This window comes from Nicotiana tabacum, chromosome 3 (genome assembly GCF_000715075.1).
Source record: "Nicotiana tabacum cultivar K326 chromosome 3, ASM71507v2, whole genome shotgun sequence".
Classification (NCBI taxonomy): Eukaryota; Viridiplantae; Streptophyta; class Magnoliopsida; order Solanales; family Solanaceae; genus Nicotiana; species Nicotiana tabacum.
Window position 1 is genome coordinate 2,233,749 of NC_134082.1, and position 72,089 is coordinate 2,305,837.

Here is a 72,089-nt window from a genome sequence, read left to right on the forward strand (position 1 = left end):
TAGATCTTGAACCACAAAAAATTAAGAATCATACTTCACCATGTGAAAAATGCTATGTAGATGATTTCTTCATATCTATTCAAACCTAAATAAACAATGTATTTCTTCATATCTATTCAAACCTGGAATGTTACCCAGGTAACATTAACCTAGTATTTGCTACCTACCGCGACCACAATAGTATACCCAGTAGGGTATACTATTGTGGTCGCGGTAGGTAGCAAATACTAGGTTAATCAGTCGAGACACGCGTAAGCTAGACTGAACGCCACAATTATCAACAAAAAAAAAATGGAAATGGCAAAGAGAGTGCTATCCTGAGCAGATGTGAAGAAAAAGTATCGAAAAATCACGCTTAGAACTTACTCATCAGATCATATACAGCACAATCAAATAACGAGGAGTATTAAACAAAATGCAAAGAGCATAAATCATTATTAATACAAAAAAAAAAAAAAAAAAAAGATGTGATTTATGGGCTCTAGCTTAAATAGATGACCTAGAAGATATAACGAGGTAGACTCATTTGCTGGTATATTCAAATGTCAAGACTTGGATTCTTTTGACACTGACATAAAAATATTTGCATCAAATGAAAACTACATCAGCAATTGTCAAGTCTTGTATTTTCCACAATGAACTAATCAATCTTTCTTTCATCAACCTGTCTAGAGAATAAACAAGATTGAACCTAAAATCCCCCAAAAACATGAATCCTCAGCTTATTACTTTTGAAACAACGCCAGCGCCAACCGTTCTGCCACCCTCCCTCAAAGCAAATCTTTGTCCTGCAAATTGTACACAGATAGCATTGAAACAACCAGAACTGTTCTACAATATTAGATAAAATACTTAAACTGAGTAGCATTTCTAAAATATAAATCCACTTATCCAGGAGAACCGGGACACACGGGCTAAATTGAGAAGCAAGTATTCATAAAACTTTCCAAGAGCATGTTAGGATACAAGTCAAACATTTGGTAAGCTACCCAAAAGTATCACATCTGTTTTGCAACATCAGACACTGAACACCTCATTTTATTCTTTTCATATGCAAAGAGCCAAATACCAAAGGAACAATATTTGGTTCTACTATCCAAAAGAACATTTCTTGCCCAAAGACCAAAGGAACAATATTTGGTTCTACTATCCAAAAGAACATTTCTTGCCTGATCTAGTCACAAGCTTCAGCAAAGAAATATCATGATTGGTCCAATCCCTAAGTCTTCAGATAATATAATTCGCCAGCCCCATTGCGTTATTTTTTCACAGTATTATGTCCATGATGGGGTACCATGATAATCTAGATTACGAGCAACAATACGGGAGCACCAAGTCCGTGACGACCATGAATCCAAGTATTTTGAGAGAAAAAATTGATTATCACATCAGTAATGAGAAAAAACAACAGCGAAGGCAAATCCCTTGTACAAGCAACACCATCAGCCACAACAAGTGAGGTGATTAGGGAAAATAAAGGTGATTTTGTAAAGTTAATCTTCTGCACATTTCGAATATATTATTGTCAATCTTCGAGGGGGTAAAACAAGTATAATCAGAAAATTCTAGAAGAATACTTGCTTAGAAAACCAAAAGCCTGAAGAATTTATTACCTGCATCAAGGGGAACTGGAGACATCAGCTCAAAAGTCGCAGTAACATTATCCCCAGGCATAACCATCTTGACATTTTCAGGCAACTCCACTTTGCCGGTGATGTCAGCTGTCCTCATGTAAAACTGAGGCATATAATTTGAGAAGAAGGCAGTGTGTCGACCACCTTCATCCTTTGTAAGTACATATATCTCTGCCTCAAATTTCTTGTATGTTTTCACACTTCCGGGCTTTGCAATCACCTATAAAACAAGAGGCCTATAAAAGTTTGCAACATATGTATGTAAAAGAAAGTCAATTTATTTTCTTAAGAATTCAGATTCCAACTTCATCACAAATTACAGTATCATGCTTGAAACAATCACCACAAGATTAAATTGAATTTGACTAATCCTAATTTTCTGTCGTTAAGGTGGAAAACTGAACAAAGAATTCTCTTTTTAGGCTGATGATAGAGCGTGCACCTAAATAGCAATATTGCAAAAAGGAACCTGTCTGATTCCAAAATGCTTTTAATAAATTTCAAGTGATACGGATCCAACATGAATTCTATAAAAGTAGGGCAAGCAATAAATGAAAAATATAGATGAAGACAGGTAAGAAGTTCTATAAAGAAACTCACAGAATTTCAAACGTACCATTCCTCGCATAATGTCATCTCGTTTCAAGCCACGAAGAAGAAGCCCAACATTATCACCAGCCTAATGAGAATTTTTTTTTTTAAAAAAAAAAGAGAGGAAAGAATGATCAGTTAATGCTGTAAGAAACTCTTAGAAAAGTTATAAAGATCAGGTTAGATTTTTACTTGCCCATAATCCAAGCTCTTCTTGAACATTTCAACACCAGTAACTGTAGATTTTAAATTTCCCTATAAAAGAAAAATGATATTAGGAGCATGTGTTACAAAAAGCACAATTACATACTCTATCATGTACCAGGTATTTAACAAAGGAATCAGAGCTCTTAAAACTTCAAAGCCAACTAAGATTGGCTCAAGCATCTTAATCGTCAGAATAGTAGATAACCTCAGTCAAAGATTATGAATAGAGCATGTCCTCAAACCAGATAATTATATAGTACAACTCATCTAATGCATTGCTTGTATTTTCAACAGATAAGGTTGCATAGAATTCTATCCAGTAGCCCATAATGCCGATAAGATAAAGAAAAAGTTATATTAATCAGGTGATGACATTGACAGTCATGATTTTTGTCGTCAACAGTTTCAACCCAAACAGGGAGAACAAGCAGACCCAATCTAGATTACTGCCCCTGGAAATTACAAATTATGAAGTAATAATTGCCTCCCCAAATAAAGAATAATAAACAAAAGGATTACATGTTACCTGCATCAGCCCTAAAATCTCCACATCCTCTCCAACTTTTATGGTTCCTTGTTCAACACGGCCAGTAGCAACAGTTCCACGTCCCTATGAACCATAAACAAAGAATCATAAAATAATAATCAATACCACAGAGTCAAGCACTGAACAAGCATTAATTTATTTTTGGATTCCAGCAGACTCATTTTCCTTAGTTTTGCAGTAAAGGATTTGTTTAATATTAAAAACATAGAAATAAGATCCATACGAATTAGAAACTTGAAAGCAAAGTTGAATTTCAAAAGATGTTTCTGCAAAAACTCTTGAACAATGACAAAGCTAAAGAACATTTATAGTTACCTGAATTGAAAATACATCTTCTATTGGCATTAAGAATGGTTTATCAAGCTGACGCACTGGATCGGGGATATATTCATCTACAGCCTCCATCAACTTTAGAATAGCCTTTTTTCCAATTTCTTCATTTGTACTCTGTAAGGCAGACAGAGCTGAACCACGAATGATAGGGATTTCATCCCCAGGAAATTTGTAAAAAGTAAGCAGCTCTGCGAAACAGGAAAGCTCTTGTAAGGAAATTTGGCAAACATGTTATGGCAGTTACCAAGATATCAAAATGCAATAAATTTCACATGTCCTGGAAAACCTGGTTACCTCGGAGTTCCATTTCAACAAGTTCTAGCAGTTCCGGATCATCAACAGCATCGACCTTGTTTAGAAAGCACACAAGTGATGGTACACCTACCTGTGAAATGTGGGCACAGTGTAAAATTAGAATTACCACATGGAGCTTTCAGTTATTTACTAATCTGTCCATGAGATGACACATATTCACCTGGCGTGCAAGCAGAATATGCTCCTTTGTTTGTGGCATGGGTCCATCAGGAGCAGATACGACTAGAATACCACCATCCATTTGGGCAGCTCCAGTAATCATATTCTATGCAAAAAGAAACTATGAGAAAGCAGACAAAATGGGAGCTTGCATTAGGGGGAAAAAATTATTATCTTGTACTGGAAATCAAGTTTTGACATCGACAAACATAACTTACAATACCTGAAACAGTATTATCTAAAGAGGGAATTCAAACAGATGCATTTCTAGCTGACATGCTTTAGCTATCACACACACTGTCCCAGAAATTGTTACTTTTAGCTTCTCACGATCCAAATTAATTAAATTTACGACTAACGACTACTTTTTGAGGGATATGGTAAATCCCACCCTCCAAAAACCCCCCACCCCTGGACCCAACAATGGATTTTACCTTTTTTCCTTTTGGCGACTCGAGCTCATAATCTTATGGATAACAGTGGAGGATGTCTTCTACTAGACCACCCTTCTCTTGACTAAGGACTAGGTAAGCACCCTTTATGTTCGAACTGCAAAAGTTTTCAACTAGTAGTACTTTTGATATACTTTCAAAACCTATAAGTTTTATCTTCAAAAGAATCAAACATCATAGAATGTCATTTAAAAATTGGTCAACATATGTAACATTGTAGGGGAGAGGGCAACAACATGTGCTTCTAAAAATAGTCTTTTAGACAATCAAGATCTAAAGATTGTACTTTCTAGACTAGTTTTCCACTAACAGACAGAGAAAATGACCACTTTCAATATGGTAACAAATGGGATTTATGACTGTTATCTTTTTGCTCAGACCTTACAACTAAAAATCTTGGAGAACCAATTACAATTTTCCTTTAAATGATTGCTGTTATACGACATCACAATCCGTGAAAAAAAACCACCCATGATACAGAATTATTTGCATACAAATAGTTTCTGTTTCAAGCAAAGATAAGCTTGATACTAAGTATTTCCTGGGTTGCTGGTAATAAGCATTCCCTACGCCATAAGCATGTTTTTTACAAGTAACATAAAGCACTACATAACAAGCACTTAAAATCATTAAGTACGATAACTGAGAGTTGTTCAATATGGTAACAGATGGGATTTATGACTGTTATCTTTTTGCTCAGACCTTACAACTAAAATCTTGGAGAACTAATTACAATTTTCCTTTCAATGATTGCTGTTATACGACACTACAATCCGTGAAAAAAAACCACCCATGATACAGAATTATTTGCATATAAATAGTTTCTGTTTCAAGCAAAGATAAGCTTGATACTAAGTATTTCCTGGGTTGCTGGTAATAAGCATTCCCTACGCAATAAGCATTTTTTTACAAGTAACATAAAGCACTACGTAACAAGCACTTAAAATCATAAAGTACGATAACTGAGAGTTGTGCGTCTCACTTTAACATAATCAGCATGTCCTGGGCAATCAACATGAGCATAATGTCTTTTAGCCGTCTCATACTCCACATGGGCCTACAATACATCAGTCCCAGTGTCAAAAGAAAAAGAATTAAAAGTGAGAGTGTCAACAAAAATGGCACAACATCCATACCGTGGCGATAGTAATTCCTCTCTTTTTCTCTTCAGGGGCTTTATCAATTTCATCAAAAGCAACAGCCTTAGCCTTCCCTTCTTCTGCTAAGACCTAGAAAAGGACAGGTTCTTCTCGTGTCACGGATTGATTAGATAACTGAATGAGAAAAGGATAAATGTAGCAGACGGAAGGAAGGAAAATAACAAGTACCAAGACTAACCAACCTTACCTTTGTAATTGCGGCAGTCAGAGTAGTCTTTCCATGATCAACATGGCCGATAGTTCCCACATTAACATGAGGTTTTCTGCAGGAACCCAGAAGATGTTATTAGATGAGAACAGAAATCGGCTGGTGTAACTTTCAATTTCTGTTTGGCATAGTCGACTGAGAGCATATGAGAACAACAATATGGGCCTAAGTAAAGCAGAATACGTGGGCGTTTGGACATAAGAATTGTAAGTGAAAAAAAAATCAAGTGAAAATGGTATTTGAAAATTAGAGTTGTGTTTGGACATGAATATAATTTTGGGTTGTTTTTGAAGTTTTGTGAGTGATCTGAATGAAAATTTTGAAAAACAAATTTTGAGAGTTTTTCAAATTTTCGAAAAATTCCAAAATTCATCTTCAAGTGAAAATTGAAAATTTTATGGTCAAACATTAATTTCGAAAAAAATGAAAATTTTTCGAAAAAATGTGAAAAAATTCTTATGTCCGAACGGGCTCTAGATATCAAGGATTCATATAGCAGACCGCAACTACTTTAGGGTTAATTCGTAATTTTGTTGATCACTTGGCATTTCTCCTTGATATTTATATTTCCATCCACCAGAAAAGAGAAACTCAAAAATCTCCAAATTTCTGGAACAATATATATCAAATCAGTACAAGTCTAGACACGAAAGGAATTAGCATAATTTAAGATGGAATTGCAGAAGAAGACTCGCATACATGCATACAAGAAGAAAGAAGCATACTCGCTCCTATTCAATCAAAACAAATAAAAAAATAAATGGGGGTGTGGTCAGTGTTGTGAAAATCGCTCACTTCAGCGCTTAAAGCACGAAGCGAGGCGGGCACATGGTCGCTTTTGCGTTGTGAAGCGTAGCAGGTGATCTGAAGCGTGCACTTCTGCCAAAAAAGCGAGAAACGCGACTGAAGCGAGAAGCGACAGTAGCGAGCGCTTCACTATATTAAGTGGCTGCCAACGTTAATTAAATAAAAAAAACTGTCTTTTTTCAAAACATCATCTAGCAACAGAGAAAAACAGCGACTAGGGTTCCCATTTTCAGCACTTTTCAAGTTCAAGCCCAGGTATGTGATTTCTTCTTCCTCCTTTTACATTTTCTTTCACTGTTTCAGTCTCAAACTAGCAGCGAAATGCTGCCAATTTTTTTTTCTTTCAGTTCTTCTTTTCTCATTCTCTTCTTCTTCTTCTTCTTCTCTTCTTTCACGTTTCAGTCCTAAATTGCAGCATTTGCCCAATTTTTTCTTACTTCATTCTTTTTCGTTTCAGTTCTTCTTAGTTCTTACTGCCTTTTTTTGTTTCAATATTTAGTTTTAATATTTTTTTTAAAAATTCTGCTTCAGTTCAAAAAAGCGAGCACTTCGCTTCTCGCTTCACGCAAAAAGGGGCTTGTCGCTTTTCCTCGTTTCACGCTCTTTACAACACTGGGTATGGTTAATCTAGAGGAAGTTTAATCTTAAGTTTGAGTGAAGGTGGCTCTTAAGATTAGAACATAACTAAAGAAGAACTCATAAGCTTATTGGACGAAAAAGCAAAACAGCTATAATGGCATTCTGTTAATCTAGTGAAAATTTATTTTTACATTCGAGCAAAGGTGGCTCCTAAGATTAGAAGACCAAATAATCACAAGTCCAGGCATTAAAGGAAAATTGCAGAATAGGAAATGGAATTACAGAAGAGCTCTGTCCAACATACATGCGTATCGAAAGAGAAGCTAAAAGAGCACAATGGGTGTTCAGGCACTCCACTAGGAATTTAATGATGTAATCTAACATTCTGGTGGAGGTTGGCTCCTCATAACAAAATATAAAATCTAAAAAATGTCCAAACTTAAAGGAATTTTGCATCGTTTGAATGGAATTAAAGAAGAATTGGGTCCACCATAGATGCGTAAAGGAAGAAAGAAGGGAAAGTCAGTACACAATAAACACTCACCCTCCCCTATATCACACTAGCCTGAGGGCACTTCATACAAGCCCTTCCTTAATTTAGCCTTTTTCCCTTGCTCTTCATACCTCCATGCAACCAGAAAAACTCAAATTGCCACAGTTTCAGGAAAAAGAGATCACACTATTACAAGTCCAGGCATGAATTGGAATTTGCATAACTAAAGTGGAACTACAGAAGAGCCCAATCCAACATATACTTATATAAAGAAACAAGCAAGCCTGCTATACCTATATGTGTGCTCAGGTACTCTATTTGATAAATCAACAGAGCCTCAATCCAAAGTTAGTCAGCGTTGGTCATATGTATCCTCCATATACATCGCATGCTAATGGAACTCGTTTCATTCTAATACTAGATAATTTTCCTTCGGAGACAAATTAGGTATTCTCACCATACACCAATGTACAAGTCTCTAAACAATTAAAAAAATTCTCTACAAAAGAAAATTTTAATCTTACAAGTGAAGGTGATCATGATCTCCACCATGGGTTCAACAAATGCAGGAGCTTCATTTGCATTTAACGTTTCATCGAGTAAAACTGAGAACAAACAAGACTGATATATGTGTGGTCGATACTCCAATCAATCAATCAACAACGACTTAATTCTGAACTAAGCAGGTCAAGTATAAATGTGTTCTATATACATTTCACTCTATTCGAACTCATTTGCACCTCAATTCCTGACTAGTCGAGGTCAATCCTTTCAAGACAACTTAGCGGTTCTCCTGCTTATCCCTACACTAATATACAAGTTCCTAAAGAATAACAATTTCATCTTCTTCTTTTTTCCTTAACAAAAGAAAATTTTAATCTTACAACTGAAGGTGGTCATTGATGTCCACTATGGGTTCAAAATAATACTGCATTTGCATTTAATATTTCATTTAGTAAGAACTGAGAACAACCAAAACGGATATATTTGTGATCATAATAATCAGTCAATCAACTACGTCTCAATCCCAAACCAGAGGAGGTCAAAAATTCATTCCAATACTAAATGTTTGCCTTAAATTAGGGATTCTCGCACTTATAAGCTAATATGCACGGTCCTAAACAATAAAATTTAATATTTTTTCCTCAACAAAACTGCTTTATGTGTGATCATACTCCAATGACCAATCAATCAATCAACTATGCTTCAACCCCAAAATAATCAGGCCGAGCAAATTTATTTTCTATATACATTCCTGCTCTATTGGAACTTCGTTTCATTACAGCGCTACACAATTTTGCCATTAAAAAAGCAAGTTTTATAAACACGTATTGTTAAACTAATACACAAAATTTCTAAATAAATAAAATGTTTTAAATCTTACGTTCGAGTAAAAGTGGCCATGGATCTCCACCAGTGGTGGTTCAAAAATGCGGGACTCTCATTTGCATTAAACTGAGTGGGCGCTGATCCTCTACAGCAGGAATTGTAGTAGATTTGAGGTGAAAGTTTAAACAGACGCTTTGAATTTGAGCTTCTGAAAGCTACTGACGCCATTGGAGAAGAAGAACTAAAGCTGAGAAAATGGAGAAAGTGGAAATGTTTGGAGTTTTACAGGGTTTAGGGTTTTAGCTTGAAAGAGCAGATAAACGACGACGTTTGAGTTAGCTGTAATGGGCTTCAGCTTGCAAGCCGGGTTTGGTTAAGGTTGAGCTTAATGAGAGATAGTGGTTTCAAGCTCGGGTCGGGGGTTGAAATTTTAAATATGCTATTTAAAATATATTCACTATTTATAATATATTTAAAGATTAATCAATTCGCTCAAACTTCATGCCTGAAGTTTTAAACATCAAGGTTTCGTGTCCTAAAATTCGAAAATTGTATCCAAAAATTCGAATTTTATACCCTGAATTTTAAATTAGCAACCTAAAAATGCATGACATTTAGTCTTGAATTTCGAATGCTTAAAAATTTAGGACACTAAATCCTGAATTTCAAATTCAAGATGCTTTTAGAGCGTGTTTGAACTGACTTTTAAGCTGGACAAAGCAGCTTTTAAGCCTTTTAGCTTTTTTCAGTATTTGGCAAAGTCAAAAAGTGCTTAAAACAAGCCAAAAGCAATAAGTTGGGCGATCCCAACTTATTGTTTTTTGGCTTAAAAGCTATTTCTGCTGAAAAGCTACTTGTTTAAGCCAATCCAAACGGGCTCTTAGTCTTGAAGTTTGGGTGAGTTGACTAATCTTTAACTACATTATAAGTTGTGAATATATTTTAAATGGCAGGCTAAAAAGTGATTACTGGTACACTTCGCCCAAGAAAATCATGTGTTTTTTTCTTTCATGGGCTTTACACGGATGAAATGTAGATTTTTTGGGGCCTTAATATTGGTACGGCTTTTTTATGATGGCGAAGTGCAGCAATAGTCACTTTTAAGCACGTTATTTAAAATATATTCATAATTTATAATATATTTAAAAATTAGTCTATTCACCCAAATTTCATGACTAAATATCCTGAATTTGAAAATTTAGGACTTAGTGTTCTGAATTTTTGAATTGCTAATTTGAATTTCAAGACTATCCTGAATTTCTTAACTACTAATTTAAAATTCAAGATATAATATCCGAACATCTAGACATAATTTTCGAACTTTAGGACACAATATCCTGAAGTTTGAATTATGAGATTTAAAACTCTTTGTGTCCTGAATTTTGAGCGAAATAGTTAATCTTAAATACATTGTAAAGTATGGATATATTTTAAACAATATACTTAAAAATGACTATCTAGTGTCATTTCCATTTTTTATGACGGTGGTGTTTGGGCCAGCTTGCATGAATCTTGACTATCTTATTGGATACCTATTAAAAATAGCACGGGCTAGCTAATTTTCGGACTGGTCATTCAAAAATAGTCAGCGTTTGCAAAGTCATTGAAAAATAGTCAATATTTTGCTGCAACACGGAAAGTTCCAGCATAATATACTGGAGATTGAAGCACTTGTGTATGAACTTCCAGCATATTATGTTGGACCGGTATATTATACTGGAAGTTCCGTATATTATACTGGAGTATACTGTACTGGAGTTCCAGTATATTATACTGGAGTATTTTCCGGATTTTGGACAGTGTTTTCGTTCAAATTTATCTTTACACAAAAAATGACTAAATTTCAATTACTTTTAAAACGATGACTATTTTTAAATAACCACTCATGAATCTGACTATCTTTGAATTTCTCCCTATTATCTCTCACCGGAGTAAGTATAGAGTTATTTACTAAGTGGCCCACATTACAATTACTACGTAATATATAAGTATTCATATCGAGTAAGATCTTAACCTTTTTTGAGGTGGAAACATCTGAAGCAATAACAGGTGGTGAAATGCACCGTGCCACGGCAACAATGTGTGGCTATTTGGTGCAGCTTGTATAGATAAGATTTTCAATAGTTCAAGCTCTTAAATAAAGTGTCTAAATTTTGATTTCTTTTCATAAGTTTAAGATATTGTTTGTATATTCAGCCTAAAAAAAACCAAGGAACGTGCAATCGGCAATCATATTCTAGAAAAAACGTACGCACAAAACAAAGAAAATATAATTTTTTTGGGGGGAGGGGGGAGAAATGATTAGGCGCGGAGCGTATGTGTGAGGTCAGGTGATCATTAACAACTTAGGCAGGAAAAAAGCCGTTAAAGATGTAAGAGTTTTTTCCTCCTTGTACAATATTCTCTCTCTCTCTTTTTTTTTGTTCGGCTCGATTTCATCTTATTTTCGTCTTGAATAGTAATAATAGGGGTATTGATCACGCCCAACTATATATATTATAAAACGGACTAAGCGATCGCTGTAAATATATTTTGGTTAATAAGTGCAGAGTCGAATCTCACATGAAATTAACCTATTAAGCACAACTACTAGACTCGCACAAATTCACGCAATCAATCTTTAGAAATATTTAAATAACAAATTGGATGTTTACTACTAAAGATCTAATTATGAAAATGCAGTAATGAATACTAACTACGAACAAGTTGTAGACAAGATTTGCAATGATCTAAGGTTATGATTTTCCCTATTGTCGGAATTTTTTCCACTACGTTTTCTATAAATTTGCCTAAGTTTTCTCTACCGATCATGAGCTCTTTGAGTGTCGTAATTCTGTTCCGAGTAACTACCACAATTTACTAGACATATTCTTTCGAATTATGCTATCTGACACTAAGTACGGCTCACTCAGATCGCACCAAGGTTTCAGTATTCTTAATCTCACCTTTAAACCCTCTGTATTGATCCCTCATTGTCACGACCCAAACCGATGGGCCGCAAAGGGTGTCCGAGTCCTATCTGTCAAACACCCCTAAGCATGTGTCTAAGATATGAATCTGTATAACATCTGTTGTATTACGAAAATAACATACGTGAAGGAAACCTGTCATCAAAGCATATGTACGTATATGTGCAGAATACAGTGGGCGAGCCGGCAAGACTGCTATAGACAATTATACATCCAAAACTGAAAGCCAACAAGGTCACATACAACCCAACTAGACATATTGTCTACACACACACACACACACACACACACACACACACACACACACACACACACACACACACACACACACACACACACACACACACACACACACACACACACATATATATATATATATATATATATATATATATATATATATATATATATATATATATATATATATATATATATATATATATATATATATAGTACCAAAACAAAAAGTAACTCTGGATCAAGTGGAGCACGCCAACTCTCGCTGATCAAGAATCCTAAAAAGGGGGACCGTCAGCTTGCCTACCTGCGGGCATGAAACGCAAGTCTCGTGAAACAGGGCATCAATATGAAAAATGTACTAAGTATGTAAGACATGAAAATAAGTACGTAAAAGACATAGATGAAACATGGAATACAGAAATACCTTTAAATCTGAATAACTCTATAAATTTTGAAACGTTTATAATATCATGCACATGCGTATAAATGTCGTGCCATGCATAGGTATGGGTATACATAATATCATCAAGCCACTGAGGGCATCCCATCATATCGTCTCGGTCACTGTGGGCAACATCATCAACATATACTGGTTGATCAGGTGGTGGTGCGTATATAACGCCATAACCTCTTTCCATATCCCATATACAATAGTATATATACATACATATATACGCGTATATAACGCCGTTTGAATCATATTTCAGCCACTGTGGGCAACATCATCATCATATACCAGCTGATTAGGTGGTGGTACGTATATAACGCCGTAACCTTTTTCTCGTATCCCATATAAATATAATATACATATATATGCGTATATAACGTCATCTGGTCATGGGTCAATGCACATGTATAAATGAGTGAAATGCATGAAAAATATGAAAAATACATAATAATCTTAATATTCCTTTCGGATAAACTGTTTCAACTGCGTATTATTCTGAGACCCATGAACAGGAAATAATAATATTTTTCATGGGGAATCAAGAATATAGACACCCCTAATAATTCTATCAATAGAGTAATTTATGAAAACTGTATATTTGCTTGTTTCTTCAATATAATTTGGACCATGCCAAAAGAAAGAGACCTTAACATACCTATTTCTTGAATTGTTTGAACGAATCTGCTTCCGCAAAATATGGACAAAATTCTGCTTGAATCTCTTAAAATTTTGAAACGAAATTTGGTGGCTTCTTCTGAAATTTCAATCAAAAATTTTGAATTGTTGTAAGGAAATGATTCTGCCTATCACGTTTTGTTGGTTTTTGAATTTTTGGAAGGAATTTGGATTCTGTCCTTTCATGTTTTTCTTAAAGGTAAAAGGTCTTTGAAACCTAACTAAGAGTCAGACCAAGTGATTTCCTATTCATTTGTCCAAAATGAATCCAATACTTCAAGTCTTTCCTTTAAAAATGACTTATCTTTATGAGTCACTAAATGACTTTATACATTATAAGCATATATGACTATGAGTCATATGCTTGAGTGGTGGCACACTACCACGTGGGGAGTATGGGTGAAGATTATTAATCTTTACCCATTTATTAGTTAATTGGGTAATGTCATGTTACCCGATAATTAATCAATTACCCGTATAATTTAAAAATTATCACAATTTACTTAAAATTCTGTTTATTTTTTTTAAAATACTTCATATATACTTTGTATATTATACTACCGTGGTCATATGGTACCTTACATGGTACTAGTTCATAATTATCGGGTATTATTGCTCGATCCATATTAAATTCCAAATTATCCACTTTCCAAGAAACTCGTTTTCTTTAATTCGTGTACTTTTTATCCTTCCTGACACTTATTTATCGCTTGTTATAAATAGTGTAAATATGTTAACCTCAAGATAATCTCATCCCCGAGTCTACGTCGGTTAACTAAAAACGAAATTTTAACGTACGAAAACACGAGATGTAACACTCATATACATTAGGAGTGATGTTATTCAACAACTACCGAAATATGCACTCTCTTCCGAGTAATACATACTAACAGACACAATCGATTGAGAGATCTTCAACCAACCACAATATAAACGTAGTGAACAAAGAAAGAAAAATAACTTTTTTTTTGAGTATTAACACATTATTGTGATGTTTCTTTCTATACCATGTAGCATTTTTTTTTTTTGGTAATTAAATGCTTTTATTACCAAGTAAATATTTACAATATATACCCAGAGGCTAAACTTCTGTACTCTCCTTTGTTGGACATGAAGCCCCAACGTAAGGATACTACATTACCCCCTAACCAACTTTATTCCTTGCTAGATTATACTGGGTACCAGTTCATGTTACTTATGTAGGCATCCAGCTTTTTACAATTTTGAGCTCGTATATGAATCTCCTGCACTATCACTTTCACTATACTCACAACATTGACTTTTTCCTTTTGAAATATACTCTTATTCCTAACCTGCCAAACATGATAAACAACTGCAGCCAAAGTAATTCTGCATAGCTCTGCTCCAGCACTCTTTCCTGCTGCTTTCTCTACTGCCCATTGTACTTCTTTATGCTATTGTTTTTTCCTTCTCACGATCCCTTGCCACTATAACAGTTTCTGCCATATTTCCCATGCTACATCACATTCAAAGAAGAGATGTTGAATTGTTTCATTGCTCCGCTGACATAGTGAACATACTATTTCATCTATTAAGCCCCATCTATCAAGTCTTTCCTTGGTAGCTAGTCTGTCTAGGATTGCCAATCTTAGGATGAAAATCCATTTAGGCATCCCCTTGTTATTGCATACTAGCCCTCTCCATGGCACCTTTTGGAAGCCCCCTTGTAGTCTTTTGTACATCTGTTTGGTGGAAAAACTATCTAGTTGCGTCACATCTTCTTCTGAATATCCTGCCTCTGAGAATTGCGCCTTTGCTTTAAAAATCTTCTGTATTACCCAGGATGCATTCCTAGGCTTTGTGTCCTAAGTATTGTTCCCTTTTATATAATACGTATGAACCCATTGCGCCCACATTTTCTCCTTCTTTTTACATATATTCCATAGCAACTTACAAATAGCTGCTTTGTTCCATATCTCTATGTTGATGAAGTTTAGTCCCCCTGCTGATTTAGGTACACATAGTTTGTCCCAAGCAATCAGTGCCTTTCTTGTTGGTTCAACATTCCCAGTCCATAGAAATCTTCTGCATATTGTCTCAATGAATTGTATAATCTTCTCTGGTAGTATGAATACTTGTGCCCAGAAATTATGAAGTGTTCCCAATATGTTTTTGATCAATGTTGCTCTCCCTGCATAAGATAGTAACTTGGCTGTCCAACATTGCATTCTACTCAACATCTTGTCAATTAAGGGCTCACACTGGACTATTGACAGCCTCTTTGTACTCAATAGGACACCAAGATATATAAAGGGTAGATCACCTTTAGTATATCCTAGTATTTCTAGAATTCTTTGTTGCACCCTGTTGTCAACTCCACCAAAGTATACACTGCTCTTGCTTATGTTTGCTTTTAGTCCAGAAGCTTTGGAGAATCTTTGAAACTGATTATGAATTTCCACCACAGATTTCTCCTCTCCCTTGCAGAATAGCAGTAGGCCATCAACAAATCCTAACTGTATAAGGTTCAGTTTAGCACACCTTGGATGGAACTTGAAGTTTTGTTGTTTCGTAGCTGCTTGAGTAATCTACACAAGTACTCCATTGCTATGACAAAAAGCGGTGGTGAGAGTGGATCTCCTTGCCTTAGCCCTCTCTTTGCTTCAAATGGCTTGATTGGCTTCCCATTTACTATGGTTGAGTAAGATACTGTGCTTATACTTGCCATCACCCAATTTACATATTTTTCAGGAAGTCCCAGCAGTCTCATTACTTGTTCCATATAAATCCATTCTGCTGAATCATAGGCCTTCTGCATGTCTATCTTTGACATGCATCTGGGTGATGTATTCTTCCTTCCATATCCTTTGACCAATTCATGGCTCATTATAATATTATTCGTGATCACTCTTCCTGGTATAAAGGCTATTTGACAATTATCTATCACCTCTGGCAAGACTTCCTGCAATCTGTTTGTTAAGATTTTGGATATGATCTTGTATAGAACAGTGCAACATGATATAGGTCGAAACTCTTTAATATTGTTGAGATTCTTCACTTTTGGGATCAGAGTTATATTAGTACAGTTGATTTGCTTACACATTTCTGGATTGTCAAAGAATTTCAATACTGCTTGAGTCACCTCCTTGCCTATTATATGCCATGCTTTCTTGTAGAAAAAAGCATTGTATCCATCACAGCCGGGAGCTTTGTTGTCATCAATACTCTGAAGTGCTTGTTTAACCTCCTCTCCAGTTACTTTTCTTATCAAATTCAATTGTTGCTGTCTATTTAATTTGTTCCCCTACTTCATTACTTCTGAGTTTACTGCTGGCAATTGTACTGCTGCTGTTCCCAATAGATTTTTGTAGAAGTTTAGAATCTCATCTTCCACATCTGTAGCTGTATTTAGTAATTGACATGCATTATTAAACAAACAACCTATATGGTTAGTGGCTTATCTAATCTTAGTACAAGCTTGGAAATATGTTGTGTTTGCATCTCCCAAGTTGAGCCATTTGATCCTTGACTTTTGCCTCATAATGCTTTCTTCAATTTCAATCCATTTAGCTAGCTCATTCATTGCTTCTTTTTCTTGTGTTATACCTTCTGTACTGCAACCAGGTCCATCCCTTGCTTCTGAATCCCCTCCAACTTTAGTCTTGCTTCTTGAATTCTTTGCACAGTATTGTTAAATTCTTGTCTATTCATTTGCTTCAGTTTGCTCTGTATCATCTTTAGTTTCCTCCATACTCTAGTCATTGTTTTTCCTTCTTCTCTTTTTCTCCAGCATTCATACACAACATCCTTAAATCCTTTATGTTGTGCCATACAATTAAAGAACTTGAAAGGTCTCCCACCATTCTTTTGCTCATAGTCCATTGTTAGACTTAATGGACAATGATCTGAGAACCCAGGTTGCAATGCCCTTCCTTCCATTTAGGCCATTTTTGGATCCAGGCAGCAATAACAAGAATTCTATCAATTTTGTTGTGGACATGGTTGTTAGTCCACGTATACTTCCTTCCTACTGTCTTTAATTCAGTTAGTCCATTTCTCCAGATGAAATCTTTGAAGTTTTTCACTTCAAATTCCTGTACTGGTGTCCCTTTAGCCCTATCTTCATTAGTCAAGATGGTGTTGTAGTCTCCCATTAACACACAAGGATCAGTAGCACTAGCTATTGCTTTTTTCATATCTTCCCATAGTATTTTCCTATCTTGTATTGTATGCTTATCGTAGACAACACCAAATCTGAATTTATTGCCATTTTGCCTCTCTGTGACTTCCCCTATTATGTATTGTTGGTGCATTTCATACCCTTTAAAGTCTACCCTTGTTTGATCCCAAGCAATCCATATTCTACCACCTGGAGCCTGTGAATAATTTGCTGTCCATCTCCAATTATTGAAGATCTTCTTTATGATACCTTCTGCCTTTGTTTCTTTAACTCTATTCTCCAAGTCTGCTATAAGCACTACCTTATTCTCCCTAATAAATTTTTTTAGTTCCTTTTGCTTATACACCTTATTCATACCTCTAACATTCCACACTATGATGTTCATCATTATAAATTTCTTTGATTGATGTTACCCCTTCTGCCTCTATCCCTAGGCAGTTCCCTCTCTTTGTTTTGTTCCCTTGTCATTTGGACTAGCCTTTGTGCAGTATCTACCAAAGATGTGAAAGCATTGCCAGTGTTAACTTCCATCTTATTTCTTTCATCTCCATTCTTCTTTGTAGCAGATTTGCCTTTTGCCAATTGCCATTGTTCTTCCTTTAAATTGTTACTTTGTATCCCATCACTGACTTCTTCCAATTGCTCCAGGAATCTGCCTCTTGTATCAATTTTATCAGTCTTGGGATCTAGATTTCTTATAACTTTCCATATCTTTCCTTGGTTCTGCATACCATATGTTTGATGCCCCACCTCTTGCTTCTGAACTTTCTTGTTGTGGCATGAGTTTAGCTACTCATACTCATAGTAACAATATCCCAAGTATTTTGCATAAATAAATTACAAAGTAAAGATGAAGAAATATAGACATCGATGATTCTATCTCCCAACGGGTGTTCCACGAGTTATTCTTGCCTTCGGTCGCCAAAAACTCCCTCAAAAGTGGTGTTTATTATCTATTTATATGTGTTGGAAAAGCCCTAAACGACATAACCCCAATCCAAGTCCAACAAGGAGACGAAATAAGCCTTCAAAATCCGGATCAGGCTCGCCTCAAACCGTGCCTCACGAGGTAAACATGAGATGTATCTCGCCCCAGACTATGTGACGCCTGCCTCCACGCGAGCTCAACCTCGCCTTATCCCTCGCTTTGCCTGCTCCCACGCGAGCTCAAAGGCTCGCTTCACCAGCTTCCACGCGAGCTCAAAGGCTCGCCTCGCTTGCTGCTTCATTTCTTCTGCTGCTCAATTCGTTCTTTCGTCTTTCCAACTGTTTTCGAGCACTCTTTACACTTTACATATTCCTGCTTTAATTTCATCTCCAATGTACCTACACATAAAATAGACTCCATTACGCGTAAATAAAGTATAGTTTAGCATTAACGCACCTAAAATACATTGTAAATAATGTGCTAAAATATAAAATTATAGCCACACATCAGATACCAGTAGCGAATAAAATGAATAACTTCGATTTAAAGAGAAAGATCTTGATGCATTGGAATAGGGAAGCTATTTTGGAAGGTCATAGGCTGTGTTAGACACATGTTGCTTCAAGGGTGTATTTTCCCCCATTTCTCCGCAAAAATAATGCAAATTCCCCCATTTTTCCGCAAAAATAATGCAAATTAGGGGATAATAGGATTTCCGCAAAGAAAAAGTGTGTAGTTAAAATTTCGGGTATTGATCAGGAGGTGCTTATGCATTTTTTCCAAAATAAATATTAGTTTAGAATAGAAGTTTAAAAATCCCACCACCTCCCCCCGCTCTTCCCCCCGAACCTGATTCCTCTGCTTTTATGCTGATAATGTTTAGTTATGAGAATAATAATTATATGCAGTTTCCACTTTCCCAGGCCAATCAATTCTCCCTATATCCATAATAGATGCATATAATGTCTTTTCCTTAAAAGGGATAACATGAGAAAGTCAAGAATATGATCCCTTCATAGGCCACTATAGCCAGAATCATGTTCTTAGTCTTGGATAACAAACAATACTTTTCACATTTTGAAGTAATTTAACACTAACTTTTTCATGTTGTACATAATTTTACTGACTAAGGCGGAGCTAGGATTTAAACCTTACAAATTATGAATTATAGGACAGGCCTCAAGTTATATTCAGATTTTGTTTAACCTAGATATATGGTTTCGATCAAAGCTATAGAGTTCTGCAAGACCTGATCTGCTCGTGTTTACATACATGTTATCGCATACTTGTGAGCACACACTTCCAAAGTCTTTTTTTTTCTTAAACTCCGTACCGTAAAGACCTTGCCATATAATGGAAAGGAGAGAGTGATTATTTCTTAATGGCATATCCAATGAGGAATATCCGGGGACTAATCTTTTCACCCGAACATGAGCACAACAACAATAACAGCGTCCCAATTAAATTTCATTAGTGGGGTCTGAGAACGGTAGTGTGTACGCAGATTTTAGTGTATACGAAGACCTTAACCCTACTCCCAAGAGGGTAAAGAGGTTGTTTCCGAAAGACTCTCCGTTCAAGAAGACAAAAAGAGATAATATTCACCCGTACATGAGAATCACATGATTAATTAACGTACAAGGAACTGTATTAATCTCCTCTTATTAATATGTTCTCTTCACAACAATCTCTGACCTCACAAATTACTCTTTCCCATTTCTAAAAGCTAACTTCAAGATTTAAATGGCAAAGAACCATATTACCACCAAAGACTGTCAGTCTAAAAAGATTGTCAAGATGGAGAATGCCACAAAACTGATCCCAAAGTCTGAAATAGAAAGGCAATCAAATATGATACTTATAGGCAACAAACGTACACCAGGTATTGTTAGGAAGTTAAACTTATTATTTTGTTCATGTTAAAGGGTGGTTTGATACAACAACAACAACCCAATATAATTTCACTAGTGGGGTCTAGGGAGGATAGTGTGTACGCAGAACTTACCCCTACCCTGGGATAAAGAAGTTGTTTCCGATAGACCGTTGGTATCCCTCCCTCCAACAACCCAATATAACTATAGCTTTCTTGTTAATAAGTTTATTTATTTGCAGATATGTGTAAGTCCAATCCTGTGCCTGTTTTCAACTATGTTTTCATATAGTTGACGAGTATTTTCAGTCAGGATTGTGGTGTTAATAATTCATGGTGTACCCTTTCTTTTTTAGCTGCTGAAACTTTTCTTTATATAACAGAAGAGAAGATTGACAAGATTCCAAAGAAAAGCATCTGTGCGTGTGCCATATTGTGAGATTGTAAGTGATTCGGTTTAATTTTGTGATATTGCGCGCGTGTATACAAAATCTGAGGTTTAATAAATATTCAATTAAATATTACCATTTGATTTTTTTATCTATGTCAAGCGGGTCAATATTAAAATACCTGAACCCGACCGTATTTTGGGTAAAATTAAGTCCGCTTCTTATTTACACAAGAAAATGACAACGCTGAAAATGAAATCCGATAATGGTTCACTTACTTTGTCAAATTTACACCCATAAAAGTGCCGACCTGGATTTTTTGATGTCCATGATACTTTCAGTTCAACTTGAAATTCACAAGAACAAATATCCATTCCATTATAAAAAAATAATTTTCTTTGAGACATGGATTCACTTCAAACTTCAAGTTTAGATGAAATAAACCCACAAAAAAAATCAGAATAAATGAAGGAACAATAAAATTGCAAAAACTCTTTTGAGCTTCATAAAATCTTTTTATTATTTTTAAGAGGGTAAAATGAGGTGTTAAAAAAGGGGTGTGACAGCTTTGGCGACTCTACTGGGGAGTTGCAGGTTCGAGCTGATACTACGATCTTATTGGCTTTTTAGAATATTCGTCTGAGGTTTTTATGCTTTTTATTAGTTTTATCTGATTTTTATTATGTTTTTATACTTTGTTATTATTTGCTAGTTGTTTATGTTTGTCACGACCCAAAATCCAACTAGTCGTGATGGCACCTAACTTATTCCGCTAGGTAAGCCAACTCCTCCAATCCAATACAAATATAACTTATTGAGGAAAAATAAATAATCCTTTATACATTTCCCAAGGACTGGTAGTACAAATCATGAGCTTTTATGAGTAGAATTTACAAAACTAATATGAAACAAATACATCTTCATTTTGAAAAGTACATAAACAGAGTTGAATGAATCTAAAGCTACCATGAATAAGAGGCAGCTACGACATGGATGCCAATACATCTTCCAAGTTAGCTCTCATCGAACACGGCGACATCAACATCCGAAATCTGCACGCAATGTACAGGAAGTGTAGTATGAGTACAACCGACCACATGTACTCAATGAGTAACAAACCTAAACTTAGGTTGAAAGTAGTGACGAGCTTGTACCAAGGCCAGGGTCCACACCCATATCCAGTAATACTTCACAACAATATTCATAAGCAGCACAAAGAATAACTTAATAATAAAATGCTCAGCTCGTTCACAGTTTAAGAAAAGTAAACAATTTCTTTTCAAGTATAACAGTAAAACTCAATTCTTTTTACTGAAATCACCAAAATATGAGTAAGTCTGAAGACTGTGATTTTCCCCATAAAACTTTCTTTCAAAATAGGAGATTTCATTTTTCAAATGGCATGAGGAAAGTACATCTCTATGCCTATATTTCAATGTGCATGCCGATGCAATGCAAAATAGCGACAAAACCATATGCATACTCTCAGAGTATCAATTCACTTAATCCTCCATGTCACTCAATCCTCTCAGTCACTCAGTCCTCCCAGTCACTCAATCCTCCCAAGTCACTTGGCACTCGCACTCAGTAGGTACCTGCGCTCACTGGGGGTGTGTACAGACTCTGCAGGGGCTCCTACAGACCAAGCGCTATAATCTGCATGGACAACTCACATGCTATAGTATCAATATCAGTGTCGGCACAGACAACTCACGTGCTGCACGGACAATTCACGTTCTATAGTATCAATATCTCACAATCTGGCCCTCGTCCTCACTCAATCATCAATCTCTTCAGTCTCTCGCGCTCAAAATGTCATGAAAGTCCGCCCAAAAATAATGATATAATGTATCAATAATAGCAACTGAGACTGAGATATTATATGAATAAATGAATATGACTGAGTATGAAATATTAGTAAGATAACAGCAAGAAACGACCACTATGGGTCCCAACAATATCGGCATAAACACCTAAACATGATATCTAGCATGATGTACAACTTAATTTACTTATCACATGGTGAAAATACAAATATCAACAAAGTAGGACCACTACACAGTGTCTTGGAAACAACAGAGTCACCATTTACAGGGTGCACGCCCACACGCCCGTCACCTAGCATGTGCGTCACCTCAACATCAATCACATAACACATAATTTGAGGTTTCATACCCTCAGCACTAAGTTTAAAAGAGTTACTTATCTTGAACAAGCCGACTCCAATGCCGAACAAGCTAACAATACTCCGAAAATTCCATTATACATTTATCAACCTCTGAACTCCTTCCAATCTCCTCAATTCCAAGCCAAATAATTCAAGACTGGTCAAACAACGTACAAATTAATCAAAACACACTCCAAATTCTTACAATTTAATAATTTATGAAAATTTCCAACTCCGCTCAAAAATTTGATAGTGGGGCTCACGTCTCGAAATCCAACAAAACTTATAAAATCCAACAACCCATTCGATTACGAGTCCAACCATACTAATTTTACTCAAATCCAACTCCGGATCGATGTTCAAATCTTGAAAATTCGTTTTATGAAATTTTAGAAAATTCCTCCATTTCTCTTGAAATATCAATAATCTAACCCCAAAAATGAAGATTAATTCATGGAATATAATCACAAGGGAGCTAAGAATACTTACCCCAAGTTTTGTGGTGAAGTTTGCCTCTGAAAATCGCCCAAACCGAGCTCCATAGCTCCAAATGTGTAAAAATAGCCGAAAACCCCCGTTTTATAGAGTTTTATCATTCGGGCACCACAGGTGGCGCCGAGCACTGCGTGTGGTGCTGGTTCCAGTAGCTAAAAAAATCCTGACGCCAGGGATAGCGCCCAGCGCTACCTGGGCGCTCACGATGGGTAATTATTTTTCCTCGACACGAAAATGGGCATAATTCTCTCATACGATGTCCGAATTCAACGATTCTTTTTGTTATGACTCCGAAATTTCGATACGGATCTAATTCTTCAGTAAAAACGGAATTTGAAGCTCATTTGCTTAATGTGATACCACTTATTCTTGAAGAAACGTGTTGAAACATTCTTGAGATGCCCAAATCCAACTCCGTTACCCATCCGAAATTCACCCGAGACCCTCGGGACCTCAACCAATTATACCAACAAGTCCTAAAACCTTGTACAAACTTAGTTGATGTTTCTAATCAGATCAAACCCCAATAAAATACAAATCACACCCCAATTCAAGCTTCACGAGAACTAACGAATTCCAAATTCTACATCGATGTCGGAGCCTATCAAATCAATCCGGAATGACTTTAAATTTTTCACACAAGTTATAAATAACATAACGAAGCTATTTCAATTTCTGAAATTGAATTTCGACCCCGATATCAAAAAGTCAACTCTCGGTCAAACTTTCGTATTCCATTTTCCAACTTTTGTCAAAATGCTTCAATTTATTCTACGGACTTCGAAATAAGTATTCGGACACATTCCTAAGTCCAAAATCATCATACAGAGCTATTGGAATGGTCATAACTCTATTCCGAAGTTGTTTACACATATTTCACCTTCCGGTCAATTTATTCCATTTAAGCTTTAAATTTTTTATTTCATTCTTCCTGTTGATTTCAAAATACCTAAACACCAAATCCGAAGATTCACACATATCATAATACATCATAGGAGGATATTTAAGACTTAAAATAGTTTAAAGGAGTGTAAATGTCCGAAACGACCGGTTGGGTCCTTACAATATGTTTACAGTTTTCTTTTTATGTATTTACTGCTTTATAATTGTCATCATATGCATTACCTGGTCAATTCTTTCTGCAGCAAGTCTCGGAGTATGTGTCGCATACACGAACTCTTTGTTGAGTCATCCTTATTTTAGGAGGGGGCCGTCGAACGTATGAAGTGGGTGAAAAGTTTGAGCATCCACCATCGACCATACGCTCCCCCGAATTACCTTGTTAGTGAACCCCAAACTTAGGTCAGCCTTTAGGTCATTCTTATTTGCATCATGTCATTTAGACTTAGCAGGGCTCGGTCCCAAGTACCGTGTCCCATTGTAGAAGACCTATCCAAATGATGTCAGAACGAGCCCATGGCCCAAAAAGACATTTAATCATCTCTATGTGCTACATGTTGCATTCTTCAAGGGTAAAGGGGTCATTTGACGGACCAATAATGATTTAAGGTAAATGAGAAAGAAAGAGGTTGAAAAATGAAGTAAGAGAGATTATTGAGGGTTTATCACTTTTATTTTCTTGCCCAATTTTCTAAAAAGATTTAAAAAAAAAAGAGATAGAAAAAGAATTTTTTTTACACTTTCTTATCATTTTTCAAAAAAGGACAGAAATAATTTTTCCAAATTAGTTGCATTTTTTTTAAAAGCTTTCTCCCATATCCAATCCTTCCGAACAACGCATACCTGATTCTTGTCTTTCGGGGCGGGATACGTAGGCAACCCACATAGGGTTCGGTCTTCCTAGTGAGTCTTAAACCTTGGCTTCGAGGGTCGTAGCCACATCTTGCATGTCTAGCCATTTTTGGCCACATCGGTCGTTTTTTGCAAAATAGTGCTATTTTTTCAAAGTAGTTTGTTATCTCATGTCTTAGAACCCCAAGTCCACAACAAGGTGTCCTCTCAGTTTTAAGGTCCATTCCTGTTGAATTTGCATGTCTGACCACTTTTGGCCACATCGGCCATTCCTGCACAATGGGGTCATTTTTGCAAAAGTGGTTCAATGGCTCATGTCTTATGATCTTGAGTCCACAACTAGGTTTCATATTACTTTAAGATCCGTCTTTTTTGAGTTTGCATCTTTAGCCACTTCTGGCCATATCGATTGTTTTTGCAAAATGGGTCACTTCTGTAAATTAATTTTGGGCCATGATTATTGGGAGTTTGAATCCATATAAATCTTAGTGAGGTATTTCCATATTTTTGAGGTCACCTTCATTGATTTTGTACTAATAGCTACACTTGGCCACGTAGGCCATTTAGCAAAATAACCCAATCATTTCTTGCATGTGTCCAATAGGAGGTGTTGTGGTCTCACATAGTGTCTCGAGTCACTAACTCTATTTGGTGTTACTTTTCTTATTCAGGTATGGATATATTTGTCAGAGCTTGAGCATGACAAACGCCCCAGGGCTATCCAGTCAGGACCAGTGCATTCAAGAGTTACTTGAGGAGCCTTTTTATATTTTTGATTTTGTTTCCATGTTTTCTTTTACTTCTAGTCTTGTCCAGTAATATTGAGTCTTTTAGGCGGTGTCAGAGTTTGTCATAGTCTGGTTGAGTCTGTTAAATCTTTTGTCATCGTACTTCCCATTTTGTATTTGAAAACAAAAAAATAGTTATAAATGAAAAATCTAAAAAGATTTTTGTTTTTAGTTTATTTTGTCCATTACTTTTCCAGAATTACGCTTGGTCTGATTCATGTGGAACATGATACGTAGGCAACCTACATAGGGTTCAATCAAATTATTTTTAAATTTTGTTTAAAAAAGAAGAAAAAGAGAGAGATGAAGTTGTAGGATGTGATAAATGAAAAGAAACTGCGAGATGCAATAAAAGAGCGATAATCAAAAAGAAAATAGAGGAAAGAAATGAGCAAATAAAGGAGCGTAAAAGAGGAAATGAAGAAGAAAAGGGCAAAGAACAAAATTGGGATGATGCCAAGTGGCCTTGTGATCCTCAAAGTCATCCTAGAACCGTTAATTATTGCTAGGTGCATTGCACGCAATGTGATATTTCTATATGATAAATGCTCTAACGCTAACATGTTATCTTTCTTTTGCTCCTCTTTGGTATTTTAATTGTTATCATAACAGAATGTGGTTAGTTTGTGGCATTCTAACGAGTCATCCATACAACACAAGGCCAAAGAGCAAGATAGCCATGACTAGCAAAGACTTGGACACAGGAGTTGTAGACCACCAAGGGAGATTGTAGAATCAGAATCAGAATTGAAAGAGGAGGTCCGAAGGATAAAACATCAAATGGAGGAAATGTATCAGGCCTGGATTAAGGGATATCCTCCACCTTCATTCCCTGCCAACTATACAGAAAACCCTGCCTCCATTCCACCACTATCCTAAGCCCAAATGCCCATTACCGTTAATCATTCCCCTCAACATGCACCCTACTTCACCCCTGACAACTCCTACCCCAGCACTTCGTCCCAAATTTTTCATGTTCCATCCCCCAAAACTACCTCATATCTCGCTCCTTTTACCACTCATGTTTTTGTAGCTCATCCACCACCTATTCTTCCTCGATCCTCTAGCGATACTGTATTTAAAGTCCCCGATGCCCAATACTATGTTCCAGTACCCACTTTCAAGGTCTCAGATCCATACTCTTACGCTCCTTATTTTGAACCTCCCGGTGAAATTGAAATGCATGCTAAGACAGTGGAGCAAAATGAAATATCCAAAAAGGTAAAAATCTTAGAGCAGTCTTTAAGAAACATGCGAGGGATAGGGATCCAGATGAGCGTGTCTTACAAAGACTTATGCTTGTTTCCTGACGTCCAACTGCCTGTTGGGTTTAAGATGCCGAAGTTTGATTTGTATGACGGATATGGAGATACTGTAGCCTACTTGAGAGGTAATTAAAGTAAGATGAGAGGTGCCGGTAGGAAGGACGAGTTATTGATGGCGTATTTTAGTTAGTTTGAGTAGGGAAGCTCTGGAGTGGTACACTCGCCAAGATGCTAGCAGGTGGTACACATGGGACTATATGGCTCAAGCCTTTGCCCGACACTTTCAGTACAATATAGACATTGTCCTAGATCGCCTATCTCTGACCAAGGTGGAAAAGAAGCCTAATGAAAGCTTTAGGGAATAAGTGCTCAGATGGAGAGAGAAAGCTGCCCGAGTCAATCCCCCGATGGAAAAAGACGAGATGGTCGAGTGATTTCTTTAAGATCAAGAGCCTACTTACTTTGGGAATCTGATGTCGGCTGTGTGTAAGCCTTTTAATGATGTGATAAATATTGGAGAAATGATATAAAATGGGCTAAGTCAAGTAAGATCATGAGTTATTCTACCTTAAAAGCCACAACACAAGCAATTCAGAATGACATAGCAAGTTTGCCGGGTCAAAAGAAAAAAAATGATGTTGCCATGGTTTTCTCAGGATCACAACATGGACCAACGGGTCCGCCTCACGAATATACTCAGCCTCGACCCCGACTTAAACCCCAAACCTATCCCCGAGCCCCACATAATCCACCTCAATATTATCCTTCGAACAACATCCGATCCTCTGTCCAACCACTAGGTCACTTCTTATGGCGAGCACCAACACCACATAATACACTCTTACCTTTACAATATTTTCGAGCATCCAACAATCCTAGAAACAGGGGAATGGAGGAGAAAAAAAGGCAAAGAAGCAGTTTTACACCAATCGGAGAATCCTACACAAGCTTGTTTGAAAAGTTAAAATAGTCTAGCCTGATTGAGCCGCTCCTCGGCTATACTCCTGACCCATATGCAAATGGTTTTGATCCTACTGTACGGTGAATGTACCACTCTAATGTCCAAGGGCATATCATTGAAGATTGTCGTGCTTTGAAAAGGGAAATATAAAGAATGATTCAAGAAGGGATAATTGTGATCCAGGACAGTGACACCCAGAATATCGCGCCGAATCTTTTACCTGCACATGATGATGCATACTTTGTAGGGAGGATGCGTGGTGACAGGGAGTATGAGAATCCTCTTGGGAACTTGCTGACTAAGGTTAATGATATTGAAATTGGTGAAGGTCCCAGTAATTTTGATGTGCAACCCAATGGCTAAGATGTCGAGATTGGTAATTGGAAAGACACTCCTTTCTTGGTTAGTTAGGGAGGAGTTTTGGTGGTTTATTTTGTTGTCATTTTTGTTGTCCGGATTATTTTAGGGTTGTAATACGGATATTGTCTTGTGGCTCAAACCCTTCTTCTTCTTCTTTTGCCTAGTTCGTTTACTAGTAGTAACTCGTCTAATGTTATCTAGGATTGTTCCAGAGTTGTAATCCATGTCTATTTTGCTTGTTTTGTTCAATTTTTTTTCACCATATGTCTAATGCAATCTCTTATTTTCTATTAGTTCTAGTCAGTTTTTATTTAGGCTACTTTTCCTTTTATAGTTCTTGTCATGTTGGCCCTAGTGACATAACATGCACACATAATTCTCAGTCTGGTCTTGAAATTTAGTCTAATCATGAAGCAATGGCAAAGTTTTGAATATGATAAGGATGCATTTGAGGGAACAAGTAAAGATTCACACATTCTGAGATAACATGAAGCTTGAATTGAGTGAAAGTGAGGCAGTTAGTCTGAGAAATCAAGAGGTTGATAAGAGCATACAACAAGGAAATGTCTCTCAAACAGTTTAAGGTAGATCAGTCAGTGTTGAAATGCATTCTTCCACATCAAGGTAAACTTGAGTCAAGTTTGCTTCGAACTGGCAAAGATCATTCACTGGGACAAAGGTATTGCCCATCGACACTTTTTGTTTGTGTTGATGCCATCAATAGATACTATGTATGATTTCTTTGCTTATCTTCAATTACATGTTTGTACTTGACATTTTTAAAGTTCGATATGACGAAAGCATTTTATTCTACTACCCAAACACCTTTATCTTTTGCTACCCCTTTTGAGCCTTAATTTGTTTTGTTTCATACTCCTCTTTTGGAATCAGAAGTAGAGTTAGGAATTAGAAAAAAAAGAAAAAGAGAAAAAGAACAAAAAAAAAGGTAAAGAGAAAAAAGGAAAAAAAGAGGAAAAAAAGGAGAAAAGAAAAAAAGAGAAAAAAGGAAAAGAAAAAAAAACAAAATAAACCAACCTTGTGCTTGAACTATGTTCGACCCGATTCCTTTTAAGGATACGCAGGCAGCCTTACTCTGAGGTTCGGTCCCATAAAAAAAATCTCCAGACTCCACGAAACTGGGGCAGAAGTTTTAATTTTGCCAAAAGATCGGATTCCAAAAGTTGTAATTTTGAACCCTTTCATTTTAAATTATTTTGAGCCTTCATGCCAGCCTTTTCTTCCAACCCTGTCCAAATGCCTACATTACGGTCTAAAGAAAGACCTTCCGATCAATCTTTGAGGATGCCCAATCAAGTATGTGGTGAAAGTATGATCTTCTTGCATCATGGGTAATACTTTGTTCTCATCACGAAGAGAGAAAATGATAAAATGAGAGTCTTATCGATGAAAACCCTCATAGGCACCGTAAGGCGACAGTGAGTTGAGAAAAAGAGCAAAATGAGAGAAGCTTGATGGTGAAAACCCTTCAGGGCCCTACAAATCGACTGAGGATTATGGATCAAATAAGACAATTGGAGCGCTGAAGCATAGTTTCACAACTTACAGGCAAAACAAGAGTTGAAGATTAGACTCGCATGACAGATCAGGCCGCTTAATCCAAAATGCATGTCATGGTCAGTAGAGATGGCCTTCAAATCAGATTAGTTTCTACTTTGTTCTTTTTCCTATGTAATTTTTTTTTCTTGTTAGATACCATATCTTCTCGTTTTTTCCTTATTTTGTTCCTCTTATTTTGTTTGAGTCCCTTTTGAGTCTATTTTGTCAAAACAAGTGAGAAATGACTTCAAAATCTTCTACTAGCTTTTTAATCACACAAAGCTGAGTCTGGCAAACATATCAAAATGGCATAAGACACAGGAGAATAGTGTGTGCACTGAGTTGGTGATGATAGATGTTTTTGGGGATTGATGTAAAATGCAAAGATTTGGTGAATGTTAGAAAACGAGTGCAATGCATTCGGGCATAAGGTATTGGACTTGAACGAATCGAGAATATTTCTTGTGATAAAGGTTGTCCGAAAAATTGGTTGGTCGATAACAAGCATTATCTCCCAAGTGAAGTCCAAGTTGATCATGACAAGTGCAAGAGAAATTGCCCTCATAATCAAGGCCACAAACTAACCACCATATTTTGAACTTACAAGTTTTCTTTGTCTGAAACAGGGATGGAGGTTATGTTCGTATCAAAGCTTGGAAGCTTGAATTTTTTAGGTTTAATGCCCCAATTCTGCTTACGTAAATGCTATTGAGAAGATCACACATCACTTCTAGAAGATGCACTTTCTAGTCTGGGTCTTTCATGTTATATTTTGCTTTAGGATACGCACTTCCTAAATTGAGATTTTGCCCCTAAGAGATTCACTTCCTAGTTTTGGTTCATTCAAGTTTTACCCCTAGGAGACGCTTCCTAGTTTGAGCCATTTAAGTTCACTCCTAGGAGACACACTTCCTAGTTTGAGTCATTGAAGTTTCCCTCCTAGGAGATGCACTTCCTAGTCTGGGTCTTTCAAGTTATATTTTCGTTTTAGGAGATAACTTCCAAAATTGAGATTTTATCCCTAGGAGACGCACTTCCTAGTTTGAGTCATTGAAATTTCACTCCTAGGAGATACACTTCCTAGTCTGGGTCTTTCAAGTTATATTTTTGTTTAGGAGATGCACTTCCTAAATTGAGATTTTACCCCTAGGAGACGCACTTCCTAGTTTTGGGTCATTTAAGTTCATCCCTAGGAGATGCACTTCCTAGTTTGAGTCATTGAATTTTCACCCCTAGGAGACGTACTTCCTAGTCTGGGTCTTTCAGGTTACACTGTTTAAGAGACTAGGAGACACACTTCCTAGTTTGGGCCATTTAAGTTCATTCCTAGGAGACACACTTGCTAGTTTGAGTCATTGATGTTTCACCCCTAAGAGATGCACTTCCTAGTATGGGCCTTTCAGGATATACTATTTAGGAGACACACTTTCTAGTTTGAGTCATTGAAGTTTTACCCCTAGAAGACGCACTTCATAGTCTTGGTCTTTCAAGTTATATTTTCATTTTAGGAGATAAACTTCCTAAATTGAGATTTTATCCCTAGGAGACGCACTTCCTAGTTTTGGGTCATTTAAGGCCATTCCTAGAAGACACACATCCTAGTTTGAGTCATTGAAGTTTCACCCTTAGGAGACACACTTCCTAATCTGGGTCTTTCAGGTTATATTTTGTTTTAGGAGACGCACTTCCTAAATTGAGATTTTACCCCCTAGGAGACGCACTTCCTAGTTTGGGTCATTTAAATTCATTCCTAGGAGACACACTTCCTAGTTTGAGTCATTGAAGTATCACCCCTAGGAGACGCACTTCCTAATCTGGGTCTTTCAGGTTATATTTTTATTTTAGGAGACACACTTTCGAAATTGAGATTTTACCCCTAGGAGACGCACTTCCTAGTTTTGGGTCATTTAAGTTCATTCCTCGAAGACATACTTCCTAGTTTGAGTCATTAAGATTTCACCCCTAGGAGACGCATTTCCTAGTATGGGCCTTTCAAGATATACTGTTTAGGAGATGCACTTTCTAGTTTGAGTCATTCATGTTTTACCCCTAGGAGACGCACTTCCTAGTTTGGTTCATTCAAGTTTCACCCTTAGGAGACGCACTTCCTAGTTTGAGTCATTCGAGTTTTACCCCTAGGAGACGCACTTCCTAGTTTGGTTCATTCAAGTTTCATCCCCAGGAGACACACTTCCTAGTTTGAGTTATTCGAGATTTACCCCTAGGAGACGCACTTCCTAGTTTGGTTCATTCAAGTTTCATCCCTAGGAGACACACTTCCTAGTTTGAGTCATTCGAGTTTTATACTTAGGAGACGCACTTCTTAGTTTGGTTCATTCAAGTTTCATCCCTAGGAGACGCACTTCCTAGTTTGAGTCATTTGAGTTCATCCCTATGAGAGCACATCCTAGTCGAGTCTTTAATTTTACTCTCATCATTGCATCATTCATCAATAGCATAGGTGATTTATAGTTTCTGCTAACAGCTCACAAATCTTCCCAGTGCAAACTGGGGCAAAATTTTTTGTTTGTTTTTGTTGTTTTGATTGAAGACACCCACCTGGAAAACGAGAAAGTTCTTTTCAGAGTTACTTCAAATTTCAAGTGAGTAGCAGGCGCCCATCTGAAGAACGAGGGCATTCATTTTAGAATTCAATTCAAGTTAGAAGTAGTAGAAGCTCGTCTCAAGAATGAGAATTGACAGTCCAAAATGACTAAAAGAAGAAGTTTTAATCCAGAATGAAAGAAAAGAAAAAAATCCAAATATAGAAGCAGATGAAATATGTGAACTACTCAAGACATGGTTGAAGTTACAAGCACTTCATGTCCGGTCTTTATCCAAAGAAGTCGTGAAAGAATGAATCAACACCTGTAGCTAGCAAGCATCAAGGTTCAAATCAAAAAGTCTGTATGAAGAACCATTCAAAACTCAAGATCATGCTTCAGTAGACTTATAGATAGGAATCTTGTAACTCATAGCTGATAGACTTGCTTGGTTCTTTTAGATTTTGATTTGATGTAATAACAAGACCGCGGACCGGAACCTCGATGGCACCTCAATCGACTCTTTACCTCGGTATACTCCATCGCTCTTCTCACTTCTAAACTTGTCACGACCCTAAAACAGACCCGGTCGTGATGGCGCCTATCGTAAAACTAGGCCAGCCGACACAACTCCCAAATAAACCATTTAATCAATAACAATTGTTTTTAAGCCTTTAATTAATCAGATATCTCATAATGTAAGTCTAAATGAACAGTGCGGAATAAATACACAAGCCCGACATCGGGGTGTCACAAGTCACGAACATCTACTAAGGTCTGAAAATATACTAAAACAATTTAAAGAATACAAGAAGGAGAAGAGTAAGGCTGCGAACGCCGGGAAGCTTCCTTGCTAACTCCAATGACTCTGCCACTGAGCAATCAACACCTGCTACCGAGTTCAGAAATACCTGAATTTGCACACAAGGTGTAAGGAGTAATGTAAGTATGCCAACTCAGTAAGTAATAAAAGTAAATTAAAGCTGAGCAGTAAGAAAATACTTAAGCCACGTGATAATGCTACAACAAATGCAATACCTTTCCAAAATAGTACATAAATCATTTACTTCGTAAATCACGCTCAGTTTCAGTAAAACCCTTTAAAACAACCTTCAATAGTTTCAAACGAGTGATAAAACAATGAATAAAAAATGATAGGAATGTAAATAGCCCCTCGGGCAAAACATGTACCATAAACCACCCCTCGGGCATAATATCAACAGAACCAGCCCCTCGGGCTACCTCACAATCACTCGTAATCAGCCCCTCGGGCATAACATGAATCAAGAACCGCCCCTCCAACAAAACATGGATCAAGAAAAGCCCCTCGGGCTATAATATGAAACAACAACAGCCCCTCGGGCTATATCATATCACTCACACTGGGTACCCGCGCTCACTGGGGGTGTACAGACTCCGAGAGGGGCCCCTTACGGCCCAAGTGCAACAACAAGCCATCTCGTGGCATAATCAAACAGGCTCTTGGCCTCATATCAAGTCACCTTGTGGCGTAACAAATCAGGCTCTCGGCCTCATAATCATAAATCAATACCACACTGTTGTGACGAAAAGCCCGATCCCATAATATCCTTATAGGCCCTCGGCCTCACTCAGTCCAAAATCTCTCAAGCCACTCGGGCAACAATTGTCACACCTCTTTTTTCCTAGACCCCCGAGAAGGGGTGTATAAGGGAGTTTTTCCAATTTAAGTGACAATCGAAACGGAATTATTTTTTAAGATTCAGAGTCGCCACTTGGGATAATTTATGGTGTCCCAAGTCACCGGTTCAAATCCCGAATCAAGGAAAGATTGATTCTGTTTTACAGTCTGCGAACACAGAAATCCGGGTAAGGAATTCTATTAACTCGGGAGAAGGTGTTAGGCATTCCTGAGTTCCGTGGTTCTAGCACGGTCGCTCAACTGTTACAATTGGCCTATTATTTAATTTTAATACATGTTTTAGCCTATGGTGCAATTTTAACTTTATAACCGCTTTTATTTAATAATTTTTAGGAAGATTTCAATGTTATTTAAAACATGTCATGAACCACGTTACATAAATGCACCCGTGGTCCCCGACATATTGTATTTAACGTTGTTGGGATTTGGATTTGGGTCACATAAATGCACACTCGAGTTTAAGAAAGTAATTTTTAAAATAGCGCGCCTAAAGCAACTACGAACTTTCAACTTTATGAGGGCCATGAAAAATTCAACTAAATGGCACGCCTCGATTTCTAATAGTCATGCCCATATTTATTTGTTATTATTATTAGGCCGAGCCCGATATCTAAAGCCTGGAACAAATTAATTGCTAGTGGGCCTCGATCTTTATCCGATCCCCACAACCCAATATCCTCTAAGATAGTCCAATCAACCTAAATAAAAATGAACATTCAACCAATGAGCATTCAAATTGGATAACAAAGTTGCCAACTGAATTGAAGAACAATAAAGTAAAAATGAACCGAAGCCATTGGAAGAGCCGTTTAAAAATATCCCTCATCACCCCATTCTAACTTGCAGACTTGGATTCAATCCTTGGAGAATACTAATATTATGATTACGCTACTTACTTATTCCAACCCAAATCACATGGACCTCTCTTTCATTTTTATGCTTACTAAATGATTCTAATAAAGTGATAAGACAGTATATTTACCAATAATTTGGCACATAATATCCCTTAAAACACCAAATAATTCTAAAATGCCTTTGAATTCAATTAACTGAAGTTCTACTTTAATACTAAATTAGGGGAAATTCACTTGGTTAAACTCAAATTGTGAATGAACTTGCAAACAAGGTAAGAAAATCACAACTAGAATATGCCCATTTCGTTAATATACTGTCCATAGCCTGTCTACTTAACATTATTACAACTAAAATAAGATAAGAAAATTATTGTTTCAAAATTTCATAAAGGCAGACAAAATGATGAGTTTAGAAGGCAAAAGTTTACTACAAACGATATCCCAAGAAAAGAAAGAAAGCTAAACTAAACTAAAAGATTGAGTTGAAAATTCACACCAATATTATTGGTCTCAAATACTGAAGAATGGAACAGGAACGAACAAATTCCTCCATATAACAAAGCTGCCTTAATTTTGAAGATTGGGATTAATAATAGAAGACTAATTATAGGTTGGTTTCAGATCACCGATAAAGCAGGAAAATAACTAATACTACAATCCAAATATTCAAACTAAAACGTATCGAATAATTAAACCAAAGAAGTAGAAAATCAGAATACATCTTGAATCTTCATCATCTTAAAGCAACATGAACTAATGTTTTAAAACCCAAACAACCAGATACTAAATTAATCTCTCTTTAAACGGCCTTTTCGAGGATTCTACTCACTATAAGAAGATTAAGATAGAATAGTAGGAAAACAAACCTGTTGAGCAAAATCTTTCAATAATAACAGAAGCAATCAACAAATACAATCTTGGCTCCAAATCCAAACGAGAAAGCAAAACATAATCAGATAGAGCCCGCGAACTCGAATCGGAACCACGAACGTCGACGAACTAACGACAACGAACTTGAGCCGGATTCAAACTCAAGCAAACTCCATGACTTCATAATAGAACTTCAGAGGAAGAAATTAGAAGTATTTTTGTATTTTTTGAAGTAAAATTAGGGCAGAAGAATATGATTTTCTCTATTTTTTATGTATCAAAAGTTAGAACCAAAATCAGAGGAGGAGAAAAAGTTAAAATCCAAACCAAAACCCTAGTTCTTCCTTTTTTTTTCGAAGATCTCCTCTCAAATTCTCTCTCTCTCTCTCTCTCTCTTTTGTTTCAGGCGAGGTCAGCGGCGACGACTGGCTAAACGAAGTTCCCGGCGATGGCTGCTATATCTCTTTGTTAGCCATTAGGCATTACCCATATTATATAGATCTAGGTCTAAATGTGTATTTTTGTGTTAATTGCTCCTAGGTTTTTAGGGTCTTTTTATTTATTTTTTGTTCCAAAGAAGAGTCTAAAAGGGTCCTTAGGATTAGCTTAATGGGTATTGGGTATTGGACTTAAGGAATGAGCCAGAAACTTGGGCCTTTATGGCTAGCTATGCTTAAAATTAGTTTAATTAACTAAAAAATTATCCACATAGAAATATTATCAAAAATATTAATTAACCCTACATAAGTAAAAATAATTATTAAAATAAGACTAACGGTTAAAACAAAACTATTTTTTGGTATTTTTTCAAGATTAAAAATGACTACAAAATATTAATGAAACTATTTTTTGTAATTTTTGTTTTCTTGTAATAAAATAAAGTAAAAGAGTAAAAATGAGTTGAAATAGCTATATTAGGCCTAAATTAAATATTTACGTGTTAAAATATGAAAAATCTTGGGGAGAGTCAAAAATCACATGTCTACAACAGTAAAACATGATGTTCAACCCAAAATATCATTTAAAATATCAAAAACGAGTAAATATAGCTGAGTTATGAAAAACAATAGAATACAACATGACTAAGTACAAATATGAAGCCAAAACAGTAAGGAATAGTAAAAATCCCCTAAGGGTCCAAAACATTTGGCACTGGGCCCAAATATGGCATTCTGCCCAAAACATGGTAATAATTTCCAAAATACAATAATATCAAATAGTTTTCAATCAAATACGTGACTTAACAGTCATACGGGACGGACCAAGTCACAATCCCCAACGGTGCACGACCCCACGCTCGTCACCTAGCGTGTGCATTACCTTAAAGTAGCACAACAATGTGAAATTCGGGGTTTCATACCCTCAGGACAACATTTACAATCATTTCTTATCTCAAATCTGTCCAAACTCTAGCCCGCGATGCCTTTGCCTCTCGAATCGACCTCTAAATGCTCCAAATCTAACCAAAATCAGTATATTATCATCAATATACGCTAAAGAATCAAAGCCCAAGCGAAAATAATCAAATTAACTCAAACATTCCGAAATTGGCTCAAACTCGGCCCCGGACCCACATCTCGGAATCTGATAAAAATCACAAAACTAGAAAACTCATTTGCTCACGAGTCTACCCATATCAAATTCACTAAAATTCGACATCAAATGACCATCCAAATCCCCAAAATCAACTCTCCAAACCTTTCTCCATTTTTCCCAATTTTCACCCCAATTTCCCAAATTAAATGATAAGAATCAAGACATAATCATGAGATTTAACCAAATTTAAGTGAAGAACACTTATCCCAATCAATCCTCTGAAAATCCCTTAAAAAATCGCCTCAATCCGAGCTCCATAGTTCCAAAAATGCAAAAATGGCCGATATCCTCGAAATAAAGTACTTTATAATCTGCCCAGGCAGTTACCCTATGCTATCGCGGACAAACTAATGCGATAGCGAAGCACAAAATTTTCCAGCCCTTTATTTACCCTATGTGATCGCGGCCCCCCCCCCCCCCCCCAATCGCGTAGAACAAATTTTTCCAACAGCCTTCTTCAACTTTTCTGGATAGCCTCTGGTTTAATGGTCCTAACTTTTTTTACAAAACTCCAAATTACAATTGGCTTAACTTTCTGAAAATTAGACATCAAGGGCTACAACTTTCGTTTTCAGATCATCTGCAAATTCCTTATAGATTGTGAGATATAAGCTTCCAAAGTTGGATCAGTGCAACAGAGATTTTACTCTATGCGATTGTGGGAAGACTTATGCGATCGCATAGCACAACTCCATTTTTCCAAATTTTCTCTATGCTAACACGGTCAGATCTATGCTAACGCACTGTACACCCCTGAAGCCAAAAACCAACAACTAGAAATGGCCTAGAAATGGTGCGAACCACCCCGAAACTCACCCAAGGCCCTCGTGACCTCAACCAAACATGACAACACATCCCATAACATCATTAAAACTTGTTCCAACCTTCGGAACGCTCAAAACAACATCGAAACATCGAATCACCCTCAGATTCAAGCCTAAGAATTCCAAAACTTCTGAATTTCGAATTCGATCAAAAAGTCTATCAAAGCTCGTCCGAATGACCTGAAATTTTGTACACACATCACAAATAACACAACGGACCTACTCCAATTTCCGAAATTCCATTCTGACCCCGATAACAAAATTTTCACTGCCGACCGAAAAATTTCAAATTTCCAATTTCGCCAATTCAAGCCTAAATCTACCACAGAACTCCAAAATACATTCCGGATGCACTCCCAAGTCCAAAATCACCTAACGGAGCTAACCAAATCATAAAAATCTAAATCCGAGATCGAATGCTAAAAAGTCAAAACTTGGTCAAACCTTACAAATTTAAAGCTTCAAACTGAGAATTGTTCTTTCAAATCTATTCCGATTATCCTGAAAACGAAAACTGATAATTTACATAAGTCATAATACAACACACAGGGCTAGTCATGCTCGAGAACTAGAGAGCGAAATGCAAAATCTCAAAACGACCGGTCGGGTTGTTACATTCTCCCCCACTTAAACATACGTTCGTCCTCGAACGTGCTAGAGTTGTTCCGAAACCCATCAAATCACCGTGTAACCTTACCATGCACATACTCGGGGGTGATCCCACGTCACCCTATCTCATATAGGTTCGATAACACAATGTAACTGAAATTTCGCAATTCAACCTAGCCCATAAACCTTAGAACCATGTTTCCACTTCTGAAATCATCTACAAGATCAGAATCTCACATCTATACTCTGAATAAGCCCGAACAAGCTATAACAAACCATTCCTGCAACCTCAGATCTAATTACGTGATATATCACATACTCAAACACTCGTAGTGATAACTTTTAATCACAATAGTTGCTCAAAATAACTGAATACCAATAATAATCTCTTATCAAACAAAGCCTCATTCCAACACCTCTGTATACTGCCAATGATAAATAAAACACGCAGTAAATCATAACCATTACTCAGATCAACCATTCATGAAGCCACTCCTCCTTTGGCAAGGACCCTAGCAAATTTCTAAGCCGAACATCGATATTATCCTTCCAACATGCTAAACCGAATTCGTTTGTATTCATTTTAGATCCCGACGATCTCATCTAATCCAACACAGCTACTCTGGTGACATGACACATCCATACTATCTGAAGCCACAACTCGTGCAATCCGCACACCAATAAGCAATAATCCGAACGTACTCAATTCATGAAAAATAACTCAAATGAAATAGCTATATTGCAAGCTCACCACTACCACCACAACACAATGTTGAGAATCTATCACAAGTCGTAGAAACAGAACACACGAATCCAACCCGAAGGGTCATACCTCCACATAACTTCACTGCAACGTGCGACCCTATCCAAACACTGGTCCACATGAAACACCTCAAGTCACTATGCTCAAAATCGACAACCACGCGCAATTTGATGGCTAGAACCAAAGTAAATCATCATACCACGGTGACGCAATTGACATAACATTACACAAACCTGAAAGGACACAACTGATACGCCATCCGCCGAGCAATACCCAATACTCTTCCTGCTCGAATCCCACTGAGAGACCCTAATAAAACTGCACCACATGTGCCTATAACCAACAAATCCTAATGCCTCGCAACGCGGAAAGGTAACTCATAGATCTCCCTAAATCACTAATAAGCTCAATAACAATCGAATCAACACATCCCTCAACAACACAACTTAGAGTCAACCAAGCCGACACGATGTAGCACACACATCCCTATTGGCCTACCAATGAATGCCTTATCAAGGAGTTCCTGAAGCTGCTACTTCAACTCATTTAACTCCGCCGGTGCCATACGATACGGTTCCCGACACCAAATCAATACCGAAATCAACAACCCTGTCCGATGACATGCCTGGCAGCATGAAACACATCTAGAAAATTCCTCACCACTGGAATTGAATCAATGGTAGGTATCTCTGCACTGACATCCATCACAAAGGCCAAATAAGAAAGACAACCCTTCCCAGCCATCCGCTGGGTCTTAAAAAATGAAACCACCCTACTAGGAACATATTCCGTCGAACCTCGCCACTCAATCCGTGGCATTCCCGACATAGCCAACGTCGCCGACCTAGCGCAACATCCCAGAATAACATGACACAGAGACAACCAGGGTTTACCCCATATCACACTAAAATCTAGCATACTAAGCAACAAGGATCCACTCGGGTCTCCAAACCTCCAATAGTTACCACACATGATCTATATACATGCTCTACAACCACGACCTAACCTGTTTATGAGGACGCCTAGTCTCCAAATCCATACAACACATGAATCACCATATCCGATCCCAACTCCACCGTCCGAATATACAACACACCTCTAATACCCAATTATTCCACGAGAGGTACTCCTATAATTCTTTTGTGCCACCAAGCAAACTCGAATATCAACAGTTGATCCAACTAGAGAGTGCTGCAATACTAATGAAGTATCCTCAACTCAAACACATTGCCCTTTCTAAAATGGATACCCTCATCAAGCCACACCAATCAGTGATCTCATTTATCTAGTCATCTAAAACTGTCCATGCTACCTAAGAATTTGTGACCTTCTTTTCAAAACTGAATCGTGACCTTACACATGCAAATCTCAATCCTACATAACATACCGCATATACCATACCATCTTAGGATAAACATGAGAACTTCATATCCATTCCGAGCCACAAGCAACTACGTACTCAACTAGCCAAGAGCTTTCCAGTGATCCCATCTAGAATAAAATTACTATACATCCCATGCTCCTCATGCTCGTAGAAAATATACATCTCTAACCATGGTAGAAACCATCAAGAACTCTCTGAATTCCATTTGCACAAAACTAAACCATAAGGACTGAATCCTTCTAACTCAACCAAGCTATGCAGGCCACTAAAACCCAAGAGCATTGCCGCGAAACACATGTAGAAACTCATTACCTTGTAAGCACCCAAAGAACTAATCATAACCCTTACCGTGCTGATCCGACCCACTACCAAGCTGTCTTATTTATCCAAATTCCTTCTAAATTACCTTCAAATTGATACTTTTCCTTTCCATAATACCGCAATTCCTCAACCAGACTCACCACACAAGACTCAAGCATAAAACCACACTGTCTAAGGCTCATAAGCCACTGAATACTCTCTTAAATATTCTCAAAAGCATCACATTCAAAATACCTACCCTGAATAGACTTCCTGCGAATCCTAAGCCATTACCATCACCTTCTTGATACTGATATATAGAATCCCAAAATTGATATAGAAATACCACAAGTCTTGACACCCTCAAATGCAAACCTCAGTTTCTAGCCAAATATATAACCTGAAAATCTCCAATTATTACATGAAAAATCTTGAACCCATTAGAACCATTCTCAAGAGTCACCCACTCTACTTAAACCGCAATTAGACCAATCAAACGGACAGGATGACCTGTGCCCCTTTAGCACTTCGACACCGCAAAATATAACCTCACCTTAATGCAACCAAGCAACTTCCTGTTCTATGCACCGTACATTCTTTACCAATAACAACTCAAGTCATTTCGTGCTTCTCATACACCTATAAACATAACATAACCTTTATTGAAATTTTCTTTACTCGAGCCATCCTCGGTCTCAACCTTCGTGAGCCATAACTGATTCACTAGTACGCATCAAACTGGAACCAACATAGCACATAACTGTGCAATTAACTAATCAATAGCAGACTCCCCTACTTGGCTCAAAGCCATAGATCAAAACACATAATAACTCATAATGCATATACCCTATTACTTCCATAATACCATAGTGAGATTAAACTCAATCCTTCATAAGCTCCTGCAACACAGACCATCTAGTACTTCAAATATTCTGCAAATCTCGCACTCACCCTCATAACAGTCAAGCCCACTCTCTTAAGTGACCCAAATTCAAATTGCAACATATATATTTCACTAGTAAAAGAGATCTTCCAACAAATAACATAAGGATCACACAAACTTCAGAACACTCCACAGGAGATAACCCACCTGCTTCGCCTCAAACTAACATCTCTTTATACCCTTCCACTGTTATAAATATTACGCAGTCACTTAATCTTCCTGAGTCTGAACTCATATCACAACATGAAATCTACTTCACTTCCCAACTAGGCAATCACGAAAAGATCCTTCAACACACCCACAATAGACCTTCCTTGTCTCATTCAATTCATATGAACACATATCGCAATCACATCATACCCATCACGTAACTATCCAGTCATCACTTCTATTAATAGGGGCACTATCGAACATATAAATCCAGAAACATGTGCTTGCGCAATCAACAACTCAGGGCTCAAGCTACAGGTAAGGCCCGGCCTCAAGTCCTCCAGACTGGACCAACATCAATGCACATAAATCACACATCGCCCCTCGATCAGGGAATCACAAGTCGTCAATGCACTGCTGATACCGAGGGCTCATGTGTGCATACGAATGCGTGGAAGGAATTCAAAACGATAAGAATTCAAGAATGTGAAGTTTTTCCTAAAGGTTTTGTAGCCTCCCGAGGATAAGTGCAGATGTCTCCGTACCGATCTGGAGACTCTACTAAACCTGCTCATGACTCGTGAGACCTATGTAACCTGGCTCTAATACCAACTTGTCACGACCCTAAAACCGATCCGATCGTGATGGCACATATCGTGAAACTAAGCCAGCCGACACAACTCTAGAATTAACTATTTAATCAATAACAATTATTTTTAAGCCTTTAATTAATCATATATCTCATAGTGTAAGTCTAAATGGATAGTGCGGAATAAATACACAAGCCTGACATCGGGGTATAACAAGTCACGAGCATCTACTAAGGTCTGAAAATATACTAAAACAATTTAAGGAATACAAGAGGGAGAAGAGTAGGGCTGCGAACGTCGGGCAGCTTCCCTTCTAACTCCAATGACTCTGCCACTGAGTAATCAACACCCGCTACCGGGTTCAGAAATACCTAAATCTGCACACAAGGTGCATGAAGTAATGTGAGTATGCCAACTCAATAAGTAATAAAAGTAAATGAAAGCTGAGCAGTAAGAAAATACATAAGCCATGTCATAACGCTACAACAAATGCAGTACCTTTCCAAAACAGTACAAAAATCATTTACTTCGTAAATCAAGCTCAGTTTCAGTAAAACCCTTTAAAACAACCTTCAATAGTTTCAAACGGGTGATAAAACAATGATAGAAATGTAAACAGCCCATCGGGCATAATATCAATAGAACTAGCCCCTCGGGCTACAGTAAAAACCTCTTTAAAACACTTTTTTGCAGTTTAAACGAATGAATGCAGATAAGGAGAAAAGATCGAAATATAAATCAGCCCCTCGGGAAAAGTACCAACAAAACCAGCCCCTCGAGCAATATCACATCTCACATTGGGTACCCACGCTCATTGGAGGTGTGCAAACTTCGGGAGGGGCTTTTTTACGGCCCAAATGCAATAACAAGCCATCTCGTGGCATAATCAAATAGGCTCTCGGCCTCATATCAAGCCACCTCGTGGCGTAACAAATCAGGCCCTCGGCCTCATAATCATAAATCAGTACCACACTGCTGCAGCGCGCAGCCCGATCCCATAATATCCTCACGACACAGGCCCTCGACCTCACTTAGTCCAAAATCTCTCAAGCCACTCGGGCAATAGTAAAACATGAAGTTCAGCCCAAAATATTATTTAAAATATCAAAAATGAGTAAATATAGTTGAGTTATGAAAAATAGTAGAATACAGCATGACTAAGTACAAATATGAAGTCAAAATAGTGAGGAATAGTAAAAATCCCCTAAGGGTCCAAAACAGTTGGCACGAGGCCAAATATGGCATTTAGCCCAAAACATGATAATAATTTTCAAAACACAATAATATCAAATAGTTTTCAATCAAATACGCGACTTAACAGTCATAAGGGACGGACCAAGTCACAAACCCCAATGGTTCACAACCCCACGCTCGTCACCTAGCGTGTGTGTCACCCTAAAGTAGCACAACGATGTGAAATTCGGGGTTTCATACCCTCAGGACAACATTTACAATCATTACTTACCTCAAATCGGTCCAAACTCTAGCCCGCGATGCCTTTGCCTCTCGAATCGGCCTCCAAATGCTCCAAATCTAACCAAAATCTGTATATTATCATCAATATACACTAAAAGAACAAAGCCCAAGCGAAAATAATCAAATTAACTCAAAAATCCCGAAATTGGCTCAAACCTGACCCCGGGACCACATCTTGGAATCTGATAAAAATCACAAAACTGGAAAACCCATTCGCTCGCGAGTCTACCCATATCAAATTTACCAAAATCCGACATCAAATGGCGATCCAAATCCCCAAAATCAACTCTCCAAACCTTCCTCCATTTTCCCCCATTTTTACCCCAAATTCCCAAATTAAATGATAAGAATCAAGATATAATCATGAGATTTAACCAAATTTGAGTGAAGAATACTTACCCCAATCAATCCTCTGAAAATCCTTTCAAAAATTGCCTCAATCCGAGCTTCATATCTCCAAAAATGCAAAAATGATCGAAATTCTCGAAATAGAGTACTTTATAATCCGCCCAGGCATTTACCCTATGCTATCGCGGATAAACTAATATGATAGCGAAGCATAAAATTTCCCTTCTTTTACCCTATGCGATCGCGGCCATTCCCTCGCGATCGCGTAGAACAAATTTTTCCAACAGCCTTCTCCAACTCTTCCGGACAGCCTCTGGTATAATGGTTATAACTTTTTGTACAAAACTCCAAATTATAATTGGTTAAACATTTTGAAAACTAGACATCAAGGGCTACAATTTTTGTTTTCAGATCATCTTCAAATTCCTTATATATTGTGAGATATAAGCTTCCAAAATCGGGTCAGTGTAGCAAAGATTTTACTCTATGCGATCGTGGGAAGACTTATGCGATCACATAGCACAACTCCATTTTTCCAAATTTTCTCTATGCTAACGCACTGTACACCCCTGAAGCCAAAAACCAACAACTAGAAATGGCCTAGAAATGGTCTGAAACCACCCCGAAACTCACCCGAGACCCTCGGGACCTCAACCAAACATGCCAACACATCCCATAACATCATTCAAACTTGTTCCAATCTTTGGAACGCTTAAAACAACATCAAAACATCGAATCACACTCAGATTCAAGCCTAAGAATTTCAAAACTTCTAAATTCTAAAGTCGATCAAAAAGTCTATCAGACCTCGTCCGAATGACCTAAAATTTTGTACACACGTCAAAAATGACACAATGGACCTACTCCAATTTCCGGAATTCCATTCCGACCCCGATAACAAAATTTCCAATGCCGGCCGGAAAATGCCAAATTTTCAATTTCGCTAATTCAAGCCTAAATCTACCACGGACCTCCAAAATACATTCCGGATGCGCTCCCAAGTCCAAAATCACCTAACGGAGCTAATTAAATCATAAAAATCCAAATCCGAGATCGAATACTAAAATGTCAAAACTTGGTCAAACCTTTCAAATTTAAAGCTTTAAACTGAGAATTATTCTTCCAAATCTATTCCGATTATCCTGAAAACCAAAACTGACGATTTACATAAGTCATAATACAATACAGAGGGCTAGTCATGCCCGAGAACTAGCGAGGGAAATGTAAAAGCTCAAAACAACCGGTCGGGTCGTTACAGAATTGCACGTGTCTTGATTTCTTTATGGCCAAGGATATGTAGGCAGCTCAGATACCAGGGCTCGGTCACAGTCTATTTTCTTTTAGTTTTTAGTCTCTCAAAATAAGGGTCTGCTAAAAAAATCTGTTTCGTCGTTCTCTGTCTGAAAACTCTTCGTATTTCCAGTCAAAGAGGGGCAGCTGTAGACATGTTATTTTTGACCCTCCCCGAGATTTTACACATTTTAGCGTTTAAATATTTAGTTTAGGTCTAATATCACTAATTTTAACTAGTTTTGACTCTTTTACTTTATTTTATCATAAAAATTACAAAAATATTTGCTTTTATTTAACTAATTGATATTTTATCTAGTTACTCTTAGTTTATCTACCTCTCATAAAATTTTTAAAAAAATACAAAAATAGTTTCACTTTTAATATCTATTTTTATTTTAGTAGTATATATTAATTAATTAAGAGTGATTTCTTTGTTTTATAAATGCGTTATACTTTTTAGAATAAGATTTGGGATTTTAGCTAAAAGAGTTTGAACAACCCCAAAACTAGTCTCATTTTCGAATTTTCTTAAGCAATTTTAGACCAACCCAATTCCCCTTAGCCCAAATAACATATAGTACCTAAATCCAAGCCCAATATCCATAAAACCCACAAATAACCTAATATCCAAAAGTTAAGACCTCATCTTCTTCTCTAACCTAGAAACCCTAAGCTTCATCAGCAATCTAACACACCCCATTCTAGCCGCCGACCACCCCCATCTACCACCAAACCTAATTCCGCTTCACCATGAAGACAGCCGCCGACCGCCCCCATCTGACCACCAACGTCACCCCTCTTCTCTAACTTCTCCTGTCACCTAACATACCACCCTTCCACAAATCTTAACCTCCATTAACCTAGACCCCAGCTGCCACCCGCCGCACAACCTCTCACCAGCCACCCCACTACTCCCTCACTACCATAACTGGCCGGAATTCGGCGACCACACACACATGTACAATAGCAAAAAACAGAGGCAGGGAACGGACAAACATAAGGGGAAACGGGGAAAAGTCACAAGAACAGGAAAAAAAATCTGGGCGAAAAAAAGAATTAAAGAAAAACAGGGGTTTTGGCTTTTGATTCTAACTTTTCATTTTCTGATTTTCAGTTGAGTTTAGCTTTATTTTTTATTTCAAACGCGAAATACATAATAAAAATTTAGGCTGTTCTTTTAGTGTCGGTTTCCGAAATGGAGTTGAGTTGAAACGGGTGTTCGATTGTTGGAGTTGCCATCCGAGGTGCGGTCCGTTGGCTTCTTTCGAGTTGGATTTGTTGTTTTGAACTCCATTCATAGCTGCAGTATTCTATCTGTGAATTGCCAAAATTATATTAATTGCAAGATTATTTTTCAGGTCAATCTGTTTTCAACCCTCTTATTAATCAATGGATATACTTCTTTGTTTCAACAAATTTGAATTTACTTATGATTTGTTTAACCTTGGTTAGCTTCATTGTTATTTTGTTTAATTTGTTTTCTTTGAATTTTGTCTTATAAGATATGTTCAATAAAAATGAAGATATGAAAGAATCAAGTTGAATAGAAAGGGCAAACAGTGAATTATTTTGAATCGGGGGGATTGATCAAAAATGGGTTTGGGTCAATTCATTAAATTGATATTGTATATGCGGGTTTAGGCTTGAGGCAATCTGATTGTTTTACCTTTAATTCATTTGGGGTTCGCTAGTAGCATGTTTAGGCCGATCACACTCAGGTAGGCAAACCGTAGGTTGCTTCTTTTAATTTTGCCGAGGTAAGAGGTTGTTCCCTTTAGTTTATATTCAGGGGAATACCCCGTGAGTTTGTATATATTATTATTATTATTATCCGGGGTATGCCCCGTAGTGAATGTAATTGGATACCGCAACGAACATCATGGAACAAGCATAGACTTTTAGTATTTTCCTTTTATTTTATTTTCTTTATTTAGGTGGAGACAACCTCGAGCCTCTTGTGTATTTATTTTCCCTTTTTCGTGTTTTTTTACTTCAATTTGAATATTTTAAAAGCCAACTTGATTGTATACGCAACCGTACTAGTTACGGGACTCGGGGAATGCCTAACACCTTCTCCCCAAGTCAAATTAACCCCCTTACCTTGAATCTCTGGTGAAAATTGGTTTAAGAGTCAAATTTGTTTTGAAGGGAAATTGTTATTTTAAAAAAAATGGTGACCTGGCATACCGAAACCAAATGTCAGGTGGCGACTCTGAAAATCCTTCGAAACACAATCCTTTGTCGCTTTCAAAATTGAAAACCTTTTTGAGCTTCATAAAATCTTTTTATTACTTTTAAGAGGGTTAAGTGAGGTGTTAAAAAAGGGTTGTGACAGGCACCACCATGACCTGTAGGTAAAATTGGGTCGTGACAACAACCTTCCCAAAACAGTCCATTAAGAACAATAACATCTCAAGCTATTTCAAGTCTTTTTTTGTAGTATCTTGCTCAAATAATAAAACCAGCATACAAAAAACTTCAAGAACATGTAGTAGAGTATTATACATACCTAAACCAGCAACAACCACTTGAAGTTTCAGCCAAACACAACCCACAATTATCCTGAATGACATCACAAACTCAAATAGATGTTGTCCTTCACTAAGACTAACTTTTGATGTTGAAATATGGTGTAATCACCTTGGAATCACTTCAAACCCTTATGGTATCTATTTAGGAGGTTTATGAGGAGTTTGGATACGAAGTTGAGTCGAAAATAAGAAAAAAATGGCATCCAAATCCTTTATAAAGTGAAGTACGTCGACTACCGCCTAAGTGGGTCCCATTTGGAGCTGCTTGTGCGGTCTCACGATAACGCTAATATCTCTCTACTCCGATATCCTATCATTGAACGGTTTCATGCGTTAGAAACTAAACTCGTAGATCTACAATTTGATAGATGGATCATCCAGTAATTCCAAGTATATTGGGAGAAAAGCTCAGCTATATTTGACCTAATTTCCAGCACATTTATGAATGTAACTTGTAATGACCTTTGCCAACTTTTGTTCCAAAACTCGCTTGACTTTAAAATGTAATACACGACTATCATACGACTAAAATAACTCATAACATAACCTCCTTATCATTTTAGCACCCTAATATCACCCTAAAAGTACATGTTATAACATTCCCAACTTGTCGACATTTCACGAAACTTATTTTCTTCAATTTGTTTAGCTTCTAAGACTTTCAATCATCTTGGTACTTATTATCCATGATCTTAAAGATTTGTAACCTCCAAGATAACATGATTAACTTACTTTATATACTTTTAGTGACAATCTCATTTATGAGCTTATATCAATTGGCTTACGATTTACTCTCACGTGTGAAAAAATGGGGTGTAATAAGACAAAATAGTCATTTATGCTTTTTTCTAATATTTAGGAGTTTTAAACCAACTATATTTTGTGTATTAAATTTTTTCTTTTTTCAAATATTCATTTTTCAAATAGTTAGATTCTAAATATTAGGACTTTGAAATCAACTAAAATTTTGATTATTAAATCTTTCTTTTTTAAACTAGGTACTAGGTGAGAAGTCTTAATATGTAAGTTCTAATACATAAATCCAAGAAATATATTACGTTAACAAAATATGACATAATTGTTTAGAGATTTTTCTATGTAATTGAGTTACATTGAAGCGATAAGTAATACTATCCTAATTTATGCTATCATTAGTTTTAGGTTTTAAAGATCTTTTCAAATAATATTTTCTAGGATTGTTTAAAATTATCATGGAATATAACTATAATTCATTTAATATTATCTTCGATGTGAAGTGTGTGTATGTTATATATATATTTGTATTACTTTTTATTCAAATAAATATATTATTAGTTATCATAGATTTGTATAATAATTTAAAAAATATACTCAATAATTAGAAGAAATAACTAATATATCTAAGAATATAACGAGAGAAAGAGAAAAAAAAAGTTATTGGTGAAAGTTAATAATAATAATAATAATAATAACAATAACATCTCAAGCTATTTCAAGTCATTTTTTGTAGTATCTTGCTCAAATAATAAAACCAACATACAAAAAACTTCAAGAACATATAGTAGAGTATTATACATACCTAAACCAGCAACAACCACTTGAAGTTTCATCCAAACACAACCCACAATTATCCTGAATGACATCACAACCTCAAAGAGATGTTGTCCTTCACTAAGACTAACTTTTGATGTTGAATTATGGTATAATCACCTTGGAATCACTTCAAACCCTTATGGTATCTGTTTAGGAGGGTTAGAAGGAGTTTGGATACGAAGTTGAGTCGAAAATAAGCAAAACAATGGTGTCCAAATCCTTTATAAAGTGAAGTACGTCCACTACCGCCTAAGTGGGTCCCATTTGAAGCTGCTTGCGCGGTCTCACGAAAATGCTAATATCTCTCTACTCTGATGTCGTATCAATGAACGGTTTCATGCGTTAGAAACTAAACTTGTAGATCTTCAATTTGATAGATGGATCATCCAATAATTCCAAGTATATTTGGAGAAAAGCTCAGCTATATTTGACCTAATTTCCAACATATTTATGAATGTAACTTGTAATGACCTTTGCCAACTTTTGTTCTAGAACTCGTTTGACTTTAAAATGTAATACACGACTATCATATGACTAAAATAAATCATAACATAACCTCCTTATCATTTTAAGCACCATAATATCACCCTAAAAGTACATGTTATAATATTCCCAACTTGTCGACATTCCACGAAACTTATTTTCTTCAATTTGTTTAGCTTCTAAGACTTTCAACCATCTTGGTACTTATTATCCATGATCTTAAAGATTTGTAACCTCCAAGATAACATGATTAACTTACTTTATTTACTTTCAGTGACAATCTCATTTATGAGCTTACATCAATTGATTTACGATGTACTCTCACGTGCGAAAACATGGGGTGTAATAAGACAAAATAGTCATTTATGCTTTTTTCTAATATTTAGGAGTTTTAAACCAACTATATTTTGTGTATTAAATTTTTTCTTTTTTGAAATATTCATTTTTCAAATAGTAGGATTCTAAATATTAGGACTTTGAAATCAACTGAAATTTTGATTATTAAATTTTTCTTTTTTAAACTAGGTACTAGGTGAGAAGTCTTAATATTTAAGTTCTAATACATAAATCCAAAAAATATATTATGTTAACAAAATATGACATAATTGTTTAGAGATTTTTCTATGTAATTGAGTTACATTGAAGCGATAAGTAATACTATCCTAATTTATGCTATCATTAGTTTTAGGTTTTAAAGATCTTTTCAAATAATATTTTCTAGGATTGTTTAAAATTATCATGGAATATAACTATAATTCATTTAATATTATCTTCGATGTGAAGTGTGTGTATGTTATATATATATTTGTATTACTTTTTATTCAAATAAATATATTATTAGTTATCATAGATTTGTATAATAATTTAAAAAATATACTCAATAATTATAGATTTGTATAATAATTTAAAAAATATACTCAATAATTAGAAGAAATAACTAATATATCTAAGAATATAACGAGAGAAAGAGAAAAAAAAAGTTATTGGTGAAAGTTAATAATAATAATAATAATAATAACAATAACATCTCAAGCTATTTCAAGTCATTTTTTGTAGTATCTTGCTCAAATGAACTTGTGAATAACTTTTCAAATAAATAAATTAGAAAAACTATTAGGTTTTCAAGAATTATATGTGATTGCTGAAATTGGAAAAGAAGCATGATAACTTATGAATTTAAAGTGATTGAATCATAAAACTGAAATAAATTTTAAGTTAAATATATTAACTAATGATTGAGAACTTCTATGAAGATTCATCATTTTATGGAATATTAACTTTTATTTTATAACTCAAACATGATATTTAATGTATTATTTATAAAAAAAATTACTGAGATATTATACACTCGTAAAACGCATATCATAAGACTAGTAAATATTTAATTACGAACCCAGTAATTAAATAAATTATGAGTTCGTAGAAAATTTAGTACCTATAAACTTTAAATCTTGACTTCGCCTTTCTATCGGACGCAAATCCAACAGTGAGATTCTTGACACAGCTTGAGACACCCCTCTCGAACCTGATTCTTCTGCTTTTATGCTGATAATGTTTAGTTATGAGAGCAATAGTTATATGCAGTTTTCACTTTCCCAGGCCAATCAATTCTCCCTATATCCATAATAGATGCATATAATGTCTTTTCCTAAAAAGAGAAAACATGAGAAAGTCAAGAATATGATCCCTTCATAGGCCACTATAGCCAGAATCATATACTTTTCACATTTAGAAGTAATGTAACACTAAATTTTTCATGTTGTCCTTAATGATATAATCAAGAGCGCCAGACGAGGAACCCCTTCCCCCGTCGCACGCGGCTACGAAGCAGTCAAGATACTCACTTGTTGAATAAAAACTTGTCATAATCAGAAGGAAGAGAGCGGCCCCCAACCCCAAAAGGTTCCTTTGGAAAAGCTCTTTCTCCCTCCTAATTATGGTAGTCGTGGTTGATTCGAGGATCTTACGCGGCGGAGCGAACTCTTCTATCGTCTTGCATTTTCTCTGGCGGACCCCCCCCCCGGTCCATCGTACTGGAGCGATTCGAGAAGAACGATTAGGCTCATATTCTATCCTTTCTACAATGCCTATACGGTTCTGCTAGACCTGATCTGCTCGTGTTTACGGACATGTTATCGCATACCTGTTAGCACACACTTTTAAAGTCTTTCTATTTTTTTCTTAAACTTCGTACTAAAAGTACTTTCCCACAGGAACGACCCAATGGTAAAGTAAAACAAGCAATTGCTTGAGGCCCCATATCCGTGGGAACCCCAAAATTTCTAATACTAAATAGTTGTATGTGATAATTTTTCTTTTAAAAATATTTAGTATATAAAAAAAAAAGCACATTTTTTCATGAAAAAGAAAATTTTGGGACCGTTAGAGATATTGAGAATAAGAATAGTTACTTTACCTTACGTGTGTATTCTTACCTCATTTATACACCATCATCATTATCTTTTTTATTTTTTTTGCTACATTATTTTTATCATTTTATTACTCTCTTCAAACTATAATTTACTTCAATCTTTTATATTCCTTTTGGCCTCTCTACACTCAGAAGTTTATTATCTCATAAATCATTCTGTCAAATAAGAGAGCAAAAAGCAATTGCTGACATTCTTTATCAAGCTTTCCCCACGTTACATCTTTTGTTCTTAAGTATATATTGTCTTTTTATTTATTTATTGGAATTTTAATATAAAGAAAATATGAATTCGTGTATTTAAAACACCAAAAAAAAGGGAAGAGTTAAAACTTTAATACTATCCCAAAAAGGAGTTATTGATAAATTTTTAGCGAACTATAAAAATTTTGAATCGGAAAATATAGAAGAATTTATGGTAGATGAACAAATCAATAACAAAATTGAGGTAGACGATAATGAAATCCAAGAAGAAGAAGAAGTTGGTGAGAGATTTATCATAAATCTTTCAGAAAATCAGGAAATTCTAAGAGAATAGAATAATATCTTAGAACATATATGATCCTAGTAAAAAAATCAATTATAAGTAAAACATTAATAATTTTGTATCTCAAAAGCTAGAAAAATAAACTTTAAATAAAATTTTACTAAATTATTTTTTGTAATACCGAAAATTTAAGGCTCATCGTTGAAGTATGGCTTTAGACTCCAAATATCATTGGGCCGCCCCTGCCTTCCCATATAATGAAGGAAATTTTACCTCATATAGCAAAGGTATACACCCTATTTATTATAAACTAAATTACTTTTAAATATTATTTTCTATAGCTATCTTTTATATTTTATAGCAAAATAAGTATTTAAAGTATATACTACCATTGAGGCATGAAATACGCTATTTATGTTTTTTCTTTCTCTTAGATAGCTGGACATACCTATTTTTAAGGTGATTGTCGTTACTGTATTCATGAATACATGACGCGAATACATATGAATACATGCGCGTACAGCTGGACTGCCCTGATTTTAGGTGCTTTTTACTACTGTATTCATGAATACAGCAGCGCGAATGCATGTAAATACATGTGCGTACAGCTAGACTGCCCTAATTTTAGGTGCTTTTTACTACTGTATTCATGAATACAACAACACGAATACATGTGAATACATGCGCGTACTGCTGGATTATTATGATTTTAGGAGTTTTTACTGTTGTATTCATGAATACATCCACGCGAATACATGTGAATACAGGCGCGTACAACTGGACTGTCCTGATTTTAGGTGCTTTTTGCTGCTGTATTCATGAATACATTGCGCGAATACATGTGAATACATGCTTGTACAACTGGACTACCCTGATTTTTAGGCGTTTTTTATTGTTGTATTCATGAATATAACATCGCGAATACATGTGAATACATGCGCGTACAACTGGACTGCCCTAATTTTAGACGCTTTTTACTGTTGTATTCATGAATACAACAACGCGAATACATACGCGTACAGCTGGACTGCCCTGATTGTAGGCGCTTTTTGCTGCTATATTCATGAATACATGGCGCGAATACATGTGAATACATGCGCGTACAACTCGACTACCCTGATTTTTAGGCTTTTTTTACTACTATATTCATGAATACAACTACCGTAACAACTGAATAGTAGCTATAGGAAGTAATTATATATATGATAACGATAGAAAGTTAATAGCTACTAAACAATAGTGACTTATGAAAATTCCTCTATAATGAAAAGGAGAGAGTAATTATTTCTTGATGGCATATCCCATGAGGAATATCCAAGGACTAATCACTTCACACAAACATGAGTATCACATGATTAATTAATGTATAAGGAACTGTATTAATCTCCTCTTATTAATATGTTCTCTTCACAACAATCTCTCACCTCACAAATTACTCTTTCCCATTTCTGAAAGCTAACTTCTAGATTTTAATGGCAAAGAACCAGATTACTACCAAAGATTATCAGTATAAGAAGATTTTCAAGGTGGAGAATGCCAAAAAACAGAGCCCAAAGTCTGAAATAGAAGGAAAATCAAATATGGTACTTATAGACTACAATCATACACCAGGAAAAGTTCAGCAAAAGCAGGAACCTAAAGGTATTGTTAGGAAGTTAAACTTTATTCATTCATCTCAATATTATTTTCAAGGGCGATCGAAATTTTTTACTAATTATATGTATTAATACTGTGAGGAAACGGACTAATAGAAAAAAATGACATCATTTGACATAAATTGTGTCTCGATGCGTTTATTTTTTTTGCAAATGTTTGAGAGAGCCTCTGTAGTTAAAATTGTGATGAAGTAGAATTAAACTCAGAACATTTTCTACTTAAACTCAACAAAACCAATAGCCTAAGACTATTTCTTGTCTAGAAGTATGATAATTAACATTATTATTCTTGTTCTGCTATAAATTTCGACACCTCTGGCAAAAAATCCTGCATACGCCCCTGATTATTTTGTTCATGTTAAAAGGATCGTTTGATACATAGGATAAGGATAATAATTTCGGAATAGAATCTGAGATTAAATTTTATCCTATATTTTGTTTGGAATATTAGCTAATCGTGGATTAACTTTAACATTAACATGATGAGATTAACTATAGCTAATCCCATGGGATATCCCACCCTTAGAATATCATGATATCCCACTATTATACCAAATGACCCCAGTGTGTTAGCTTAGGAGATGGTAAGTGAACCGAAATTTTGGTGCAGAGGTAAGAGTTGTTGTCTTGTGAGCAGGAAGTTACAAGTTCAAGTCGCGCAAATAATCTCTTTGTAGAAAAGCGAGGTAAGGCTATAGATCCAATATAGTCCGACCCTTTTTTGAATCTTGCCAATAGTGAAAACTTAATGCATTTCATTGCCCAATTTTCTTTTCTTTTTTTGGGTCAGAAGATGCATGTATTAATGTATAATTTTGTAACTTTGTTCATGTACATGGGGTTAAAAAATTGTCTAAAATTAAATAAAAATGCATGTACAGTAGGCTAAATACATGATATAAATCACTGAAAAATACCATGAATTACCCATTTTGTTCAAGTCAAACTTGTGAAAAAATTCTCCTGTCCACCTACGTTGCTTATACTCTCCAAAAATACCGTTACATTTGTATCGAATCCTAAAGAATGTACTACTTTAATTTTAGAGGATCAACATATAACTGGCGGCATTTTTAAAGAGTTCGAGCAACATAAGTTTTTATCGTTTTTTTTATGAAATAAGTTTGAGTATTTGAATGTTGACTTGCTCTTCTGATTTTCTAACAGGTAACAAGTCAAATGGTAGCAGAAATGACAAGTATTTTTCTGGTTATATTGATCGAGTGAAGAACAAAATGAGAACAACAACATCAAGTGTAGGTAATGAAACTGAAATTAGAAAGGTTGCAACAAGAAGAGATAGTTTTAATGATAGAATTTCTCATTATATAAATCGAGCCAAGCTCAAAATTAGAACTACAACAATTGTTGGACGTGGTGACCAAGGCGTAGCAAACTAGCAAATTTAATTATATTTCTATTTTATTAGTATTGTATTGTATTGTTATATTGGATTCAATGTTTAGTATAATTTACTACTAAAAAACAGGAATTAATTAATGATGGACAAATTCTGTAGCTAAACAGAAAAATCCGTTGTTAATCCTATTTAGCGACGGATTATCAAGAAATTCTATTAGCTACGAGTAATTTATCGATAGATTAGCGAAGAAGTTCATAGCTAACTTCATTTTTTTTTTGTTTTTTTAGTGATTGTTACTTACAAATTTATTATATTAAATTAATTATTAAATCTATTATATTATTATGTAACAATCTTTTCACATATTATTGCATAGAAACCGACTTTGATGTGATGGAAATCGTTAGGATATTTATTTCCCATTTTGCTATTATATTAATTATTTCTCATTTTACCTTTTACGCTATTTCTCTTGTTAATTTCACACTTTACTCTATTAATTATCTTTTAATCTCATTATAGTTACTCGTTCTCGTCAATTGTCAGTAATCCTCTTTTTGTTTTGATTTTGAAAATGTTAATTTATTCTATATTACATTTTAATAGTCTTTCCTCATCACTACTACTCCTCGTCACCATATTTTGTGTGTATTTATGGATTGTTGCTACATAAATCCAATAATTAACCATAATTAAGAATAATTTAGTAAAATTTATCACTTACATTAATTATATATACACTACAGTAAATTAAATCAAGCCAAACAAGACACATTATTAAACGACAACAAACATCGCATGTCACGACCCTAAACCCAACTCAGTCGTGATGACGCTTCTCGTGAAGACAAGGCCAACCGACTCACTTCCAATTCACTTTAAGCAATTAAAATAATAACTACTAAGTCTTTAATCAGAAATAAAATCCCAAAATAAGCATTTAACGGTATAATTTGCGGAAATAAAAGCCAATACAGCCCAACATCGAGGTGTCATCATGTCACGACCCAATTCAGGATCGTGACCGGCGCTTAGGAGCAAGTGCTCCCAAGTAAGCCTCATCGGTATTTTACAAAAAATCGGACAGAGTTTCCCTTGTTTTTGGACTATCCCAAAAAATTTCCCTATCACAAATCAGCATCCAACATTCTAATAACAATTCAAACAATCGACAACTTATCAATTGACCAAGATAGTCTTCACCATACTAATCAACCCACTAACAACCAGAAATACTAATTTATCTCCGACTTTGATAATAAAGAACGATACTCGACATAAGACTAATAGCAAAATAATACTCATGACACTAAAAGAATGACTATGGAGTGACTCTAAGAATTTAAAGAAAAGATCATAACAATTGATAAAAATCTCCGCCCACGCGAACAAGTGCGAGGCTCACCAAGAATTCTCAACCTGTGCGCTCTAATTAATGAAATCCTTGTCTGCGTCAACTGTTGCCTCTGTAAAAAAAATTAGCGGGGAGTGAGTCTCTAGCTCAGTGAGAAATAACACTTAACCACAACCGTTTTTAATTTGGGGACAAGTCAGAAAACATACTAGTATATCAAATAGAAAACAACATAAAAATGCCCTTTCAGAAACAATAAATAATTTTGAGTCTCATCACACTTTTCTTGTAGTAAAATATATTTAACAATTCATTAATAAGCTCGGTAACCACTGTATAATATCAGTAGGTTTCAATGAACGGATCATGTAATCAGTATAACTGTGGACTTCTTCGCAAGAAGTCAAATATAACGGTAGTCCCTACTCGAGGGAAATCAGTAACGGTATGCTAGTTCTACCTTCCCACTAGCGAGGGCTATAACGGTAATCGGTAATCGATAAATACAAGATGCACCAGGTCTAACGAACCCGCCGTTAGCTACGGAATCCTTCAAAGTCTCCTCCCATTTATACTCTTTCTTGTAAACAATAGATACTCGTACAAAAGCATTTTCAAAATAATAAAGGGCATATCGTTTCTTATTAAATCTTGTAATTTTATTTCGATAACGGTAATCTTGTCTTAAGTAACAGTAAAACATGTCTAATAAAAGTGAGAATAATTCAAATAACTGTAACATCTCAAGTAACGGTAAAACATATCCAGTAACGGTAAAAACGTTTAGATTAACTGATAAACATCTCAAGTAAACTGTTCGGTACCATATCAAGTAAATGACTTGTCCCACATACAATTTCAAAGCATCGTTAACACATTTATTTTCAAAATTATATATAAACCATGCAGGTTATGAAAACACAAATTGTGGTAAGATTATTACTTACAATACTCGCGTCGAAATACCAAACTCGTCGTCTCGAGCGATCTGTACGGCTTTCTTCAATCAATCTATAATCACATCAATATCGATCTTGTGTTAATTTCTTTATTTAAGCTAATTCATAGCTAAATTTAGATTCCAAATCCTCAGCGTTTTATGTATACCATCAATTTGCTGAATTGTATTATCCATGCTATGAGTAATTTAACTAGTCTATAATCTATCAATTTCAACTTACTCGTATATTTATTTATTTTTTCAATTTTCTTTTACCCAAGTTATGCCAATTATGTGTATATATCTAAATCATATAGGATCACAATCGACAATACTTTCTTTCTTACCTATCAAAATTATATACACCTAGAAGATAATCTTAAGCAGGTGAAGTAAGAAAGTTTATCCTTTGAATTAAAAAGAATGCCTTCAGCAAATTGCCTTTGTTTCTACGTATGTTCCCACACTTAATTCATATTACTACATACAAAGATATAAAGAATTTGATTTGTTTTAAAAAAAAAATCTTCATTACAAAGTATTCTACAGGTACCCATGATTCTTCCACAAAGTGCTATGAGTTAAGGGAAGCATTACTTAATCTTTTCTTGTTTCTAATTATATTAGTCAATCTCACTATATAACTCAAATTATTTAATTTATATACTCTCATATTAGTAAAACAAAATATAAGAATATCATATTACCTATTTTCCAAAGTTTGGTTCCAACCTCTTTCTTCTTCTTCTTCTTCTTTCTTTTTCCCTTCTTTGCATTTTTTTTGGCTTCTGCTGCAGCAGCAGCGCTGCTTTCCCTTTCCCCCAATTCCCTTTTGTTTCTTTTGGTTCACATGGGCTTTTGCCCTTATTTTAAGCTGATTAGGTTTTCTTTTTTCTTTTCTTGTATTTTTTGTTATGTTAAAATACCAACATACCCTAACTTAAATATGGGTCATGACACACCAGTCATGAGCATCTAAAACAATACTACCAGTCTGAAAGTCTACTCGACTACTAAATAACTGAATCAGAAAAGAAATAAGATAGAGGGAGGTTGCACTGAGCTGCGAATCTCCAAGCAGCTACCTAGTAAACCTCCGAAGAACTGTCAACATGCAGTAGCAGGAGCTGTAGCGCCCGAATCTGCACACAGAGGTGCAGGGAGTAAAGTGAGTACTTTCAACTCAGTGAGTAATAAGAATAAATGAAGACTGAACGATATAAAATCATGTTAAACACAACATTTAGCTATCAGAGGCATAACAAAATCAGTAATACAATTTAACAATGAAATCTCATAAAAACACCTTTTTAAGCAGTCAACAATAGATAGGAAAAACAACTAGGAATGGTAAACACATAAGAACTGCCCCTCGGGCACAATAACATCAAATCAGCCCCTCGGGCAATATCACAAAACAATATCAGCCCCTCAGGCTATATCTCATGTCACAATGGGTACCCACGCTCACAGGGGGTTTGCAGACTCCTGGAGGGGCCCCTTACGGCCCAAGCACAATATTAAGCCATCTCGTCGCATCATAAACATGCTCTCGGCCTCATATCAATATCAAGCCACCTCGTGGCGTACAACCTCAGGCCCTCGGTCTCATTATCATAATTAGTGTATCACTGCTGCGGTGTGCAGTCTGACCCAAAAGTATCCTCACAATACAGGCCCTTGGCTTTACTCAGTCAAAATCTTATAAGCCCTTCGGGCAATAGTAAAAATATGCAGCTCAGCTCAAAATATCTATAAAACATCATTTAAGGTTTCTAACACAAATTAACATAGCTGAGTTTTGAAAACATTGAAAGATCTGGCATGACTAAGCACAAGTATGAAATCAAACAATAAGGAAAATATCATTAACGATCCCCTAAGGGTTCAGACAGTTGGTGCGAAGCCCAAATATGGCATTTAGCACAAAGTATAATAATATCAAACAATTAGCTACCAAATATATAGAAAAATAGTCATTCGGGATGGACTAAGTCACAATCCCTAACGGTACACGACCCCACGCTCGTCATCTAGCGTGTGCGTCACCTCAACACAGTCAAACATTGTGTAATCCGGGGTTTCATACCCTCAGAACAACATTTAAAATCATTACTCACCTCGAACTAGCCCGAAAAGCTATTCTGCAACACGCTTGCCTCTCGAACCAACTTCCAAGTGCTCCAAATCTACCAAGTTCAGATTTATCATCAAATTATGCTAAATGAATAAATTCCAATTGAAAAATATCAATTTTGAGCACAAAACCCGAAATCAGTCAAAACTCGAACCCCAGGCCCACGTCCCGGTGAACAAACATTATACCAAAGTGTTCTTCATCATCACACGAATCCATATATATAAAGAACTCGAAAATCGGAGTTCGTTTGACCCCTCAAATCATCCCTAGAAGGTCTCATAATCTCAAGCCCTAACTCCACCTTTTTGTACTGATTTTCATGAATTAAACACTGATATTTTGTTCCTTAATCACAAATAATCGAGTTTTAGGGTCCAAAATCCTTACCTCAATGAAGAACAATGATTTCCTCTCTTCAAAATCACTTCAAAGCTCTTTTCCTGTTCAAAAATGGTGTAAAAGGGTTTAATGGTCGCGGAGAGTTAATTTAAATACCGCTCACGCGTTTACTGTTCACCCGAGTACTGTTCACCCGAGTTACTGTTCATGCTGCTGTGAAAATTGCAGCAGCTTTTCTTCTAGTCTAAATTGATCCGTTAACCTTTCGAGATCCACCCGAGGCCCTCGAAAATCTCAACAAATACCAACACATCCCATAACATCATGCAAACTTAGCCGAGCCTTCGAAACACCCAAAACAACATCTAAACACCAAAATCACATCAAATTCAAGCCTATGAACTTTGAAATTCCTAAATTCCACCAACGACGCCGAAACTATCCAAAACAACTCCGATTGGCCTGAAATTTTGCAGACATATCCAAAATGACATTACAAACCTGTTCCAATTGTCGAAATTCCATTCTGACCCAGATAGCCTATTTTCCACTGCCGACCGGAAATCGCCAAAAATTAACTTTCGCCAATTCAAGCCTAATTCTACACCAGACATCACAAAAATATTCTGGACACACTCCTAAGTCCCAAATCACCTAACGAAGCTATACGAGCCATAAAATCTGCATTCTGTGGTCGTTTACCAATAAGTCTCGGTTGACTTTTCTAACTCTAAAGCTACTTTTAGAGACTAAGTATCTCAAACATTACCAAAACCATTTCGGATTCGATCCGACCAACCCGATACCACATAACACGGATAAACAAAGCATAAAGAAGCAATAGGGAAAAACGAAGCGATAAATCATGAGACGACTGGCCCGATCGTCACATCCTCCCCAACTTAAACAAACGTTCGTCCTCGAACGTGCCCAGAGTTGTTTCAAAAGCCAACTAACCGCTGAATAACCTTACCATGCATATACCCAGGGGTGAGACCACGTCACACTATCTCATATATGTCCGATAACACAATGTAACTGAAATATTTCACAATCCAACCTAGCCTATAAACCTTAAAACCACATTTCCACTTTTGAAATCATCCACAAGATCAGAATCTCACATCTATTCTCTGAATAAGCCCAAACAAGCTGTAATAACCCATACCTGCAACCTCAGGTGCAATTACATGATATACCACATAACTCAAACACTTGTAGCGATAACTTCTAATCACAACAGCTGTACACAACACTCGAATACCGATAGAAAACCTCTTATCAACTAAAGTCTCATTCCAACACTTTCATATACTGCTAATGATAAATGAAGCACGCAGTAAACCATAACCTTCTCTTAGATCAACCATTCATGAAGCCGCTTCTCCTTTGGCAAAGACTGTAGCAAAATTTCTGAGCCGAACCTCGATATTATCCTTCCAACATGGTGAAATCGAATGCTGTTCGTATTCATTAATGATCCCAATGATCTTATCTAATTCAACACACTACTCTGGTGATATGACGCATCAATATAGGCTAAAGCCACAACTTGTGAAATCCACGCATGAATAAGCAGCAATCCGAACATACTTAAATCATGGAAATGACTCAAATGAAAGAGCTACACCGAAAGCTCACCAGTACCACCACAATACAAGGCTGAGAACCCATCTCACATCATAGAAACAGAACACACGAATCTAACCCGCAAGGTCATACCTCCACATAACTTCACTACAATGCGCGATCCTATCCAAACGCCGCTCCACATGAAACACCTCAATTCACTCTGCTCGAAATTGACGACCACGCGCAATTGATGTCTAGAACCAAAGCAAATCATCATAACCACGGTGAAGAAAATACATAACACCACACAAACCCGAAAGGACATAACCGATACGCCATCTACCAAGCAATATCCAGTACTCTTCCCACTCAACTTCCACTATGAACCCCAATGGATCCGCACCATACGTGCCTATAAACAACAATTCATAATGCCTCGCAACATAGAAAAGTAACTCATAGATCACCTCAGAACACTAATAAGCTCAATAACAATCGAATCAACACATCCCTCAACAATACAATTCGGAGCCAACCAAGTCGACTGAAGTTAGAACACGCATCCACACTAGCCTGCCAACGAACCCCTTATCAAGGAAACCCTAAAGCTGCTCCTTCAACTCTTTTAACTCCGCCACGGTGCCCAGCACCAAATCAATACCGAAATCAACAACTTTGCCCGGCGACATGCCCGGCAGTAGGAAACACATCTGGAAAAGTTCCTCATTACTAGAACTGAATCAATATAAGGAGCCTCTACATTGACATCCATCACGAGAGCCCAAATAAGGAAGACAATTCTTCCCAGCCACCCACTGGGCCTTTGAAATATAAAACCATCCTACTAGAACATGAAATCCGTTGAATCTCGCCACTCAATCCATGGCATTCCCGTCATAGCCAACATCGTCGCCTTAGCGCAATCGCCCAGAATGACATCCTAGTATAATATGAGAACTTTATATCCTTTCCAAGCTACAAGAAACTATGTACTCAACCAACCAAGAACTTTCTATTTGATCTCATTCAGGAGAAAATCACTACATATCCCATGCTTCTCACACTCGCAGAAAATACGCATCTTTAACCGCAGTAGAAATCATCAAGGACTCTCCGAATTCCACTCGCACAAGACTGAACCGTTAGGACTGAATCCTTCTAACTCAATTAAGCTACACAGACCACTAGAACCCAAGGGCATCGCCGTGAAACACTTGTAGAAACTCATTAACCAGTACACACCCAAGGAACTAATCATATCCTTACCATACCGGTCCGGTCTACTATCAAGCTATACAATCCATCCAGGCTTCCTTTTGATTTACCTTCAATTTGATACTCCTTCTTGATATAACACTACAATTCCTCAACCCCGACTCACCACACGAGACCCAAGCATAAAACCACGCCGTCTAAGGCTCATAAGCCACTGAATACTTCCTTAGATATTCCCCAAAAGCACCATGTTCAAAATACTTACCCTGAAGGGACCTCCTACGAATTCCGAGCCATTACTTTCACCTTCCTGATACTGATATAGAAGCCTGTAATTGATATAGAAATACCACAAAGCATGACACCCTCCAAATGCAAACCTCAGTTTCTAGCCAAAAATACAACCTGAAAATCTCCAATTATTACATGCAAAATCTTGAGCGCATTAGAACCATTCCCGAGAGTCATCCACTCTACTCAAACCGCAATTAGCCCGATCAAAAGAATCGAACAACCTGTGCCTCATTAGCACTTCTAACACTGCAGCATGTAACCTTACCTTGATACAACCAAGCCACTTTCTTTTCTATGCACTGAGCATTCTTTATCAACAACAACTCAAGATATTCCGTGATTCTCACACACCTATGAAGCATGATATAACCTTACCTTAGTCGAAAATTTTCCTTTACTCGAGCCATCCTCGATCTCAATCTCCGCAACCCATAACTGATTCACCAGCACACCTCAAACTGGAACCAACATAGCACATAACCGTGCAATCAACGCATACTCTATTACTTCCATAATACCATAGTGAGATTAAACTCCTTCGTAAGCTTGTGAAACATAGATTCTCTAGTACTTTAAATCTTCTGCAAATCTCGCATTCACTCTCGCAACAATTAAACCCACTCTCTTAAGCGACCCAAATTCAAATTACAACACATATCTTTCACTTGAAATCAAGATCTTCTAACAGACAACATAAGGGTCACACAACATCAGAACACTCCACAGGAGATAACCCACATGCTTTGCTTCAAACTAGCATTTCTGTATACCTTCCATCGTCATAAACACTATGCACTCACTTAATCTTCCTGAGCCTAAACTCATACCGCAACATGAAATTTACTTCACTTCCAGCTAGGAAACATGAAAGGGTCCTTCACACACCCATAACTCGGGACTATACCTCAAATCAAGATGAAAATCAAATACCTAATAGTCTTCTATCCTCCAGCTGACCCTTCTCGCCGTTTCCAAATCATATGGATACACCTCGCAAACATAATGTCACAACCCGGATTTCTCACCCTCAGGAGTCGTGATGGCGCCTACTAATATGAGCTAGGCAAGCCAATCCTTTAAACTAATTACTCCATTATCCAATTAATTCTTTTTAACAGATATAAAGCGATAACATATAAACAGCGGAATATTTAATTAAGCGGAAGAAAAACAATAAAATATCTAAATCTGTAGCTAATACAACTACTTAAGCCTTAATCACCTAAAACCTGGTGTCACAGTATCACAGACGGTCTAAGACTGCTAAATACAAGGTCCGAGAATGAAAGACACACAATTTCTGAAGCAAAAAGATGAAATAGGAAATAAAAGATAGAGGAGACGCCAGGGCCTGCGGACGCCTGCAGGTCTACCTTGGATCTCCGCGTGGACTGAAGGTAGCCTCCAACTATGGTCACAGTGTCATAGATGGTCTAAGACTACTAAATACAAGGTCCAAGAATGAAAGACACACTATTTCTGAATTAAAAAGATGAAACAGGAAATAAAAGATAGAGCGCCTGCAGGTCTACCTTGGATCTCTGTGTGGACTGAAGGTAGCCTCCAACTACGGTCCAAGAGCTGCTCCGGGATCTGCACATAGTGCAGAGTGTAGAACCAGCACAACCGACCCCATGTGCTGGTAAGTGTCTAGCCTAACCTCGGCGAAGTAGTGATAAGGCTAGGACCAGACCACTAAATAAACCTGTGCAGTTATATAATATACAGCGGAAAGTAAAGCAGGAATAACAAGTAAAGATGGGAGGGGGGAAACATGATTCGGGGAATAACAGGTAAAAATAGAATATCAAGAGAATAAAGGAATCAAAATCCAACCACTAACAAGAATAAGGAAAAGAAAGGCAGATTTCACTTTCTTTTCACATCTTGTTGCAAGCGTGCAACCCGATCCCATTTCCTGTATCTCGTGGCAGGCGTGCCACCCGCTCCCATTTCATGTATCTCGCGGCAGGCGTGCCACCCGCTCCCATTTCGTTTATCTCGTGGTAGGCATACCACCCGCTCCCATTTCATTATATCTTGTGGTAGGCGTACCACCCGCTCCCATTTTATTATATCTTGTGGTAGGTGTACCACCCGCTCCCATTTCATTATATCTTGTGGTAGACGTATCACCCGCTCCCTGTTACAAGCCAACAATAATCACAAGGAATCCCGACAAGGGAACAAGAGTAATATAACAACATCCCGGCAAGGGAACAATGATATTTCAACAACATCCCGGCAAGGGAATAATAATATCAAAACAAACATCCCGACAAGGGATCATTAATATCAAACAAACATTCCGGCAAGGGAACAATGGTAATAATAACATATGAAGCACAATAAACTACAACGGAGTCATAACAATTATAATACAAGACTCACGGGCATGCTTGACAACAACGTATAGATACTCGTCACCATGCCTATACATCGTACTCTACAATTAACATGTAGCAAATAAGACACAACTCCTAATCCCTCAAGCTAAGGTTAGACCAAACACTTACCTCGATGCCACGAACACAACTCAAGTTTCAATTATAGCTTTACCTCTTGATTCCACCGTCAATTCGCTCCTATCTAGTCACAAGTTATTTAATTACATCAATAAACGCTAAATGAATCAACCCCAATGCATGAAAATAAGTTTTTCTAAAGTTTTGCCCAAAAAGTCAAAAAATCGCCCCGGGCCCATATGGTCAAAACCCGAGGTTCGAACCAAAACCCGATTACCCATTCCCCTACGAACCCAAATATATGATTTGTTTTGAAATCGGACCTCAAATCGAGGTCCAAATCCCTAATTTTTAAAAAACCTAGGTCTTACCCAAAACACTCAATTTCCCCCATGAAAATCATTGATTTTAAGTTGAAATCAAATTAAAAGATGTTAATGATTGAAGAAAACTAGTTAAAAATGACTTACAATTGATTTGGAGAAGAAGAAGCCTTTGAAAAATCGCTCTAGTGTGTTTATGTTTTGAGAGGATATGAAAAATGGGTTTAAAATCGTCTAAGTATAAAAGTTGCAGGTCTCAGATGTGGGAATTGCGAATAGGGGTTCGCAATTGTGAATCCCGACCTCTGCTGGCTTGGGAATTGCAAAGGGAAGTTGGGAAATGCGAACAGGGAATTGCGAAGGGAGGTTGGGAAATGCGAAGCCTACAGGCCTGCAATTCCTTAAGTCCAAAATTTCACCCCGCGGCCTATCCAAAACTCACCCGAGCCCTCGAGGCTCCAAACCAAGTATGCACACCACCCTAAAAACATCATATGGACTCACTCGTGCATTCAAATCACTAAAATATTATCAACAACTATGAATTAAACCTCAAAATCAATGAAATTTCTCACTTTAAACATCAAATTTGCATTTAAGGTTCGAATCACGTCAAATGGATTCCGTTTCTTACCAAACTTCACATAATTATGTTAAATCACATATAAGACCTGTATCGGGCACCGGATCCAAAATACGGGCCCGATACCAACATGTTCTAGTCAAAATTCATTTCCAAACCTTATAAACAATTTCAGAAAATAATTTTCTTCAAAAATTCATTTCTCTGGCTTGTGACCTTGAAATTCGATTCCGGACATACGCCCAAGTCCCATATTTTCCTATGGATCCTTTGGGATCGTTAAATCACGGGTACGGGTCCGTTTATCTAAAACGTTTACTGAAGTCAAATTAATTCATTTTATAGTCATAATTTATCATTTTTCATAGATTTTCACATATAGGCTTTCCGGCTACGCGCCTGGACTACGCACGCAAATCGAGGTGATGCTAAAAGAGATTTTTAAAGCCTTGGAATGCAGAATTTCATTGTAAAACAAGTGATGACTTCTTGGGTCATCACATTCTCCACCTCTAAAACAATCGTTCGTCCTCGAACGGACAGAAGAAGGAAGTACCTGAGTCAGGGAAAAGATGGGGATAACAGATCCGCATATCAAACTCGGACTCCCAGGTCGATGCCTCAGGAGGCTGGCCTCTCCACTGAATACGAACAGAAGGAAAACTCTTCGATCTCAACTGACAAACCTGCCTGTCTAGAATAGCTACCGGCTCCTCCTTATAAGACAAGTCCTTGTCCAACTGGATAGTGCTGAAATCTAACACGTGGGATAGATCACCGTGATATTTCGAAGCATGGATACATGAAACATTGGATGCACGACTGATAAGCTTGGTGGCAACGCAAGTATATAAGCCACCTCTCCCACTCGATCAAGAATCTCAAACGGCCAATGAACCTAGGGCTAAGCTTGCTCTTCTTCCCAAATCTCATCACGCCCTTCATAGGCGACACTCGAAGAAATACCCGTTCACCAACCATGAATGCCAAATCACGAACCTTACGGTCGGCATAACTCTTTTGCCTGGACTGAGCTGTACGAAGCCTATCCTGAATGATCCTGACCTTGTCCAAGACATCCTGAACCATATCCGTACCCAATAACTGAGCCTCTCCTGGCTCAAACCATCCAACCGGAGACCGACATCGCCTACCATACAAAGCCTCATAAGGAGCCATCTGAATACTCGACTGGTAGCTGTTGTTGTAGGCAAACTCTACTAAAGGAAAAAACTGATCCCATGAGCCTCCAAAGTCAATAACACAAGCTCGGAGCATATCTCCAAAATCTAAATAGTCCGCTCGGACTGCCCGTCCGTCTGAGGATGAAACGCTGTGCTCAACTCAACCCTCGTGCCCAACTCTCGCTGAACTGCTCTCCAAAAATGGGAGGTAAACTGCGTACCTCGATCCGAGATGATAGACTTGGGCACACTATGAAAACTACCAATTTCCCGGATATAGATCTCAGCTAACCTCTTGGAAGAATAGGATACTGCCACATGAATGAAATGTGCTGACTTGGTCAGCCTATCAATAATAACCTACACTACATCGAACTTCCTCTGAGTCTGTGGGAGACCAACAACGAAGTCCATAGTGATACGCTCCCACTTCCACTCAGGAATCTCAATCTTCTGAAATAAACCACCGGGCCTCTGAATCTCATACTTAACCTGCTGACAATTCAAATATCGAGCCACATATGCGACGATATCATTCTTCATTCTCCGCCACCAATAATGTTTCCGCAAATCCTGATACATCTTCGCGACGCCCTAATGAACAGAGTACCGGGAGCTATGGGCCTCCTCTAAAATAAACTCTCGAAGCCAATCCACATTAGGCACACAAACTCGACCCTGCAATCTCAAAACTCCATCATCACCTAAGGTAACCTGATTGGCACTTCCGTGCTGCACCGTGTCTCTAAGGACACACAAATGGGGATCATCATACTGCCAATCACAGATACGCTCCAATAAAGAAGAACGAGCGACTGTGCAAGCCAACACCTAACTAGGCTCAGAAACATCCAACGTCATGAACTGATTGGCCAAAGCCTGAACATCAAAAGCAAGAGACCTCTCACCGACCGAAATATAAGCAATACTGCCCATACTGGCTGACTTCCTACTCAAGGCATCGGCCACCACATTAGCCTTTCCCTGATGATATAAGATGGTGATATCATAATCCTTCAATAACTCCAACCACCTCCTCTGCCTCAAGTTCAACTCCTTTTGCTTGAACAAATACTGAAGACTCTTGTGATCTGTGAACACCTCATATGCCACACCATACAGATAATGCCTGCAAATCTTCAACGCGTGAACAATTGCTGCCAACTCCAAATCATGAACCAAATAGTTCTTCTCATGAATCTTCAACTACCACGAAGCATAAGCAATGACTTTTCCATCATGCATCAATACTGCACCAAGTCCAATATGGGATGCATCATAATAAACTGTATAAGGCCCTGAACCTGTAGGAAAAACCAACACCGGTGCCATAGTCAGATGTCTTGAGCTTCTGAAAGCTCGCCTCACACTCGTCCGACCACCTGGGCACCCTTCTGGGTTAACCTGGTCATCGGGGCTACGATAGATGAGAACCCTCCACGAACCGACAATGGTAGCCTGCCAATCCCAAAAAACTCCGAATCTCTGTAGCTGATGCTGGTCTAGGCCAGTTCTTGACTGCCTCAATCTTCTTCGGATCAACTTGAATACCCTGTGCTGATACAACATGACCCATGAATGCAATTGAACTCAACCAGAACTCACACTTCAAGATCTTAGCATATAACTGACTATCCCTCAATGTATGAAGAACCACTCTAAGATGCTGCTCGTGCTCCTCCCGGCTACGAGAATATATCAAAATATCAACAATGAAGACTATCATGAACGAATCCAAATAAGGCCTGAACATTCGGTTCATCAAATCCATAAATGCTGCGGGGCATTTGTCAACCCGAATGACATCACCAAAAACTCATAATGCCCGTACCAAGGGCAGAAAGCTATCTTAGGGACGTCGGATGACCTAATCCTCAACTGATGGTAGCCAGATCTCAAGTCAATCTTCGAAAATACCTTGACACCCTGAAGCTGATCAAACAAATCATCAATCCTCGGCAATGGATACTTATTCTTGATTGTAACCTTGTTCAACTGCCGGTAATCAATACACATTCTCATCGATCCGTCCTTCTTCGTAACAAACAACACCGGCGTACCCCAAGGCGAAACACTAGGTCTAATGAAACCCTTCTCAAGCAAGTCTTGCAACTGCTCCTTCAACTCTTTCAACTCAGGCAGGGCCATACGATACGGCGGGATAGAAATGGGTTGAGTGCCCGGGGCCAAATCAATGCAAAAGTCAATATCCCTATTGGGTGGCATACCCGGCAGGTCTGAAGGAAATACCTCAGGGAACTCACGAACAACAGACACAGAATCAATACAAGGAACATTAGTACTAGAATCACGAACATATGCCAAATAGGCTAAACACCCCTTCTTAACCATACACTGAGCCTTCACATAAGAGATAACACTACGGGTAGAATGACCAGGAGTCCCTCTCCACTCTAAACGAGGTAAACCCGGTAAGGCTAAGGTAACAGTCTTGGCATGACAGTCAAAGATAGCATGGTAAGGTGATAACCAGTCCATCCCTAGTATGACATCAAAATCGACCATGTCCAAAAGAAGCAAATCTACACAAGTCTCAAGACCTCCAATCACAACCATACATGAACGATGGACTCGATCTACCATAATAGAATCACCCACCAGTGTAGAAACATAAACAAGATCACTCAAAGAATCACTAGGCACGACCATATACGATGTAAAATAAGAGGACACATACGAGTACGTAGACACTGGATCAAATAACATTAAAGCATCTCTATACAAACCAGAACAGTACCTGTGATAACTGCATCGGAAGCGTCAGCCTCGGGCTTGGCTGGAAGAGCATAACATTGGGGCTGGGCCCCACCAAACTGAACTACATCTCTAGGACGGCCTGCTACTGGCTGGCCTCCACCTCTAGCGGCCTGAGCTCCACCTCTAATACCTCTACCTCCACCTCTAGTACCTCTACCCCCACCTCTATCTGGCTGGACGGGCTATGGAACACCTGGTTCCTGAACCATGGCACGGAAACCCTGGTGTGAAGAATTGCTCGATGCTCGAGGGCAAAACCTAGCAATGTGCCTTGTGTCGCCACAAGTGAAACAAGCCCTCGGCTGCTAGGGCTGACAACCCTGGAAACTCTAAAGCGACG

At 37.1% G+C, this 72,089-nt stretch overlaps 2 protein-coding genes and 3 long non-coding RNA genes across 5 annotated transcripts; 2 read left to right on the forward strand and 3 right to left on the reverse strand.

Annotated features, from left to right (window-relative positions):
• Positions 1 to 509: 509 nt before the first annotated feature.
• LOC142179351 (elongation factor Tu, mitochondrial-like) lies at positions 510 to 9,100 on the reverse strand. Its single transcript, XM_075249068.1, has 12 exons — positions 8,870 to 9,100; positions 5,586 to 5,661; positions 5,375 to 5,467; positions 5,221 to 5,295; positions 3,788 to 3,892; positions 3,607 to 3,697; positions 3,295 to 3,500; positions 2,959 to 3,042; positions 2,418 to 2,480; positions 2,251 to 2,313; positions 1,614 to 1,854; positions 510 to 788 (listed from the first exon to the last, which is right to left on the reverse strand). The coding sequence occupies exons 1-12, from the start codon at positions 9,040 to 9,042 to the stop codon at positions 718 to 720; spliced, it is 1,341 nt and encodes a 446-aa protein (XP_075105169.1). The 5' UTR covers positions 9,043 to 9,100; the 3' UTR covers positions 510 to 717.
• Positions 9,101 to 16,997: 7,897 nt separating this feature from the next.
• On the reverse strand, positions 16,998 to 17,672 carry LOC142179626 (uncharacterized). The gene has a single exon (XM_075250624.1). It carries the CDS (start codon positions 17,670 to 17,672, stop codon positions 16,998 to 17,000), a length of 675 nt encoding a protein of 224 aa, XP_075106725.1.
• Positions 17,673 to 19,906: 2,234 nt separating this feature from the next.
• LOC142179352 (uncharacterized) lies at positions 19,907 to 25,850 on the forward strand. The gene is made up of 3 exons (XR_012707362.1): positions 19,907 to 20,097; positions 20,469 to 20,528; positions 25,560 to 25,850. It is a non-coding gene; the product is annotated as an uncharacterized LOC142179352 (long non-coding RNA).
• Positions 25,851 to 33,018: 7,168 nt separating this feature from the next.
• Positions 33,019 to 35,992, reverse strand: LOC142179353 (uncharacterized). The gene is made up of 2 exons (XR_012707363.1): positions 35,764 to 35,992; positions 33,019 to 33,273 (listed from the first exon to the last, which is right to left on the reverse strand). It is a non-coding gene; the product is annotated as an uncharacterized LOC142179353 (long non-coding RNA).
• Positions 35,993 to 54,966: 18,974 nt separating this feature from the next.
• Positions 54,967 to 56,710, forward strand: LOC142179354 (uncharacterized). The gene is made up of 2 exons (XR_012707364.1): positions 54,967 to 55,185; positions 56,367 to 56,710. It is a non-coding gene; the product is annotated as an uncharacterized LOC142179354 (long non-coding RNA).
• The last annotated feature ends 15,379 nt before the right edge of the window (positions 56,711 to 72,089 follow it).

What these genes read in the sequence shown, in the direction of transcription:
- LOC142179626 (XM_075250624.1), bottom strand. Translation starts at nt 17,672, where the DNA reads ATGAACATCATAGTGTGGAATGTTAGAGGTATGAATAAGGTGTATAAG.
- LOC142179351 (XM_075249068.1), bottom strand. Translation starts at nt 9,042, where the DNA reads ATGGCGTCAGTAGCTTTCAGAAGCTCAAATTCAAAGCGTCTGTTTAAA. An exon ending in ATGGCCACTTTTACTCGAAC is followed by an intron (nt 5,662 to 8,869) that starts GTAAGATTTAAA and finishes GGGTTCCTGCAG; the next exon opens with AAAACCTCATGTTAATGTGG. An exon ending in AAGATGTATTTTCAATTCAG is followed by an intron (nt 3,043 to 3,294) that starts GTAACTATAAAT and finishes TATGGTTCATAG; the next exon opens with GGACGTGGAACTGTTGCTAC.